Raw genomic sequence first — 72089 nt, forward strand, 5'->3', positions numbered from 1 at the left:
AATGTAACCACCCAGGAGATAGTAGAAAATCTGGGTGCATCTTTTGTTTACAGACTTATGATTCCTGATTTCCATGGATGTTCTTAATTTTTAAGAAAGCAGATAGATATAGATATAGATATAGATATAGATATAGATATAGATATAGATATAGATATAGATATAGATATAGATATAGATATAGATATCTTATAAAAAAATTAGCAGGAATTTCTCTCATTGAAAGTCCAAAATGGACTTATTATTGACCTGAGTGAAGGGATATTCATTTCCCTTGATTAACAGAACCACCATTACTGTTATGGTGCAGAAGACAGTAATTAAAATATAGTTAATATAAGCCACCCTAATTTTGAAGCTGCCTCAGTTTGCAGCCTGGGGGTAAGCCAAGTAATTAAGTTTGGCTGGAGCCCTGAAGGGAAGATACATCTTACTAGCTAAAACCCAAAATGGTTTGGACAGTAATGGCACAGCAGAAGGCTCCCATGAGCTCCCAGAGCACTGTTTGTGGCCCTTAGTGGACTGCTCTAAGTGATGTTAATTCATGAAATGCTGGAGTTGAGGGTTTTACCTGTCATTCTCCAGGATGTCCAGCCCATCCCACAAAAGCAATGTCTCTGCATTCAAGAACCTGGCAGTTGAGGTGACTCTGATTGCAAAACCACCCAACTTGTTGCCAGATTAGGCAATAAAAAGGAGTCATTTAAGCAGCAATTTGAGTGATCTGTGGATGGACTAGGAATGGGAGACAGAGGAATATGAGTAGATAGGGTAAAGCTGGCCTTGGGAATGACCACTTCTGTGGTAAAACGAGCACATGATCCTAATTCCACAGGAAGCTGCAGGAAGTACCCATATCTGAGGCTAAATTTTGTGGAACTTGATATTTACAGGGAAGATAAAAACAGGACAAAAACATTCACACTTCCAAAAATGTGCAGATATATCCTCAAGGACTGCAAGAGTTTGAGTGAACATTTCCAGTGTGACTGTCAGTGTCAGTTCCATTATTTTAGTTCTGCCTGTAGCTTCCAGTGTTTCCTGTACCATAGCTAGGACACAACATATTGTGGAAATATATGTGCTGATACATTCCTCATTTACTGACTGTTGCAAATTAAAGAGTCTGCACTGATAATTGTCATCCCTAATAACATCAGCAGAGTTGTGTATCAGAGATTTTTTCAGACTCCAGAAGATATCATGGTATTAGCAGAACAGCGTAGGCTACTCATTTCTTTAGAATCCCTATAGTTTAGTACTATTTTCACCACAGTTTTGTTCAGCACTCCATTTGCAATATTGTGTTAGGTGGTGTGAAACACTATGTCTTCTAACTGAAACCAGTTAACATATCTGATGTGAAGAATCTAAGAGGGTGCTTGTTGAAGAAAAACTTATCTCAGGCCTTTTCTTTCTGGTGAAAAAGAACAGAAATAACTCTGTCTTCCTGGGCAACAAGTCTTCTCAATAAAAGAACTTCTGTTGCCTATGAACACATTTGAGGTTTTGCTGAGAGAATTTTGGCTGCCACATTTCTCTGTACTCAATGTGCTGTTAGTAAGATACTTTGTTAAAAAGTTCTTTGGGACACTGTCCTTGAAGAACTATGATACAGAACCAAATTCTGTTTTATTTGTGTGATATGGAAAAGCAACCTATCCATGTTCACCATGATTTTATATTTATTTATTTTTAATCTATTTGTAGGATAATTATCTGTGGCATGATTGATAAATTCAATACTGAAAGAATGGTTGCATGGAGCAGGGAAGGGACAGGCTTGTCTGCCAGGGTTTCATTGAACTGCAGGCAGCTCTCAGACTGATCCTACCAGAGAAAGAATTCAGTGTACATTGTGGTGATAAAAATGAATAGTATAAGGAAGAAAAATCATGTCCAATTATACTCTACAGTTTAAAATTAAGTGTAAATTTACTGTCTGGTGTTTAGCTCCATGCTAAATAATGGCTGCTGTCTCTATTGATTTGGGGAATAACTTAAAGAATACTTCCAAACATGAGTCAGACTCCAGCTGTACTCAGAGTGAAAGTGATAGGATGATAGGATATGTCTGTTACAAACTTAGCACATCTGCTGGTTTTTTGAGCTTTTCAAAGGAGCTTGAACTCATGTAGCTTTGTCCATTACACTTTGAAACTCCAAAAGCATGGACTGGGGAATGTGTGTGTTTTCATAGTACATGCTTTTCTTGAGACTGGGATTATTATTTTGCAAAACAATTTCCACCCTCAAAATTCTCCAGTAAATTCATGGAACTACAATTCACGTTATGTTTTTAATATCTCTGTGCACCACCTGTGAAGGCTGAATGGATGGTCTGTGGTATACAGAACACAGAGAACTGGTGCTGCAAATGCTTTTGATCCTTGGGCAAAGTGGGAAGCCACATAAGGAATACTCAATCAAGGCATAAGGTTACCTAAAAAATATTTTCTCAATAGCAGAGCTTTAACTTACGAAAAACGTTTAGAATATCCACAGGGAAAATCTTTGGTTCTTCAGTTTCATATTTAGATTACTGTAGCTGGAAGTTAATTAGCCCTGCTAGCCTTTTTCTTTTGGGCTAATTAGTAAGAAAAGTGAATATAAAAAGTCAAAGTCATTTTAAGAGAAAGAACTTCAGCATTTTGTACCGAGCAGTCCCTTTGGAGGATATTATCTCCATAATGACCATAGGATGCTCTCCATTCTGACAGAATGTAGTTCTACAGTCTCTGGACTCATTTAGACGACATCTTAGTCATTAATGATTTCAGGCCTAGCTGCTTGCAATTGCCAGATGAAACCACATGACATGTTGTTTAATTATGCAATGATCAGCAGCCTTTACATTTTAATTAGGGAGCCACTGTAATGAAGCCGTCCCACTTTACATATGGCTCCTTGGGCTGAAAGGTTGTCTTTACTAATTGGTTGTTTGGAAATGTAATTTTGACACAGCAATACAGGTAGACTTGTCTTCACTTCTAATGTGTTTCCTGATCTCTTTTTTTGACTTAGCTAATTAGTGCTAATAATTTAAAAGCTGCATGGCATTCCAAAACTCCTGCTGTTTACTATGTGTATGGTAGTTTTGTTAACAGATTTTAGTACTGTTATACATGGTGACATACTGCTAGTTCCTGCTCACAATTTTCTTTGGTTTTGTAAGATCACAGGGACTTTAGCATCAAGCTATCCTTTCAGTTAGCTGTGTGTGAAACAGATTCTTGATGCAAGGAGTTTAAAGAACTATAATTTAATAACCATTTTGAGTACTCTTTAGAGACTACTTGCATTGGAAAATGCATGATCTTTTGAGTTTAAGTTTTTCAATGATTAATTCATGAATATATCTGCAAGAATGCCAAGGTCTCCAAAATGATGAAAGCTTATCCTCTCACTGCTGTTTGTTTTCATTTCAAATCAAAGCTGTCTTGTTAGTTTGTTTACTTTTAAAAATAATAGTCTGTTCTTTCCACTCGGTTTTTGATAAAATTTTGACAAGTAAAAAAATTAATTTACATTAAATAATCAAATAGGTAAAATTTCCATCTCTCCCTGTATTATATTGTGTGATATGATAAGCACAAACATTCCCAACCTGCTCCACCAATCCAGCCCACATGCTATGTCTCTTTCCTAGTTGGTGCTTCATTTTATTTATAACAACAAAGTAGACTGTGTTCATTTGAGTTCCTCTCAGGGATGGCTGTTTATGAGGATCCTAGCTCAAAAATATTTGTCTCTGTGTCCTTTCTCCCTTAAAGCTATTTTTGAGTACATCCAGTTGGAAAAATATAAGTTGCTTCAGTTAGTCAAGAGACTCAGTAGGAGCATTCCAGGCAAACGCTACTGCTGCTCACTTGTTAGAGCTCTCGTCTGGTCAGACTAACATTGATTAAATCCAGGGTTACTTTCACATGACAATCCCAAACCTTTTACCATCCTTCCCAGAGCACTCCTTAGGTTTTCTATTCAGCAGCTTCTGACAGCCACACAGGCTTTAGATCTGTATGAGTTCTCTAAAAATATTGTTTCATTTCAAAGATTTCCTGTGCATTTCAGAAAATCAATCCCATAGTACTCATCTGTTACTAATGTAAGGTGTTAGAGTGGGGACATATTGTACTATGTATTTTTATTTTTATTTTGCCTACCAAAACAAAGACTTGAGAATGATGAAATAACTTTGCAACACTGATAAAAAATGTTAACAATCTCTCAACTGTTAGAACACTAACAAGAGCTTGCACCACCTGCTATCTGGCAGTCAAATAATTTTGTCTCCTGTGTCACAGATACTTATGTGCATCACTATTGTATCTTCAGCTAAGCCATCCAGATTCCTTAATAATATTTGTAGGAGGTAGAAGGTTATCTTGATAATTACTTCCTCTGCTAAATACTTTTTTTGTACAACTTTTTTTTATTGGTAACTTGGCTTGGCATATACCACTAGAGTACTAGAACTCTATGGGTGTTGTTAAAATAACACAATATCAACAAATCCTTCTGATAAAAATACTGATTATTTAATAATTACTAGATGAGATACATAAGGACTGATGTTTTAGCAAGTTTACTTTCTCCATGATTGCTATCAATTTTTTTATAGTTACCTACAAAAACCTGCTCTAGTATCAAGAACTGTAGATAATTCTTACATGCCCAAAACTATTTCCTCATTTTCTTCAGAGTAAATACTGGATTCTGATCATTACACAGGAGTTAGAATGAAAAATTTCACTGATATTAAAGTTAGCTGGCATTTCTGGAAAAGACTGATCATCAAGACAGTTGAGCTGGACATGTGAAGTAGACACATCTATCAGAATGTATTTGGCCAATAGGATTCCATTGTCTCCAGCCAAAGCTTTGGCTTTCAGCCAAATTAGTTTTGTTGTGTTTATATAGAATGGACACAGGCCACAAAAGATAATAAGGTGCAAAAAATGAATACGAAACATATGAGGTGGTAAGGAGCATTTTGTGGTGCATCTACTGCTTATTTCTGAACTTCTTTATTTGTGTCATTTCTAAACCTCGCATTTATGCTTGAGCAATTGGATGTGACTATGCATGGTTTTCTGGTTACTTCACATCCAGCAATCAGGACATCATCCTTCATGATGCTGAGTGGTTTTCCTTTATTCCCCATAGCAAGTGAGTCACTGTTTCATCTTTACCCTGGTAGCAATGTCTAATTTTATTGAGTACTTGTGTAGGCTAAGTTAGAAAAACTCCAGAATAGGCAGCAGGACCATCTGCATGCTTTGGACTTTACCAACTCAAGGCTTGTACGTGCTCAAGAAATCTCTAATGGGACAATCAAGCACTTGCTTCTGATCCAAATGGAGTCTTTAAAAGGAAATTGCTTTTGCAATTGTGAAGTTGCTCACACCTCATTTGGAATGCACTACATACAGACATCTCTTGTTAACTGCCTCCTGCCAGGGGACTCCTGTGACACACTGACACATTTACACATTGATGATCTGAGGGAAAAGAAAAACTTCATGTCATTTCAATAAACCAATACAAATCAGCTCATGCTAACATGAAATGAAATCTATTGTGCTTCTGGTTTTGTAGGTTGAAAGTTTTTTGATGAGAAAAAAATCTCTGTGAAATTTGTTTCTGTTGATCATAAATACTTTTGAAAAATGCTCTCTTGATCATCCATGTTCACTTTCTGTTGTATTTTTGATGTTCTTTAAACATTTATTTGGAATTTAGAGAGCTTTTAGTGAGTTGGTCTTTTAAAAATGTGGTTATCACAGGGTGCTGAAAAGAAGATAGCAATGTGAATAAATATGGCCACTTTATTTTCTCAAACATGTCAATGTCAAACATGTTTGATATAAGCCTACATTTATTTACCCTGGTAAATTTGGACTCTTTTTTTCAGCTTTCTAGCTTTTCAGCTTGATGTTTCCAAAACATTTAAAACGAGAGGCCCAAAGATGAAGACCATTAAATTTGCATGGAAAATTGAATATCAAATATAAATAATAGCTGGATGTTTCAGTAATGTGAAGGTCTTGGAAGACTGATCATGCAAAGAACAATCTTTGCCAAAGAGCCCTCAAGTGATAAGCAGTTTCTGGAATGATAAGAACCACCCGTTTGCATGATGGAGAGATGAGCATTTGATCAGCATGTTTCCCATGTCATGCCTATAGATTTCCATAATCCCTATAGATTTCCATAACAGGGTTTTTTCTTGGGTTTTCTGGTCTTTGAACACATAATTTAGTTAGAGTTTTCTAGAATGTATTTGACACTTCTTAAAGCTTTATAATCACTGCTCATTAACTGTTTACTAATGCAGAAGTACTCTTTCTTTTGTTAAGGTGAACAATGCCAAAACAGGGCTTTTTAAAGCTTAAATGTAGCTTAAATGTAGCATTCTTGTTTCATGTAGCAGTTTTCTGAGAGAAATTAAGAAATTTAGTATTTATGTCATATATGCAGATATATTTAAAGTTTAGGATGAGTTCAGTGGAACTGCCCAGGAGATGCACTTGGCTTTACTTATCATATTATATAAACCCAGGACTTAGATTTATATGTCTTCTGAGGCAAGGATGGTGCATACACAGTTCTGACTTCTACAACATGAAGGATTCTTGTGTTGTCAGTAAAATGATATGCAGTGGTTAAGAGTGGAAAAGAACAGGTCAGCATTCAGGCAGTTTCTTTCCATTCTGCATTATGGCAGATTACTTACTGCAATGTCTGATAAGTAGGTGTCACATAACCTGTGACACCTTATTGTCACATAACTGATACCAGATTTTTATTGTAAATCCTTGGAAAAAGAGAGGAAAAACCCCACAATCAGAGACAGGCAAGCACACATAAGGTATTTAGATGAAGTAGATAAAGGTACTCAAATCATTAGCTGGTGATTTGCTGATAATTATGTGTGCATTTCAGGTTTGTAACTCTATTTGCCAGAATAGATTTAAGTAAGATACTTTTGCATTCAAAGTAACTATCTAAATTAAAAATATGTTGCCAAAATTTTAGTGGTTTCATTAGGATTTTTATGTTCCTGAATTTTAATAGTGCTATATCAGCATAGCTGGTAAAATACCTGAGAAGCATGAACAGGATTATTGTTCCCTATGGTCAGCTCAAAATATTAAGTATTCAGCCTATATCTTATTTGTGCACTGCACAGCACTATCTGGCATCAGAACAAGATTTGATTTGTTTGTGTGGGATGGGGATACCTCCTATAAATGCTTAGCAAAGGACTAAACTGAAGTCTGCCAGCACCAGTGGGAGCAATTCTGTAGATTGAGTTTGGAACCAGGGCCCAAGTACACTCAGGTGGTCATAGGGGATCCAGGTCTGTGTGTGCAGCCAGGTGAACTGAGGAATGCCACCAGAACAGGAGCCAGAAATGTTTGCCTCATGCAGAAGTGCAGATTCCAGAGCCCACATCCTTCTGATGGGATGTGTCCACCGTGTCTGGCAGAAAACTTGCTGCCCAGCAAGGCTGAGAGGATGGGAGGTTCCTGTGGCCTAAAGCAACTGGTCAAGCAGCTGGGTAGAGATAACAATAAAGCCTGACATTGACTGGGAACTACAATGAATGGTTCTTGGTCATGCTGAGCCTCTTTCTCCAATCTGTTTCTCTCCTTTTTACCAGATAAAGCAGAATATTTGATAATATACAAGATTTTTCTCAGGGTATTGAATATATGCTTCACAGCAGATAAGGCATTAGTATGATAAAACAACCAGTGGGGTATGTTTTGCTAACTACTGCAACTAATGAATTAAAAAAAAATATGTTTTTAAACTAATTTAAAGTAATATCTCTCTTACTGCTTAAAGTGATTGGTATTTTTTAAAAGATAATTAATGGCAATATCACCTACTGTATATCCTTAAATATATATATGATATGACTTCTCTCTTATTTGGGGAACATGAATTGTAAATATTAAGCCTAAATGTTAAAAAGAACTGATAGCAGTCATAACAATATGAGCCCAAGGAATCCCACAGCAGTTTATGGCTTATCATTACTTGATTGGATTCAGCCTGTAATGGAATTCCCCATCCAGTTTCTACAAGATTTCTAAATATCTCACACTAAGTTCCATCTTTTAAAAATGGTTTTCCATTTTTTTTTGCTGTAGTACACAACCAAAAGGCCTCACGGTTGCTATATTGTGTTAGTATGAGCTGGTGCACTGTAGTCATGAAGAGTGATTTTCCTACATCCTGGGCTACCTACATTTTTATTTATCCACCAAGCAAACATTCATCCCCATCACATGAGTATGAGTTTTTGCTGTATCACGGTTTTCCAAATAGAGAGAAGAAATGCAAGCACATTAAGTGTGTCTCTGTAGAGAGAACCATTGCAGAGCAGGGTCCTGGATTGGCACCCCCAAGCCTGTGCCAGAGCCCAGGGCAGTAGGAAGCTCAAGGCAGGGTTTAGTGGCTTCAGTGGCTGCTGCTTCAGTCTTTCCTCTCAGATCCTTGTGGATTTCCATGCCAGTGCAAGGCAGCAGCAGCACAGCCCCACCTCATTACATCCTTGCTACACATTCACAGTGACTTTTAACTCAGCCTTTTTTTTTTTAACAGAAAACAAAGCACAAAGTTTGCATCCACATCTCATAAACTGGTGCCTGGAGCACTTGTTTCTCCCCTTAAAAATACCTGAAAGTTACAGCATATTTCACCGTGGGGTCCAAATATTCTTCAGAACCAACAATGAGCCCTGCAGATCTGTCTGCTGAATGCTTGAGGGAGATCAGCTTTCAGTTCCATCTTACATGCTCATCCACAAATATTTGGAAATCTTAGGGATTAAGTCTCTGACAGGTGGTTAAATTCTGCCTTTTGTTGTTTTACAGAAGTAAGTCTGACAACGAATAGCTGTGGAAGTATTTATTTATTGTGTAAAGAGAACGGGATAGGAATTAGCATTGGAACTACCTTGAAAGTTATAGAGACACCTTGCATATTTTCAGTTTGGACTAAGAAAGATGCCTCCCATTACAGAACTGACCTTGGTGTATCTCAGAATGAACATGGTGGGGGTCATTTATACAAAGAAAGCTTTTGGCTATCAGGATAAAAACAAATTAATAGAAAAGCCCCTTCTAATAGATCAGGATACTCTGTTGGAGAGTCCTTGTACTGCAAGATCTGTGTGGTGCCCTGAAAATTATAATTCCAATCTGTTACTCATAAGAAGAATCTGCTGCTGGTAAAAAGAGCAGTCCTTTTTGTTTCTTCATATGAATTACTGAATGTTAACTACAATTCTCATTATCTAGCTCCCTTTTTTAAACTCTTGTGCATACCAGCTTGTATTAAATTGGTTTTTTACCAACTGGGTGTGGTGAAAAAGCACCAGCTAACAAGTGTGGTCACCAAAGGTTGTTTTTTACTGTTTGAAGCTGTTAGTTACGTAGGTAATTACATCTCAGCTATTTGGGACAGTTGACTTCATGTTAATCCAATTAAATATTTTAAGCAGTGACTTTATTTAAATAACGTTTTTTTTCCAGCACAGCTGCCCCTGAGTTTGACAAAATAATTTTACTGCATGGTGAACTTTGCTAGTACAGAGAATAGCAAGACAAGCTAATTTGAGAAAATTCAATATTTATTTTAAGAAATATATTTTTGTTAATATTTTATTTTTCCTGCTTTATACTTTCCTAATTTCATGTGTGATTTATATCAGCTAATATATGTCCTTGCTGCTACATTGTAACAAGACAATATAGTAGCTGATTAAAAATAAAAGAAGTGAAATAATTTTAACACTTGTAAACACATGAAAATAAAACATTTATATTACTTATTATTTAGCTATTATATTGCTGACATTTATTACAAGAAAGATATTTTGCAGAGATATAAAAAATTGTGAAACTGACCCTTCACAAATGTACTTTCACAGGAAGTGAAAAAAACAGGCAGGGAAAAGGTCAAAAGTTAAAATTTAGTAAGAAAACAAGATTCTGAGTTTTAACTGGCTCCTAGATGTTTTTGAAAATAGGAAGTAATTGCTATTGATGCCCTTGTGGATGTGATCTCAGCTGTCCCTACAGCAGATCTCACACCCTGACTCATGGGCACCATGCCCACCGAGGGAGCTCTGAGTTTGGCAGTGGCTCTTCCAGCAGGACAGAGCAGTTTGCTCCTCGTGCCCTTTGGAAACCACTAATGCTGACCAAAACACACTGAACCCCTGGTTCACTGTAGCACAGGGAAGGGGCAAAAGCCAAACCTTGCTTTTTCCACAAGCTTTAAGTTTAATTTTACAAGCTATTGTTGGAGTAAGGAAAAAAATTAAACTTGAAATTTAGTCTTACTTCTTGGAAGTGAATTTTTAATAGGAAGATCTCCATAGGACAAGTTTAGTGTGAGTTCCTAGGTTTATTTCTTTCTGCAAACATGGATTTTACTTGCCTGGCAAAAGATATTTTTTCACTTGTGTGCCACTGCAGGTTATTTAATAAATTACCTAATTTACATATGCAAAAATATTAAATTAAAAAGTCCCTTACAGTGACAGGTACAGGTGAGTTACAGAGCTGTTTAAAAGTAGCATACATTTGAAACAGAGGTGAAATTTTTAGAACTCAAGTCCATGTTAAAGAGAAGGTAGGTTCTGCAGATTGGTTCAGGTAGAGAAGTGAAGGAATTACTCTATTTTTACAGAATTTGAAAAGAAAAGCAATAGACCAACCTTTGGTTGGACCTGATCTCAGAGATCTTTTATAGCCTTTAAAATTCTGTCATTCTATGGCATTCTAAAGTAAAACAAGGTAATTAGAACTATCTATAGAAAAATGCCACAGCTCATCCCCGTTTGTTAAAGAAGCTAGTAAAGTCAAAGTTTGAAATGTACTGGACTCTCTTTTAAAAGATATTTTGAATTCTGGTTGAGTGAATAATTTGAGCCTATGCTTTATTTTAAGTAAATTCTTAAACTTAAGTAAATTCCTCTAAAGTATTGCTGAATGGGAATGACCCAACAAATATACTATTATTGTTTGTTTGTTTGTTTGTTTTTCCAATCAGAACCTCATTGTTCTTTTAATTTGTATTACTTTCTGAATGTAATACTTTTCCATTTTCATAAAAAATTCAAATGAGAAGCTTCAGCAGAAACCATATTGTTTCTGCATTTCTCAATCAACGTCAGAGCTATTTGCTGAATAATATTTTAAAGAAAATGGGCATTTTCCTAACAAATATTTCTTGTGGTTCTTCAATACTTCAGAGGACTGCTTTTGCTGGGTTAGTTGACTTAATGGTTTAGCACATCTCTAGCAATAAACAAGCAGGTTGGGCATGTTGTTTGATGAACTTCAAAGATTTAAGCACTCAGCTTTAATTACTGATGGTTTTAGCAACAGCACAATAACGATGGACTCCTGCTTCACTAAATCAAAGAAATGTGACTGAGGGACTTCTGATCCAATTGTTCTCATTTAGTTCAGCTCTCACAAACGTGGCTGTAAAATATCGTTGTGGCTTGAGTTGACATGAAACGCAATTGACATCAATCAAATAAATAAAAAAATTGTGAGAATCAATACATGACACAAACCTGGTAGTTCCAGCTGCTTAATCAACTGCACATATTTGTGTTTCGTTTCCCTCCTGCCACTTTTTCTCTCCAAATTCTACTTTATTTTTTTTAAGCACTTGTCATCTGCAACCTAGTAAAGCTTAGCAGCTGCTGAGATGAAAAGATCAATATTTTCCAATCAGGGTGATCTGAAAGACACCATTACTATAGAGCATTTAAGTGCAATTGTTACTGAGAAAAGCCCTGTACCTTTTAGTTGTTCAGTGATAATAACAATCTTTTGTCTGCCTGCTGATACAATTGTGCACACTATATTAAATAGTTATGATTGTGTGGCTTGTCAGCATTCCAAGGTTTTGCCAGAGACCCGGCCATATGAACTCATTCAGAGAAGCAGGGCAGGTTTAATGGGCAAGTTGGATGAAGCATGAAGCCAGCTGGTGTCAGCTGCCTCTTAACAATTGTAATATGTATCAATCACTCAGCATGGATTTTTTTTTATTGGTATATTTTTGATCTTTGAGGTCTTATACCAATAAAACATAATTACTGGGATTTAAAGGGGCAGCATTATTTAGAGGGAGGAGATGAAATATTGCTTGAATGGATAGTCTTCAGTATTGCCACCTCTATTGATAGGAAGATAATTCAAAGGAAACTGATAGAACCAAAAAGAGCTTCTTCTCATTGGATTCAGCAGAGAGAGAATCCAGTGCATGGTTTCTACAAGGACTGTGGGGTTCTAAAGGACATACTTTAATTTTTTTTAAAGCCAGGTAACCAGGTTAGAAAACTGGTTTAAAATACCCAACCGATTATCTTGGAATTATCAGATCACCAGATTTCTAAGAATACTGGCTAATATAATGGCAGAAATTTATTTTTCTGTACTATAAATCTGACATCAATACTTTATGTCTGATATGGATAGCTTAACAAAACTTTTATGTTTAATGTGAGATTGTACAAAAGGCAAAGCAACATCAGGAATGAAGCTGAATTGATTATTGTTCCACCATTACTTGTATTGACTATGTTGTAATCTATCAAAACAAATGTCAGCCATGTCAAAACGAAAACATCCTTCCTGAAATCTTGTCTGAACTTCCTTCATCAAAAATCAGCTACAAACTACCCCATGTACTGTAAAAGGTGTGATTTAGTCCAGGCAAGATGCTCAGAATTTTTCTATTGCTGTGTTGAAGGCAAAGAAGAGGAGGAGACAAAAATGTTGTAGCCAATTATCTAAAATGGTACAATTGGTGCATTCTAAGCTTGATGGGCTCATTAAGCATTAAAACTCCTTGACATTTCCCTGTTGTACTGATAAATAGAAATGAACAGTTTGCATTTTATATTTTTCTAAATTGTATGTCTTTTTGGCTTCTTCATCTGTCATGTTTTACATGTTTAATTTTGCATCTATTTCATTAAAAAATTCAACACTAAAGATTCTTTGCTCTTCTTCTAATTATCTTCCTTTAAAAAACTCCTTGTTTTGTATCAATGATATTGTTTGGTTTTATAGTGTAATAGTTAATGCTCATTGTTAAATTGCCAAAAGGATATAGACTAATTTAGCATGTTGTGGCTGCTTGGTGAAAATGCCATCATTAGTGATCCATGAGTTGCAAAGAAAAATAGAAAAGGAAGAAGGGCAACAGCCTCCTAAACACCCCAAATGATTTTTAGAAGTCCATTTTTATTAAAAGAGTTTTGAATGGAACCCTCCTTGACATAATTAAATACATTAAATCATCATCTTTAAATGGAATTACGACTGCATTGATTTAATAAATAGGAAAGAACAAAAGGCAGATTGTGAATGAGATAGTGTTAGACTTTTTACCCTAACAAAATTAACCTCAGGATTACCTTTCTGCACTATTCCCAGTTCAGAAAAATATCCACCTGGATTGGATATTAGTGGCATGAACTGATAAAAAAGACCCTCACGTTTTTTTTCCTTTTTTTTTTTCATTTCCATTCATAACAAATTTGTTCAGAAATCCCCTTTTGAATTTTCAATTGTGTTTTCTCTCTCTCTCTTAAGAGCAAAGCTCCTGATAAGTCCTTATTTTCTCTAGGTTTTACAGGTCAGCAGCAGGCTCTGTACACTGACCTTGACTGCCTGACCACTCACTGCCCCCCTGAAGGGTCTGAGTGCACCCTGCAGAGGTAACAGGGCAGGCAGGAGAGGGGTCTGGAGTGAGCTAATGGACTTGAGCCTGGTGCTTTCCCTAAGTAAACTTTTGTCTTCTTTGTTTGCCAACACCCAAATCAATAATCAAATATTTATGTTACTGGCAGTAAATTAATTTGTTCTGACTTTAAGAGAAGTTTACCTTTAGCCATCTTTTTTGACATATTACAATATTCAGCTAGATAAATGTGTGGTGCTACAATTTTTTTTTCTCATCTAACACAAAAAGTAACTTTAAAAATCTCTGTTAATTATAATAATACCCATTTTTACAGTTCTGGCAGTCTAATGGGACTTATGGTCATGATTAGCATGATTAGCTCTCATGCTGGATAGACTGGAGTAGCCAGTGAAGTGCTGCAGAACTGCAGAGGTTCTGTTCCCACACTTTATTAGTTGTTCCCATGCTGAGGGCCTTACGCTGACTTTATATTCCCTGTATTCTACCACATATGATGTAACCAGCTCACATGATTGCTCTCATTCAGGTGTGTGGAGCTGCCAGTGATTGTTCAGTTCAAACACTTATGTGAGACACTAACAAAGCTTCCATGAGCACTGTCAGGGTTACTCCTCGTGCACTTTGCAAACCCTCAATACTCCTGCAGCAACATGAGCTCCTGTAAATGACAACAAGGCCCACAGCCATGTTCTGTCTCATTATGAAATGACAGGGCTGTGGGTTGACATGAACTATTCTTTATGAAAATGGGGGCAGGTGGCTGAATAAAAGCCTTGCAAAATGTTTTTATTCACTGTTTTAGAGGCTTCAATAAGTGTTAAATCACAAGGAAAAAAAAAACCAAACGAACAAACCACTTGCTGCATTATTTATTTTGAACGGGTGTAATTTTTTATCCTTTAAAATTCTATTGGTCTATCATAATGCCTATTGCTACAGCTTTGTCTGTGGTGATTTATCACTATGTTCTTTGCATTGTCATAGGCATATTTGGCATCACTAACGTGATGTTTAAACTTCAGATGGTAGAGTTTGGTACCGGGGTCATACCAGTAACAAATGGTCTATACTAAATGGATTCATTTCTGTATGGTGTGAATTTCTGTATGGTCCCTCTCCCTCTCCCCTCTCCCCTCTCCCCTCTCCCTCTCCCTCTCCCTCTCCCTCTCCCTCTCCCTCTCCCTCTCCCTCTCCCTCTCCCTCTCCCTCTCCCTCTCCCTCTTTATTCCCCTTCATTCCCTGCAACATCTCTTTCTCTCACCCACTCCCCCTGTTTGCCTCCTTCCCCTGGTGCAAAACGTCCACCTTTTACATTATGGTAATTCTATTTATCTCCTTGGAAGTTGTCCCAACCTACCTTACATTCCACTTAAAAAAAAAAATAATCTATTATTTCAATCACTTAAAGCACATCATTATGTAGTTTCTATATTTTTCTTGGAAAGATTTTCACCATACGCATGTCAAGGAAAGAGGTTCAAAATACTTACCCACCACGGTGTGTATTTAATAATACAATATATTTCCCTTTTTGCAAAGAGGCTGAAAAGGACCAATCCAGCTCACAGAGTGAAATCTATTCTCATGATGCTAAATTTTGATTCTCCTTCCTCACCAACTCAAACTTCAGGTTAATGGACACTCATATTTAGCCAAAAATTCTCTCTAGTAATCATAGAATTGTGAAAAGAAAGAATTTGAAGGGGTTTTCTCTGCTTTCCTATTTTAAATGATTTTTCCTTAGTGCTGTGTTCTCTTTTTTTACAGTGACTGTATTCATCTGTCATTCTGCTTAAGCAGTCACTCTTTAGGTCTTGATTACCCTTGCTTTGGGCAATGCCTTCTCTTTTAAATAATATGATGAAAGCAGATCCAGTGAGGCTTACACAATGAGACCTTTAAGGTGCTGCTCAATCCTTTCTGGTCTTGCTGAGACAAAAATTGGTCTCTCTTTGCACAGGATTCATGATCACAAACACAGCTGTTATCATGCTTACAAAAAGTATCCTACAATGCAAATACCTACCAACTTTATCAATGCAAGAGACTGGCATTGCTCTTTCTGCCTCTGCTTGATTTGCTATTAAGAGAAATGTTTGTTGGTTGCAGGGAATAAAAACATTTCAAGTGGAAGGCTCACTGCAGTCATTCTGGACAAACACTTTATTGCCTCTCAACACACTCTTGATTAATTTTAACAGAAAAAAAGCAAAAAGAAATTAAAATTTTAACTGTGTTTCACTGAAATTGATAATACTCAATATCCATGTGGGCAGGTTGGTTCATGTCCCTCAGTGGAATCTTTGTGACAGTTCTGGGATCTTCAGGCTAGGTTTGTAACCAATAGTGATGGAAACAGGGTAAAGCCCCACAGGTTTGTCACCTAGTTCAGAGTCAAAGCCAACAGCAGTTGTGTGCCTCTCTGAAGCCATCGATGAAAATCTCTAAATGCCTCTTAAATGTGTGTTACACATTGTGAATGGTTCTGAAGCTCTCTTATGTGGCTGAATAAACAATTTAAATGGGTCAACAGGCCAGACTGACCTTCACCACAAGATGGGATGAGGATTCCCAGTTTGTGTTAGCATCTTCTTGGGGTTTGGAACTGGGGTTGTGAAATCCTCAACTGCTTCACATCAAATCCCTCCTGGGAAGTGTCTGCCTGACCAGCAGGGACTCATCACTGGGCCTCCCTTACAGGAGGAATGAGTGTTGCCTGTTTGTGCAAAGATACCAAATCCTTTCCAAAAGTGTTTGCTCCCTTCCTTGTTCTCTTTGTGCACCTATACAGTCCCACTTAGGGTCTAGCTCTTGTGTAATCAGTTTCTGAACAGAAAACGCTCATAATGCCTTAATATATCTTTTTGCACTTCTAAACCTTGACATGAAAAAAGAAAACATTGATGTACAGAAGTCTATCTAATTCAGTTTAGGCTTGTGGTTAAAATCTATTTATTGGAATGGACTCCAAAGGGGTGGTTGAAATCAGACATTCTTGTAAGTGATCAGTCAATTTTAATGCTTTGATACCTGAATTTATGGAGCTAAGACAGGGGATTTGTTTTTTTGCTTGTTTTGTTTAGGGAAAGTTTCATAGATCTACATAAGCATCATCACTGTGGATTTTTATGTTTTTTTCATGGTGTCATTGACACCAGAAAAAGAAGATAAAAATACATTTGAAACCAGAAAAAAGAAGAGATTAGTACAAGTAGAAAGAAAATATGCAATAATTTTAACAACAGGAATACTGAATAAGGTGAATTCCTTAAATGAAAGAAACTGTATACATTTTTCTCTAGTACTTTCTGGGAAATATTTTTAAATTATAAAATGGCAGAAACAATAAGCTGGACCAAGGTTTTTGTGGGAAACTATGAGATTTTCTGATAGGAAAGTTTCCACATGCAAAGCTAGGCTGGATAGAAATACCAGGATTTTGTCTTAAGTGAAGTTTATAAACCTGCACAGCCATTTCTTTTGTCTTTGCTTTGAGATGCTTGGCCAATATAAATATTGCAGAAATAAAACTTTAATCACAACAGCATAAGACTCCACTGATGGCACCTGCCATCAGTTCCTTACCTGTGTTATCTCTACAGTGGCCTTGGCTTTTAAATAGCTCTTTCATTGGAGAGGAAGGAAAGGTCAGTGATCTCTTATTGTTTGACACCACTGAGGGGTTTCCGGAGATTGGCAGCCAGCAGAACCTTGCAGGAAAGTGCTGGATAGTGCTGCCAGCACAGGCTTGCATAGATCAGCATTTCATTACAGAAATAGCAAATGACTGATGTATTTTCTAGGTCAAGGTGGAACAAGTTAAATAAGGATACTGACAACTTGAGTAGGGGAAGGTGGCTATTGTGTGCAGTATTCCACCAGCTGTGGATGGACAGTGTAATCCTCTTTTCTTTCATTATATAACAATACCTAAGTATTTCTTCCCTGAAACCTATTGTGTGTTTGGATATACCAGAGGAGCTACAAGTACTTCTTTAAAGAATTTTAGATTCTTTATTTAGTCGTGATTTAGGTTTAATCATGATTTAGTCATGATAGAGAGAGAGAGGGGGGGAAAAAAAGCAGTTTTGTAAGAGCTTTAAAGTATTTGCTTTTTTCCCAAAATGTTCTTCATAATCACAGCATCTCATCTGAGCTGGTAGGAATGAAGGTTTCAGGATGCAGCTTAGGAAACTGAAGCTATCAAGAGGAAGAATGGCTTCTAAGACAACAGAGTGGTGTCTCCAGATCTTTCTGTTTAAAAGGCTCAAAAATAAAGGAAAGCATTGGAAGACCATTCAAAGACTTAAGACAGCCAATTAGTTCCTGTCCTCTAATTATTCTGTTTTATCTATTTCTTTGTTGTTTCACTTTCCTGAAAGTAAGAAAAAATGAAGAGGTTCTGCCATTAAAAAATCATAAGAACAATTTTTGCTGGTAATTTATCAGTTCTGTGCAATGCCAAGCAACATTTAAAGTGGATTTTGGCAACATTTAATGAAAATTATTACCTCTTCAAAAGTATTACAAATAATTGCCTTTCTTCTATATCCTTTTGCTCCTCCTCTGTAGAAAGAAGCAGATGAGGTTAAAGTAGCATTTGTTTCTTTAGGATAGCTGTTTGGAGATGTACACTTAGACTTTGCACAATTCAGAGAGAAGTCTGTGTAAGTGTGACATGGACACAAGTGACAGGAGCTGATCCTTTGCATTCAGAATTCTTCTCTCAAGGCTGTTTTGATGCAGAGCAGGTGGCTTGGCAGATAGAGTTCCACCTGGATAAACCATAGGACACCAAAATAGCCCGTTACCTACTGGCATGCAGGAACCACAACAGGAAATTGAGATAAAATAGGAAAACCCTTTTGCTACAAATTCAGAAATTCAGACAGCTCTTCTGCTAAGGTGGACCAAGGAAAATGCTATAAATTTCTTATTTGGGTTAATAGTGAATGTTTCTTAATTTTCTTTTTTTTTTTCATTAGTTATTTTTGTATTTAATTTTTTACATTGGCAATCAGTTTTGGATTATCACAAAAACAATTGATGGGCACAAAACTTAGAATATATGTGTGTATTTGTGATTGCAGTGACAGGAGAGCTGCAGTTTTTAATTCTGAGGTCAGAATCCCCATCAGGTAAAATCTGGTGAGGTTATGTTATGCAAACTTGGGTCCTCTTGAATAAATGAAAATAAAAGTTCTTTTTTAAAGTTGAATGTGTTTCAAGTTTTAGAAAATCCCATTTTATACTTAGTCTGTACAAAAAATCAGAGTTTTTTCCACAAGACAACTTAGAGTTGTCACCAAGCTGCCAGATAACAAGCTTATATTGTTCAGGAAAATATATTACAATTTTATCTACTTGTACTGTTCAATAAAACATTAGTATCTCAGCATTTTTATTTAACAATAGGCAACCCTAGGCCAGTAATTATGCAACAATTATAATAATAAAAACTGTCCCCTGCTGCTCACCTAGAAACACGAATATATTAAACCAGTACTAACCATCTAAAAGGAAAGCAACAAACTCCACTCATTTTTAATGCCCCTGCAGTGCACCATGGGAAGCTAATAATTCACCCTCTAATTAGTATCCCTTCTGCTGCGGCTGGCGCAAGGACAGACAGAGAGGCATCCGCTTCATTACAAACTTGCCTTGGTAATCTTTACATGTCTTTCTTCTCTGCAGGTTGAACGTGTGGAACAGGGGCAAATAGAATGTGCAATTAAAAAAGGTTTGCTGGTGCTGCTAGTCTGACCATGCATCCTGAGTCTAATGAGTGCACTAAAAAGTGAAAAAAAAAAAAGCCATTTGAATGTACTCATTCTGTTTTTTGGCTATATTGTAATTCTTCCTTCTTTTCCTTCATTAGTGTCTACACTAGCAGAAAAAAGGGAATACACCAATGGGGTAAAGATTTGATAACTTCCCAACATACCTGCAATGACAATGTTGTTTAGACTTTGAGTGGTTGGTGAATATTGTAAATCTAGTTTAAGAAAAAGTGAATGACAGTAGGCCTTAATTAATGCCTGAGAAGATTAATTGTTTCAAGGGGAGGGTATCAATTTTAATACATTTCTCTTTTAAAAAACAGAATTATTTTGCCACAGGGCACCACAGGTTTGAAATGTGCAAAGCATTTCTACATAATTTTTAGTACTGTGGTGGTTATAGGGATCATACCATTACAGTGATGCTTTCTTTTAAATGTCTTGTTTACACATGCACAGTGTATTTGTTCACTAATTTAAGCTTATAGAAAATATTGCATGCCTGAGGATATTTTCAACTTGCCAATACACAGCTGATTCTAATTATTATAGAGAAATTTAGCTTTTCACAGTGGCCTGCTGGTGCTGTCAGAAGCAAGGCCAGCAGTGTACTGGGACCTTGTGCTCCAGTTCAAATACAGCTGAAATCAGTTGTGTTATTTCCATTTCATTGCTGTGTAGTGATCTCTGTGAAGCCCATCAGTAGGCACATACCAAAGCTAAGTGCAGTGTTGCCTCTTCTGATAATTTTGAGGGTTACTTATTAAATAATCAGAGGACATGCTCTTCATCCCTATTTAAATCCAGTCCTGCTCTCTGTGAGATTCTGCTTGTGTAATCACTAGGAGAATTGAATATCATGTCACATTCTTATGTACAGTCAATAGAAAATTTTAAAGCAAATGACTGCAGTAACCCACTTAAATTTTACCTTCTATTTTGTTGTATATATGTAATGCTCTCTGAATGAATAAGTAATTAAACTTTTTTTTAAAAAAATAAATATGTAATTGGAAGAAAGTTAGTGGAACCTCATAATCCTTCCACTTGGATATTATAACCTAAGAGGAGGTGAATACTGGATTATCAGTATGTAAATTACTCATAATACTAAAAAAGTTCCTGAATTAGTTTTTAGTTTTATTATTAATTGAAGGAGCCACAAGTGAAGTGATGGGGTGTTGTCTGTGAAACAAAATAGGATCATCATTTGTTGTTCCCTCCATCTAAAAGAAAGATATTCCAGAGGTTCTTATAGGAGAGTAAAAGGACATACGGTATACTTGTGATAAATAAAAAAATTGTTTGCTTCCATTCATATAGTCCTTCTCTCTTGATCCCAGTTTGTCTTAATTCAAATGTGCACAAATTAAGAAATGAGAAAAGTTGCTCTCTTAGGCTGTGTGTGCACTTGAAAAGGAAGTCCATGCCATTTTAGATTATCCTAGGATTCATGTTGGGAAATAAAAGATCTGGAGGTTGTCCTGATGTAAAATCAAAGAAGAAAAATTTATGGAGAGCTTACAAGTTTTTATCAGTACAGTATCTGTCCAGAGAATAAATGGAGGACTTAATCAAATAGTTCCATAAATTTAGGCTTGGCACTAAATTCACTTAAAATTGTCAAAATTGGATTTGGTTGGCACTCAGTCATAAAAAATTACTTTCTAAAGCATTACTCTCCATTTCTATTATAGAGTATCTCGATAAGAAAATAATTGAATATAAATCAGAAAATGTTGGTTTAGTGCTGCATGAAGGCACACTGTGCACGAATAAGAATGGAAGCAAAACTAAAATCCTAATGATAGTCTCTTCTAAAATAAACATATATTTGTAATAATGACTAAACCACAGGTCACTTGGTTAATTGTTAGTGACATGGTGGATTTAATGGATCTGGTTGTAGCACTAGGATACTTCTATAACTGGCCATTAATCTCAACACAAATGCTTTCTGCCTCTGTCATTATTGCTTATTGATCTGACACACTTGAGCATAACTTCTTGTTATCTTATGAATGGCTTCTCATCCAGTGCTGTGGTGCATTGCATCAGGGTACAGTGTTTTCCATAAAATAATATATTAAGTCTCTATTTTTTTATGCTTGACTAGAAACAACAATGTCTGGACTAGCAAAACTCTGTGGTGGACAGATTCACAAATTTGTCCTTGGCCAGGCCCCAGCTCCCACAAGAAGGAAACCTTTATGGATTAAGGAGTCCATCTGCAAGTTATTTTTATTGCCATTTCTTTCAACAAAATCATGCCTGGCTTGCTCACCGTGATGTATTCCCTGTGGAATCAGTTCCTTAATTTCACTTTCCCAGAAAAAGTGTACACTTTGAAAGAGAAAAAACAAATCTACACACAACTTCATGGTTTTTTATTTTGTAACTCCATAGAGTAATTTTGTGAGTCCATATATCCTGAGTCTCAAATGAGACCTTCTCTGACATCCTGGCCAAGGGGGAAGTTGTGCTCCATTTGTGTTCTGCCTCTCGTGTCACCTTCAAAGTTTAATGCAGGGGAATTCTGCTTGATTTTGTAATGATTGGTGGCAACTTGGGGAATAATTACAATAGTAAATATATTAGAGTTATAAATATTGATAAATAATGTTTGTATAGATTCCAGCTTCATAACAGTGATATTTTAATTATATTACTTTATTTATTTTTTTGGCCTTTATTCTCAGAAATACCACTATTCTGCAGAAATTAATCATGTAAATCAAATTAACATTGATAATTTTTAATCTAGAGAATGTGTATTTCTAAGCATTGATCTAGATAAACAGCTTAGAGAAGGTTTTATTTCAAGCCTGGGGTTAAATTTTTAAAATGATTATTGGCTTCTTTCAATTTCTGCTATAAATACAATATTTTTCTCAAGCACACCTCATGTTTCTCTTTGGTGAAAAGTGAGATTTTTCTGAGGAAAAGAAGTAGTCTAGAACTACTTAATGTCTAAATTGATCACTACTTCTAGGAAATTAATTTTGTTTGTTGCCTTGACATGGCGAAAAACATAGCTAAGAAGTCCTGGATACTTGTGAGACAATTTTCTTGTGTGCTGCACCATATTTGAAAGGTCATAGACCATTATAAAAGGTGTAAAATCTCCTGCCTCTGCCTCCACCAGCTTTAGAACACAGGCTTGTGCCCACTAAATCACTGACAGCTTTCTCTGCTGGTTTCAATGCAACTGCTTTAGATTCCTGCTTTCCACAGTGAAACTAAGAGTGAACAAACAAAAAAGAAAATGGAATAGTAATTAAAGCAGATAAAAGATAGAATTGTGATACCATTCTTAAGTAGCTTTTTAAAGAGATCTATGCTTTTCATACTGACCCATTTTTCTTCCATCTCTCAGGTCTCAAAAAAATTTGCTTTGTGGTATGTAATATATAGTAGACTAAAAGTATAATTATTGTTTCTTAAGATAACTTTCAGAAGCAAATCTGCAGGAGCAACCTAACATAACATTATGCTAGTTTTTTATAAACTATAGCTCCTAAATTCCTTATATATTTTCAAAAATTCTCTAGCATAAAGCACATATTGGCCTAGAACACAGAATTAAAAAGCTTAAACCACTGCATGACACACTGCTGTTTATATTGCTCAAACTTAACGTATAAGGTTGCAGAATATTTGGAACATCTTAGGCTTAGAGTTCTGAAAAGAGAGGAAATACATCCTTAAAATTTTATTATGTAAAAATATTTGCCTAATAATGTGTAATTGAATAGTAAGTTTGCCATCACTGTCACACATATTGTCACATACATGGTTCCATTTAAATGAGTGCAAAATACCAAATGTAAGTGGTGACCACAAAGTTCTGAAGGGCTCTTATAGATAGTGACAATTTTGACATGGGCTTTGTTAAAATTTATTTGTACCTATTTTTGAGCAGTTGTTGTTTGCAACTCTTATTAATAACACATCATTTAGCACACCATGGCCCTTTAGAGGACTACACTGCAAATTACATTTCTTTTCTGACTTGGGCTGCTGTTACTGGGCTGAATATGCTGTGCATGCACAGGATCGAACGATTATTAATAGTTCTAGTCTTTCCTGGGTTGCTAACTGCACAATAATGAAAGAAAAGCATCATGGCCAAGATACAAATCAGATGGAAATATCACCTGTGAACTTCTCATTCTAAATTTGTACAAAGCAATTAAAAGCCCCTGTACTTACATATTTCTTTTAGACTGCTCTAATGGTTTGGAGGTAACAAGGTAAGATAGACATTCTGATTAGAAGAGACCAGCACTTCTCAGATCAATAAGAACAGAATGTTCTAATACCTCTGTACTTCTGGATGAGAGACTTTCTTCCACTGATTTTCAGTTTAGAGGTACTCACAGAAATTTATACCTGTAAAATAAGAGGTTTTTTCCCCCCAAATTCTGAAATACGATAAATATGCCTACAAATAGAGTTGTCCTGCTATATAAATTGCAGTAAAATCCATGTGTCTCCTGTCACATAAACTGTTGAACTTTTGGGCACAGGTATATCCATGCCATGTATGTGATAAACAGGTGAAGGTTCTTTGATATGCAATGGAAAAAGGGACTTTTTTCATTACTTTAGATACGATAGGTGGATGAATGGGGATTGGGAACTCACAGGTGTGGCATTCACACACAGGTTTTAGACAGTGAAACACTGAACAAACTTCCCATTTAGGGAAAATGAAAATGTTATGATAATTATATAATGGACGAATCACAGTTTAGAATAAAAAGCAGTAAACTTTTATCTGCTTCTCACTTTCCTCTTTTATTGTAGATTATGCTTTCAAGCATAATTCAATTTTGTCAAATGCTTGCTTGTGAATGTTTTTCATTAAATTATTGCATTTGCCTCTCTTTTTGTCTAGTCTATTTCTGCTTTTTTTCTGATTTTTTTTCTTTTAATTTGCAAAGTCATTGATGTAGCATCTTTTTCTCAGCTGAAAGAAACAGTTTGAGGAGTTGAATTGTTGTTACAGGATTGCAACAGCATGCTAGCTCTGTCTTGCTCCTTCAGGAGTACTGCTGGCTGCTTCTTCTGTGTAGGGTAGTAATTATTCACTAATTTACTTCACTTCATGTTTTCTGCCTCCAACCTTTCCAATCCCTATTATACAGGATGAAAAGAGAGACTTTAAAGTAGTAGTTGCCTAAGGAGAAGGAAGGGTTTTGATGCTATTCCTAAGACAAGCAATGAAGAGCTTGCATTATCTCAGGGCCAGTATCTCAGTATTAATTATTTGAGTATCTGTAAAATAAATTGAGAAGCTGATTTTTTCTATGGAGCTGAGTAGGAAGGTAAGGGATGCTCATCTCTGTACATCTGAGCTTTTTCTGTAAAGAATCTGCAGTGCTATTTCTGTAGCACTAGAGCCATGCAGCCCACCACAGGGACATGCCTTTAATGCCAAGTCATTTTGGACTGCTAAGCCTCACATTCTTTCAAATGTGCTGCTCTTCAAACCAGTCCCTGCTTCCATGGTCCCACCGTGTTTCGTGCTGTTGGAGAATGTCTGTCAGCCTCTTTAGAGTCTTTCTATGGTTTTTCAGGATCCTGACATGCTCTTTGACCCAGCTGCCTCAACATGCTGCTGCTGCTGCTCTCTTGCCTCTCTTCTTTTCTCTAGTCCTGTACAGAATTTGTAGTAGTTGTACAGCCTGTGCCTTGTGTTATGATTTAAAACTCTGATGTGATCTTTAACATAATTACCTCAATTGCAAGAGTTTAAAATAACAAGAATGTAGGATTACTGCAATATTCCCTCGTGCCACCTTGCATGTCCCATAAGGGTTGCTCTTAGAGCAGGTACAAAGGTGGAGCAAGCTCGGTTCTGTCTCTCCTTGCGTCAGCTCTAACATTAGGGCGTGGATGAAACATTTCCAATTTCTCCTAAAGGGCTGCACAGCAGGATACATTGCACCAGCAGTTTGCAGTATGTGTCAAAAGGCTGCAGCATATGCTCTCTCCTCGCTGCACTCACCTCCACAAATTTAACTCCAGCAACATTAACAGACGCTGAGCCTGAGATATTGGGACAATGTATTGATACTCAGGAGGGAATCACACTGCAGGCTTTCTTTCCTTCCTGCCTTGTTCACAAAACACTGGAAACAACATGAATCTTACTGTTCAGGGTATTGTAGTTCATGAATGGAAAGCTATTTTCGTGCCTGCTAGAAGCTATGAAAAGTGTTATTCTAAAAAATAATCTGCTGTAAATTTAAGTAGCGCTCTCTGAAGATGCTGATTTCCCTGTGGCCTCAAGTGGCATATTAACTTTTTAAAAACTATTCCTAATAAACAAAGATTCTTATCTGAGTTTACTTGCTTTGAATTTTATGGAAATGGCAGTTTCTCACTACAATAAACCCAGATCAAAAAGTGTTTTCTTTTGAATTCAAATCAGCCAAATGGGCATCTCTATCTCAGTTCATTCGTGCAACTGATCTTTGGTCTTCAAGCATAGTTGGGAGTTTCATGTGGTAAAAGGGGTGTAACTTATGGAATTATGGATTTATATACAATGTGTGCCAAACAGCCAGAGCCAGAAAAACATCATCCCCTAAACTGTGGTTAATAAAAATTACTGTCCTTTCCTGGGACTCCAGTTTGACAAGGATCCTTTAAAGATTTCTAGTCCCAGTTGCATTAGATGTTTTTTTTTAACTAACTTATTGCACTATCAGCCAATACTTCAGGCAATACTCTACTGCTGTGAACATCATTTCAGTGTGTTCCTTCTACAAAGAAGGACCACAAGATTACTTCAAGAGGATATATTTTGTATAGCATATCAATAAGATAGGAATTACATGCAGTATTTAATAATTCATTAATTTTGGTCTATTTGTTGAAATACTGAATGAAAGTAGTTCTTAAGATTTCCCATAAACATCACAATAGAAGATAAGCATTTTTTTTTCTGTTATAGTTAATATTTCCTACAAGCTCTTTTCCTATAATCTGAAGACAATTTCTATAATGAAAAAAATTCTAAGAATGTAGTTTTTTTTCAAATTTGGCTGATATTTTAATTTTAATTTTTTTTTCCCATTCATATCAGATTCTTCTGGGAACCTATTATCATTATCATCATTTATGTTATTTAAAAGCTTCCCTGGAAGCTACTATCTAATAAATGTATTTTTTTAATACTTTGAACAGTAAAACTAGTAAGTAAGTTTATTAATCTTTGTCAATCAAGATTAAAAAAAGCTACCAAAATATTTTCAGCCATTGACTGTATATTTTGACAGTATGTGTTAAACAGCTGACTTTTGCCAGCTTACACATTGTAAACACTGGCAATCTTGAAAGGTCCAGCTCTCTCAAAACAGATTTTTTTGAAGAGGAAATATATTGCATGCAGGGTGAAACAATCTGAACTTGCTATGAAGCTGGTGACCCAGAGAGTCATAGCTTGGCTTTCAGATTACTTTGCTTGTGGGCAGTGAAATTACCTTTTTCTTTATCTCAGGTCTTTACCATACTGCACTCAGGTACCTGGCAGTGCCCTTTCATGGACTGCCCAGTACATGCACAAGGCATCCTGCTTCTTCCTCAGGACTCTGTCTCAACAGCATTTCCTCAACAATCCCTGTAGATTGCAATTTTTTGTCAATTCTGTGTGTCAAAAATTGGAAGCAAATCCAATTTTTCCCTCCTCTCTACCTGTGGCAAAATACAGTTCTGTCACTTGCTCAGGTCATAAAATGCAGTTGGTGGATTTACCTGTTAATTTAAACTGCTCTGTACTGCTGTGGTGGTGCAGGGCAGATGTGTAACATCCTGAAACACCCATTCACTTAGCATATGTAAACTAATGACAGAGCTGACAAAGATGTTCTGAAACAATGCACTTGCTTTTCAACTCATGTTGTGTCCATCGGTTTGGCCCAGCTGTTAATGATTTGGGGTTGGAGGGAGTAACACATGGCAAAGAATTAATTTGTTTTAAACGAACATAGAGTTTAAAGTTCTGCTTAAGTCTGTCTTACACCTGCATCTTAATGCTTTCAGGATCTCTATTACTGAGAAGGATTTTTTGGAACTTATTTAAGTGGGAGTTTATTATATTTGTACTGTAAATGAGCTGTTCTGGAGGAAACCCTTGGAGAATCTCCACCAGAATAGGACACAACAAATACAGCAGCAGCTGCAGCATCAGCATGCTCCTCACACTTTCAGCTAGCAGCTCAATGAAACATTTTGGCAAGGCAGAGGACCCACTGGGTGCCAGATTGGCACTGGTACCTATTGTGTTTTCTTTGCCTTATAGGATTTTTTAAAAAATTGTCCATCTATTTTTATGATACTGCAGCTTGAAATAAGGTGGAAAGGGGGAAAATAATTAATTCTTCTTTAGGGTCTCTTCCCTCTCATGGACTTTTGTCTTTATTCTTCTACCTTCTTCATCATGCTAATTAGGAAAAATATTCAAACACCTGATGTTGAGGACAGTTCCTGGAACACGATGATACATTTTAAGGGAGAGAATTTCCTTGACATTAACATCATAGCTTCTCACATCTGTTTTCAAACAGTCTTTGTTTTCAGACTTAAGTGTTTAAGGCATGCTGATCTCATGCAGTACAGTAGAGAACAGGGCTGCCTGATTTCCAGAACCAGAAGCAAACAGCTGTGCCACTGTGGTGTAATGCTCAGGCTAAGTGGGGGACCTGCTGAGGACAGAGCCTATCAATTCAAGAAAATTGGCAACATAATTGGCAATGCATTACATTTAACATTGTGTAATTGCTAGAAAGGGGATGGAATGGAATTATCTCAGTGAACATTCTGTGCAGTGTCTTGGAGTGACTTCTAGATCTATATATATGGGCTTTCTTTGTTGACAGTTTCAGCAGGAGATGTTCCACATTGAATGTAGTTAGCTCCAGTCTAGGAGCTAAATTTGTGATTAGAATTCCCCTCAGTATCTGTCTTCAGGGGATGGAAAATAGGGCTACCTAATGCAAAGTATGACTACCTGCTCTTTAAGTAGTTCCTAACATGAGCATCCTCTCTAGAGGCTCTGCAGTCACCACCAGTTCCCAATTAACTTTCAGGGTAAGTTCAAGCATATTGGTCCCCTAGATGCCTTGGGACTAGGCCAGCTGACACCATTTGTGATATTCCTGCAGGAATCATCAACAAATCATCATCTTGACATTTTTTTGCACTAATGTGTCATTTTCTTCAGTCTGCACTGAGCAACAAGATGCTGAACTCCATGTCTTTCAAGTGTGGTGTTCTGTGGGTGTGTTAAATGAATGGTGGCATAAAGGAATAGATAGGCATGCAGATTATGCACAGTTAGAATTAATACAAGCCCACAATAAATGTAATTAATAAGACCTCTGGAGAACCTCAGAATAAATAATTTTGTTCACCCTTGACAGCTAGACTGAAAAATTTGCTTGTGACGAATGCAAAAAGATAGAAGTTGCCTCTGCAAAAGATATGAATGTGTTTAAAGTATCTAAACAGTCGATTGTATTTCATGTTATGAGCAGATATACTCAGAAGTATGTTTCTGGAGAAAAAGAAATGCTAGGTGCCAGCACATTCCTGCCTGGATCAGAACTCCAAAAGATTTGAGCAACAGCTTATTTTTGACAGTTAAACTTGTGTTTCTTTAAGAAGATCAAACCAAGTTTTATATAGCACAGCTGTTTCAGAATTTTAAAAGTCTTTTCTACAAGTAGAGTCTGACAGTCTTGTTTTGAAAAATGTATTTTAATAATTAATTCCTGTATTTTCCAAAAACAAAGACACTTGTTTGACTTTATGCATCTCACTGAAGTCAGTGAATTTATGTATATAGAGTTAAACTGCTTACATCTTTATGCCACTGAAGACTTTGATGTTATTTATTGTTTAACAGTTCTGCGGTAAAATTGTCTTCTGAAAACCAAGTGAATGAAATGCAGAAATATTTACAAAGGGGAGGGAAAAAAAATCCTAAATGAATGAGTGCTTATTGGCCACTGAGAATTTTTTAGCAAGATTTAAAACAAGATGGTGATGGTAATTATTATTTGCTGCGCTTTATTTTCTGAATCATAAATTAATGTATAAGCTAAGTAGATCATTACCTCTGCTTTTGTATAATCATAGATAAACTATAAGGAAAAAATATCACTGATGGGAAAGTGTGCCTGTGCAATTATCTGCTTGCTTGCTGTTTACCATGTCTGACTATAAATGTTTTATTTTGCCCTGACCATGTTAGCTTGAGCAGGGAGGTCAGAACCATTAGCAGATTGATCCTTCTCTCCTCCGTTTTATGGCCCAGATCCATTGTTGTTTTCACTCCAATGACTCTTCTATTTCTCTTTCAGTACAGCTAATTTAAATAAACAAATTTGAGGTTTTCAACTCTGATTTTCCTTTTCTCTCTCTGTAGCTGTCTTTCCTCTGAGCTGTCTGCTCTTCAGATGGCTGTTACCTCCTGTGAGCTCTTACTGATTTTCAATACTTGTGTTAGTTTTTGTGACTTTTGCTGTTGGGTAAAAGTGTCGTATCTTAGATCATCTCTATTAATTTTGGAATAAGAATGTTTCCAAACTCTTTATTCACTTTTCTCTTGTGGCGAGCTATAAATTTTCTTAAGCATCTGAATTCAGCAAGGATGCCCAGTTGTCATTCAACACTCTGTTATTAGCTGCTTTAATTCTTGAGAATCTGCATTTATTTCCACATTTACATGCTTATGTTTTAGTCATTTGTCTTTTACTGTGGCTACAATAAGATAGGAGATACTTTAACACACAATTAATATTTATCCTGGCAAATGTGACTGAATTGCTTCATCACTCTTATAACAGTGTTTGATCAAACTGCCAGTCATTCAGCTTATTAGTGTCAGTGTATGTTACTGATTTTTATTGTTCTTCAAGCAGGCTCATTTTCAATTCACTTGCCAGTATCCTTTTGTTTCTGTACTGTAGAAACTTCAGAACTCTTCAGCATCCAGGATCTTGTTCTGGCCAGCATTTTCTTTCACCACAGGACCCCCTGAGCTCATCCTCCCCTTCCAAATGAAGCAGCAGACAGTGTAATTGCTCCTGTGTCCTGTTTCATAGGACATTGTTTCTCCACAAATGCTTACAGTATCCTCTCAGGAACTGGTAGCAAAGTAGTTGTGCGAAGGTGAACATTTGTGCAGGAACCCTTCCCAGGAGAATGTTTATTCTTCTTGAGAGTACCATGGGAGTGTTTACTTTCCATGCACAAAGAAACAAGCATCTTGGAGAGAATTGTGTTTAACAGCACCTTTGAAGTAGAGTGCTTCTGATAGAGTAAGTATTAATGAAAGGCAAGAGGATGACAAAATAATGTTAGACAAAAATCCAGATATGGATTTTTGGAAAGGATTTAATGTAGAAACTGCATAATTCTGGAGGAGTCCATAGAATCCAGTGAAATACAGTTTTCATCTTTATGGAGCCAAAATGCAGAGACTGTAATACAGAAAGGATACAAATGGGATGGAGTTAAGTTCCCATAGCAGCCCTCATAGTGCTGTACGTATAGAAGAATAATACAATGCCACCATATAAATTTGTATTTTCAGTTCTGGTCACCTCATCTCACAAGGAGTATAAAGGGGAAGAAAAGTGGTTCACAGAAATTATAGTAGACATAAGCAAGTGATATTTTAGTGTTATAAACTAGTCAGGTAAAGAAAAAACCCTTTGAATTTTGTATTTAGTGCAGAATCACAGATGCATATTAGCCCAAGGCCCTGTTTGTGTGTCCAGTGTAAAAGACCTTTATACACATTGGAAATATTAATAAATCAAATGGGAACAAATATGTGTGGTTGTAATTTTCTGCAAAATAACAGGTGTTGAGTGCACGTATTAAGGCACCTGTTTCATTTGGCTGTTATTTGTCCAGAGATGCTTATTCATGCTAAATTTAGCTAGGCTATGGCAGAGCATGAGTTCACTTGGGAATGTGAATCTATGAAATATGCTTTCACTGGAGCATGGTGAATAATTTAACTCACTAAATCTCTTTTTCAGCTTGCCATTTAACTGTGAATAGATTTCAATTTTGATTTATTTTGTTCTTCAAGTTATTCAACAAAAGGTTTATGCAAATACATTGCAGCCTAAGGACAGCTCATATATTACCCACAGTGATTACCCACTAGCTTCTGCTGCTGCTGATGGGACTGATTCAGTGCTCATTGGAGTCGTTGTAAAGGCTCCTTACACTTCAGCTACCAAATCCTGCAGATATTTTTTCCATTGACTTCAGTGAGGATGGGATGAAGTTGTTCTCAGCTGTTTTACTCATGGTCTCTGTCTGGTCAGATAGCTCATGTAAAGGGGTTTCTGCTGCTTAACAAGATGACTTGAAAATCTACAGAGTCCTTAAAGATTGTCATGAGACCATTCCCTCAAAAGCTGTGCATTTCTTCATGGTATTCTTTCTGGAAAAAAAAAATTTTGAAACTCATGCAGTCTGCAAGAAGTGATTTAACAGCTACACAATACATTTCTAAATCATTACATATATGTTGTGTATTTACCAATTTACAATCAACTTAAACAAAACCTACTGTGAATTTCTGCATTATATGAAAGGAACACTCTAACATGAAAAGAATTTTTATTAATTGCAATATATGGCAATTAAATAATTTTAAACAGTTATTGATAGTATTGCTTCTAGTATTTTGGAAAGCACCTGGTTTCTTTTCAGCAGTGCAGAGAGTATGGATTTCATTTCTTACACTCCAAATTCTTATTGGGAAATGTATCTGAATAACAAATATGGGATAACAACTCTCCATTGTATAATTCATGCAGCTAAAGAATTGATGCCCTTTTATAAAATTTTCCTTTAATAGCTGTTTTTTTTTTTTTTTCCCAAGGACATGAAAATGTAAAGATATATCTAAAATAAAATCTCTTGAGATACTTAGGGTTTTTTTTCCCATGTTTATGATTTAAAAGAACAATGTTTTAATTCGGATTCTCTACCATCAATTCTAAGAAAGACCAGAAGATTAATTATGAATCTGATTTTATGATTGCTAGGCCTTACTTAGTTCTTCATAAATTTAGAAAAAATGTACTTCATTGTTTTATTTTCAGCGATTAACCACAGAATAACCTGTTGGTTATTGGTTGCTTAACCAAGTGAAAGATTTAAGTGTGTGCACATTTCTTTAGTCATTTGGCAATTTTTATGGCAGTCAATTCTTTGAATTCTCCCCTGACATGACTGATGATGAAATATTTGCATATAATTCATTTATATGCAGAAGTATCATTTGAGCTATCAATATTATTTTGCTTCACAAAGTCCATAATAGCTTATCAACACTTTCTCCATATCCACCCATCATCTGGATGCACAGTATTTATTTTGATGGTGAATCTTTAACCTCTCCTCCTTTTCCAGATGGAAATTCTTGCCTGAATTCTTAGGGGAAGTCATAGAAGGACATAGTTTTTTCAGCGATTACTTAAGAGATTCATGTGGTTAAACCTCATCTTGTTTATCTCAATCTCTTCTTTTCATATCACCAAAACTTTTTTCCATCCCACTCATTTTTCAGCTTGTTTAATATATACCCTTTGCATACTAGATATTTTGGTGGTGGTGTGAACCCATGGCGGTGTGAACCCTCTTACATCATATTTCTTTTAATGCCATATGCTTGCACTGCTGGATTTTGGATTTCCTTGGATATTTGCAGAAACAGTAAACACAGATCTATTTTCTTTCTGATTTGTCTCATTGCTTGCACGTTCCAGGCTTCTATTTTCTTTTAACATTTAGCAGCCAACAGTCACTTCCCTCCTGGGCTGTTCCAAGTACTCTGTGCCCATGTGGGTTCTTGAAAGTATCATTGCCAACATATTGAGAAAAAGAACCTTATTTCTTTTGTTTTGTGAATAAGCTTTTGAAATGCACCTGGCAAAGGAAAAACAGCAGGTGCCAAGTGATTTGAAGTGTCTGCACTACAATTTTCTATTAAAGTAACTGGACAAAAAACTCATCCATGTACAATAACCAGCAGATGAGAGATTTTGTTAGGTTGTATTTTAAGGGCTATAGTTAATTCAGTAGATGGCACTATTCCTCCTGAGTCACTGAGTTAATAACACAAATACAAGGTGCCTCTCCACTATGATAGTTATCTTTTTTTTTTTCCTAGATGAGACTGAATAAAAGTTTTCCATCCATTTAAAATTCCCATGAGATTATTAGCAAGAACATGGGAAGCTTTCTGCCAAGATTCCATTTGATTATTTGGTTTGAATCAATTTATAGGTGTGTTCCTCTGTATCTGGGCACTGCCTGCACCCCTTTTGGGCTCAAAGGATTAATGTGGTAGTTCTACATATGGTGTGGTAGTTCTACAAATCATGTCAGCCTGCAGAAGCTCTTGCTATTGCTTCAGAAAATACTCTGATCACTCCCACCCACCTACTGCCTCTGACAGTTTATGGTGGCATGAACATGCCTTTGTGGATTGGGATTGGCCTGGTTTTAACCAAGGAAGGAATCCCCCTGCAAGTTATTTGGCCTGGGTACTTTTCTTGGTCTAGTTCATGTTACAGTGACCAACAAAGTGGTGTAAGGGAGTGGAATCAAAGAGGAAAGGATAAAAGAAGTTGTCAAGATGAATTCTTTTAGTAACATGAACAGTGTATAGCAGCTTTAAGTGGTCATGGCTGCAAACACTAGTGCTGAATTCAAGATTTCAAACTGGGTATAGAAACAGTTCCAGTTCTGCAAATTCAGACCCTGGTTGAACATGGGCTCCTGCTGTGGAACCAAAAGGACTGCAGCTATGTGAGGCCCTGCTGCAGCACAGCTTCCCTCTGTTAATGTGTTTGATCCCTGTAAATCAGGCCTGAAACTCCACATGATGTGTGAGCAAGGTGACAGCAGCACTGCCATGTCAGCAGGCCCAGGCAGCTCCTGCACTGATCTGGTGTGAGACAGCAGCACTGTGGCTCCTGAGAGTGTGGGAATGCCAGAGCTCAAAACTTGGTCAAAATAGCATTGATTAGGAGAATCAAATAATGAGAAGGGAAGTTCTATGTGTTCTGGATACGCTTCTGTCCTCAGAAATAAGAAGCAGCATAGCCTCAGCATTTTCTACAAGGAAAAACTCACTTTTTATTGGATTGGATTTTTCCCCACTTAAAATCTAGGCATTTTTGTCACACTTGTCTTAAAGATAACTATTTTTTCTTTTTTCTTTTTCTTTTAAAAAGTGTGATTTAAATTATTCTGTGATTCTACTTTGTTTGGTGGACATAAGAGTGGCAGACATGGTGACAGTCTCATTGCAGGCATTCAAAGCTGACAGAATAAATCCTGAGTCTCTCTTGAAAAAATGTTACAAAATGAGAGATGAATAAAAGGAAAGGAAATAAAATAGTCCAAAAGACTATACCAATGATTTCCCAAATGTCTTTCATTTCACCAGGTGTGAAGTTGCTTTTTTTATACAGGCAAGTCTAAAAGGATGGGGTTGAAAATTTGGTGCATTCTCTATATTCAAGTTCAAGCACTGGAAATTTTCATATGCCTGGGCAGTTATTGCATTTATTGCATTTTCCTTGGCATAATAGTGGTGACTAAGAGTATCTATGAATATAAGTATGTTTTCTCTGTAATGTAGTGCTGACTTTTTAAATTAAGTGGAAAACAAAGGCATTTTAGAGTAAATATAATACAGGTAATCAAAATAATTTTTCTTCCTTGCAGTTAGATATGATGTCTTCTAAAAGAGTCCATGGTCATATATAGAAAATTATTAAAGATAATGGGCAATTTGAAAGGTAAGGATAGAATTTATTGCTGTGTCTCAAAATGGTCTAATCTAGAATTAATTTTCTTTAATCACAATAATAACATTTCACTTGCTTGTTTTGGAAATGTGGTGGGAACACAGCTGCTTTCTCTGAGGAATGGGTTGTAGCAGCTTGTATTTTCCCTCCTAATTTGCAGGGTTGGAACTAATAGGCAGGTAGATGTTTAGTGCAGCAGAACACTGGGGCATTTCTTACTGGAGTATAACTGAATACCAGGTGCAGTTAGCCAGCAGAGTAATTGAATGTACTTAGTGAAGAGAGGGTGGTGTATAAACACAAAGGTTTGTAGACATGGCCTTTGGATACTTACATATTTTTGCTTTTTATAATAATTACTTATGTCCTGAAACCACTTCCTTGAAACAGACATGAGCATTGATTAAAGGCAGAATGATCTTTGATTAAGACATAGGGGATTTGGGTAATCTGAGCACTATCCCCAGTTTGGTTTCTAATGACAAGTAAATAATTTATGCAGGTTTTGCAATGTTTTGGAGCTGAATCATGGTGATATTCAGGTTCCTGTGCCTCATCCTACCACCTCACAAAGTGAGTTTCTCTAGCCATGTTGTCACTACCATGATTTAACTCTATTCCTTTTACAAAATAGGAGCAATTCCATTTTAGTTAGAAAGTTTCTTTAAAATCTTTAACTTCTCTGATATGTCTAGCCACAATGATGTGAGTAATCTGTATGGTTACAGTATTGACACATGATTTTTTAAAAATCAAAGTAGTGATATCTGATAGGAAATCTGTGATAAATAAGAGGATGATAGATTTCCCCTCCCAAATCAATAGATTTTAAATTTCATTAAGATATGTAATTAAATGCAAGCTTTTTTCCTTGATTTTATTGGTAGCTTGTTCATATCCTCCCGTTTCTGTGTTGTCCTCTAAAACAGCCCTTAAGAAGTAGTACTGCATAGTTTTGATGTGTAAATAACCTGAGCTTGGTTTGAAATAATGAACCTATTAAAAAACCCAAACTAGCAACTATAAATAATTTCCTCCAGCTTTCTCACTGAAGTCTTAAGAGTTATATCACTCTTTTTTAAAAAATTCAAAATAAAATCAGAAACTTTCATGTAAAGATTTTGTTTAAATAGGAAGACCTTTTAAAATAACACATCAGTTGCCATGAATTATTTAGAAAGTGGGAAAATGTTTTTTCCCTTACATGTATTTTTATATAGCTGTGTATAATGGAGTGTTTTACACACTGTGCCATGAATGGCAGTGACCCCTGTATTTCAAATCTGGTGAAATAGGAACCAGGTAGCTGCTACTGATTTGTGTTAATTGCTTAATGTCCAAGCAGTGATCCCCTATTGTTTTAGGTACTGTATATACAGTATTAAAAGTCTTTGCCATCCTACTTCTGACTCCAGAATGAAGATTACTGCTTGTAACAGGGCAATAAATGATCAGCTTTGTATTTTCTCCACTTAAAAATACTGAATTACTAACATTGTGCTGGTTTGCTCTCACTGGATTAAAAAAAGAAAAGAGTCTGGCAATAAATACATTTATTTTCTGTACAGAGCAGTAATGATTCTCCTTGCATTCTTCCATATTCTCCCGAATTCTGTCACTCAATAATATGTTGCTCTTGTCAGCCTAAAAGGGTCCCAGATGGACACAGCAAATCAGCTGTGGGTGCATCCTTCCTTCATTTATATTGTTTAATAAGCTGATACTGTGTCTTCAGTCAGTACTTTCTGTCAGGTTCATGTGTGTTCTTTTTAAAGCAGTTCTAATTCCATAGATAAATCTCTGTTTGAGCTGTCAGAGTATTCATTGTGCAAGACCAACTTTGCAACATTCCCAAGGCAAAGCAATTAAAACTCTGCATTTCCCTTAGCCCTTCTGGCTCCTAATGGCTGTTTATATTTTCTGTGAGGGTGATGGAAGAATGAAGAGATAGATTTGCTCAATACAGAGCAGTGGAATTAAATGATACTGACCTTCTTTAAAAATGCATGTTTTGTTATGCTGAATGCTTTCTTATCCTTTCAAACCATGTTTGGCATGGCAGCTTGTTCTGTCCTTGCAGATAAAAAGTGGTTTTGTGCTAATAAAGAGTTAGCAGCTTTTTAAGATCTAGCAAGAGGAAGAAACTTTCATTTGCAGTTGTGCTGGCCATGGGAGATTGTAATTGCTATGGCTTGTGGCAAATTTGTTTGCATCAGAATATATCCACATGGGTGATTCAGAGTTAATTTTAGCTGTTGGTGAGGCCCTGAAAGCTTTACACATTTTTTCTCTTTAGCAATGTCCAAGGTTCTCCTGTTTTACAGTTCCAGTGCTTCCTCTGTGAAATTGAGGCATGTGCATGTGACAGTTGGTTTTCATGAAGACAGATCACTATCTGTGCAAGGTTAAACCTCAAGTCCATGAGTTTTGGCAGCCACATCACTCAGACATGGCAAAAGACCATCACCTTTCAGTCCCTTGGCTGCCTGTCTTGTCAAAAGCTTTTCTAGAGCAAATTATGTCATTTAGAATGTCTTTATAATGAGTATGCAGAAGTAATTTGGCCCGTGTATAACTGCTACAGGGACCACAAAGAAGAGAAATTAGTTTGAAGCCACACTGTTGAAGAATGTGGATGACAAAGGGACATGAAAAAGAGGCTTCACAATTTTCCTCTAAGGAATAACGGGAATATCTAGAAATGAGGATAGGCCTGTGATTTATACATGCTGAATATCCAGTGATCACATGCACTTGAACACAAACTGTAGATGCTCAGAACTTCTGAAAAGTATCTGTTGAATAAAAATAAACCTCGAAGAGTCCAAAGTCTAATTTTTAAGCATTTCAAGCTGGAGACAGAATTTTAAAAGATCATAACTCCAACTAGGGCACGCAAGTCAGGACCAGATTTTCAAATACACTCACCAGCACAGTTCCCATTGTGACACCTAAGACCCAAGTTTTAAAAGACTTTGGCCCTCAGCATGCTTAGGTCTTTTTAAAATTTGTCTGCAACTGTGTAGATGTAATAGAACTTCTTTCTCTGAAGTATAAATATCTAAACCCAAGAATGGAGTGAAAGCTCATAGAGAACTTTCCTCAGATTTTTTTGAGTGGATTCCATTCTTCTGTTATTCTCTCACTCACCTAAGGATACCTGAAGCTACAGAGAAAATAATGAGTACTGGGATAAATAAGATTTAATATGTAAGAATAATTATGCATTCAACTATTTACAGATAAAATAAGGAGGCTCAAGACCTCCTTCTCTAGTTTCTACTCAAGTTTCTGTATTACTTTTATTCCTTCCAGATAATCTTACTTTGTCATTAGTGAGACCAGGATACCACCAGTAGAAGTTCTATTAGAAAAACATGGACTTATTTATGGTTAAATTAAAAATTTTGTATTTCTGAAACCGCTAGTTAACAATGACAATGCAAATGTTATTTATGGAAAGGTTGTTTTTTCTTTTTTTAAAATAAATTTCTCCCCAACCTTTTAAAAGTTTTAAAACAAAATCTTAAAACTAGGAAGTAGCTGACTTACTGATAATATCCTTCTTGAGAAAAAACTTTCAACTGGAAAACTTTATGTATTATTCTGAATTATAAAATACAGCTTAACTAGGAGAATGTGAAGTATCTAAAGTGAAAGACAAGATGTTAAATTTTCATCTTCAATGGCAGGCTAATTAAAAACTATGTACCTAGATTTAACATTAACCTTTTTTAAAAAAACAAAGAGGATTTTTATATCACATTTAACAGACAAAAGCTGTGTGAATGTATACATTTAAATATCTTATATGGTTCTTGAGTGGAAATTTGAACTAGTATCAAAGAATGCCGTGAGTGTGTAAATATAATTAGTATGGCTATTATGAATCAAATCCTTCATAATCCTCATACATACAAAGGCTGAAGGATGAGATCTGTTTGTCTTTATAACTCCTGAAATAGAGTTGATTTGCAATGGCTACACTAATTTAGCTTATCTATAAAATGAGCACATATTCCAAGTGCTGTTTTATGCTTCTAATATGCTGTGATTAATTTTATAACTAATTTAAAGCCTTAGACACTAATTGGTTCTTGTGCATACACACACAGTACCCTGGCAAAAAGCACACTGTCACAAAGCCTTGGGGCAAGAAAATACACTAGATAAGCTCTTGCAATCTCTTGGTTGGTGATAATATGAGCAACATGCATTGTAAAGGTTCAGCAAAGAGTAAAACACATTTTAAATATGCTGTCCAAATAAGGTTGCTGCAGAACTTTTGGAGGCATTAGGGTATAAATTTTAGTACAGCTCCACCTTTAAAAACAAGGTTAAAGCCAAGACAGATCCTGAGACAGTTTTCTTCATTGGAGTGGTTGTGTAAGGGATCTGTGGTTCCTTTCCCCTCTCCTACCCAACACAGATTACATTGTTACTGACTTGAATTAATTCTGTGCAGTAAATAACATAATCCAAGAAGATGAAAAGCCACAGAATTAACACTGTAAGGCAAAAATGCTGCTTGAGCAAAAGCAAGGATTTTATAATGTAAATATGCAAATATCTACCAGTATACTGACATTGCAGTTTCAAGTGTGTTGACACCTATGGACTAGGGGAGAGAACTTTTGTGTGGTTGAATTCAGTCAACTGTATTGAATTTCAGCACAGTGTTGCAAAATGCCTCAGGAATGTTCTATGTTTAACCACATTCTGAATGTATCTGAAATGCCTGCAATTTTCTTGAGGTAGTAAATGAAATAAAGCCTTTCAAAAAACTTAATTCAAAGTAGATTATATAAATTCGTTGTTTTGAAGATGAGTAGTGTCAGTATTTTATTTGGCAGCATTATTTGTTGGGAAGTGCTATTTTCATTGCATATAAGTAATTGTCTGAACATTTGCATTTGTTTTTTACTGCCAATGTAGGTTACTACTAAAATACAGTGTCTCTGACAGGTTTATAATTTTGCTGACACAGGTTGGCAGATAGATGAGCATCTCACATGGAATATAAACATAAATTTCAATGAATAAATAGAGCAGGGTCTGTTAGCACAGTCATCAAAAGAGAAAAGCCTCATAAGAAAGTAACAGAAGGCTTTTGACCCTTTAAATTATAGCTCACTATCTCACTGCTACAATGAACAGAGCTCCCAGGCACTGCTGGTACTCTGACTCCCCTCTGGCATCTCCTTGCATGCTGTTCACATCAAAATCTCCATGGAAAGTCTCATACTCCCAAAATTAAGTAGCTAATAGACTGCCCAAATAACCCAGGTTCTGGGTCAGAGAAAGTCTGTATGTTAGTCTGCAAGATTCAGGACTGACTGTCTTTAGAAAACTGTAGGAAAAAGGAAGGCATAATTGAGTATTTCTGACTGTTTTCTGTTTGGCTTTTGCCTTTGTAAGGTAAAGCTCAAAGCAATTAGAGTAAGGAGTTTGAATGAACACAAAAGCAGGGAGGTGCTGTAAATATTATTAATTAGCACTCATTTTCTTAGAACTATCTCCCAGGCATTGTCCCACTCACTTCGCAGGGGGCATCCTGGGTACTACCAGATGATCTGCTGGTGTGACTTTAACGAGTGAGAATGCTGCCTCACTGCTTAACTTTTAACAGATCTTTTTCAATCCCTCCCGGGATGGTGACTCCCCACCTCCCGGGGCAGCCTGTTTCAATGCTTGACAACCCTTTCAGTGAAGGAATTCTTCCTGCTGGCTGTAGGTGTGTCTACAGCTGCTTGTAAATGCTAGAGTCTTCATTTCAGATCTGAATTTGAAACCATCACTTCTTTGGGGACATAATTACCCTAAGATAGGGTTATAGATTGGGTTTTTTATTACTCAGGAGCTGGTGCTTGATTCCTACCTAGATCTTGGCTGGCTTCAGGACTCTGAGGCTGTTACCACCCCACTTATGACATTCACTTATGACATTGGGATTGTTGCACCAAAATTTACAGGCATCCTTTCAGACAGCTGGGATGTGTGACTGTAAACACACCTGAGCTAATATAAAGCTGCCTCATTACAGCCCTGCAATGAATGAGCCCATCAAATGTGGAACTGGATGTACTCTGGTCCTGACTTTCAATGACTCTGCCTTCCTGCCTTAGAGCAGAGTCCCCAGCTGAGCTGTTGGAATTAGAAGTAGTTAGAACATGTTCTCTAATTTTACAGACATTACTCCTTTTACAACCTGTTTTTACTTTCCTGACTCGACTTTGACAGTCCCTTTACTGCTTTGTAGTGTTCCTCCTAATTGTCATTTTCATACCTGTTATTTATATTACTCCCTTTACTGTCTTTGAACCTTCAGTGAAAGACTCATCTTTGTTGTCACAACAGCAAACCTGGGAACTACCATAACAAAAGACTTTTTGTGAATCAGCTAGTTTCAGTTATTTACAGTAGGTGCCTTGATGTAGAGGAAAGATGTGTGGAGTTTTTTTAAACAGAGATTTATTATAATTCTTAATGTTTGTAATTGTTCTAGAGACTAAAATTTTTGGAATTTTCACAATGGATTCAATAATATATATGGAAAAGCCTTGTTTTTCTTTTAAACAAATTCTGCCTATCAGAAGGAAATTTTTACAGTGCTAGATCCTTGATTTCTTTATGCAGCATTATTTGTTTATACATTTTTCATCTGAGTTACTGTAATTTTGCCTCTGGCTGATATTTTTCATTGGTACTTTGGTTTTTCATTATTGACAGATATTTTTGAAAGATACTGCATATATATGTTACATTTCTTAACAAGGCTATCTTGGGTAGATAAGGCACAATGTGTGGGAATTTTCTTGAAGAAAATTGGGAGGAGCAAGGATTTTGATAATTAACCTAAAAGCTGAAAACATGTCTGCAAACAACTGACAAAAAATACTGTTAGATAACATTGTCTACCAGAGAGACTTGAATTTTTTTCCATTAACAGCAGCTCTGTTCTGATATCTTAGCTTCTTTTACTATTTATATATCTTAGCACACAGACCTTAGTTCTCATTCACATTGAGCATCTACACTAATGTACTCTTGTAAACTTTTACCTCTTCTTCCTATTCTTTAAATTTTATCCCAGTTAATAATTGCAAACTAACCCTAGGGAAAAAATACTCTGGAGGTGAGAAAAAACTGTAATACACAATAGATTAATTAAAGTAAACTTTAAGTTAACTTATAGAACAGACCATTTCTTTAAGGGGAACAGGTCATCTTGAGGATTGTACTTGGGCTTTAGCAGAATTTGTAGTGATGTGTGTGAGTTTTTTTAAGTGTGTGCTACTTGGATGACTCCTGCTGTCATTTCCTGGCCTTCTGTGTCTGATGTTTGCAATTGCTTCATTATGATTTTTGTGTGTATTGAAACAGGACCTGATGTAGAGCTGATGTATGTGTAGTTGCAGAGTTTCAGTCAATCACCTTTAGAATAAATTCAAATTCCCTTTGACTTTATGAAGAACACAATAAAATGTGTGCAGACTAAGAGCATATTGATAGGCTTCCCATTTAGGAAAGGGTTTGGTGGTGAATCCTGCAGTCTTCATTTTAACAAATCTTTTTGTTGAATTCAGTGTTAATGGCATTTGGGTGACATGTATGAGTGCTTTTAGTGTTTAAAATACCACCAGCTTTCTTTTGTTCTTTTCACAGTTCTTCAAAACAGACATATCACAGGTTTGTATTTAATGTGAGATGGTTTTATGGTCTTTTTGAAGAGTAAAATTTCTTTCTTGTATAAACATCCTATTTCAAAATAGGTGCACTGCCAGAGGCCATACGAAGAGGCAATAGATATGCAACTTAAAATCAAATCCAGTTTACCCAGAGTAAAAAGGCAATAGTGAAGTGATCATATAGAGGAGAAAGGGGATGAATCTCTTGTATTTCCTGACTGAAGTTCTTCATAAAGTGTGCAAATTCCAAGAGTTAAAAACAAAAAAATCTTTGAAAGAAGACTCCACTAGCTTCTAAAATAGGCTAAATACTTCCAATCTCTGTAGTCTGCTGCCAGAGCTAGGATGCAGTATTTGAACTCTCCTGTTTCATTATTTTTGAGTTAACATAATGTGACCTTCCCCTGTCTTTTAATTGAGCATCACTGCCTGGTCTGCTTGAAAGATTTCAAATGCCGCTCCCATTTTTCATTGGCCTGTATAATTAGGGCACTCTCTTTTTCTGTTCAGAATTTTAATTACACATTTTGTGTTCCTGATGATGTGGTGTTGTGTAGGTAACTTCTGTTTCAAAGAAAATTCTCCTGCCTTTACTGATTCTTAAGACTTTTTTTTAGTTCCAATGAAAAAGGATTCCAAAGTGTTGGGTCTTCCATGCATAAAAAAAAATACATTGCTGTTCATAGCAACAACTTCCAGACCCAAAGTGGTCAAGTAGCAACCTGAACCTAAACAGTCATGTTGCATTTCAGTGATAGGACAATAATAGGACACTTGGAACATTTTATGGTTCTTTCACCCACAGATCTGCAGTAAGGTGAATAATGAGACATGAGATGCAAACCAACCTCTTCCAGCAGCTGTATAAAGGCAATTACTGCATAATAGTTTTTCACTCTGGCATGGTTTAACCCTGAATGAAATCTGTGTTGGAACATACCATGATTTGTGAATAGACAAACCAAATTACACTGCTGTTTATGAGAGCTGTGAAAATCTAGAAGCTCCAAACTTAAACATAGTAGAATTCTACTTATTCCTTGCAAAGTTACTCCCCTTGAATTTTTTTTCCCATTAAGATTCTTGTAAAGCCATCTCTTTACCCAATGGAAACTAGAAACTGGACTTCAGTGTGTTCTGGCAGGACAGATCTCTCACTCTCCCTGACTTATGCAAAAACACACATTACTTCATTACTCTCCCCCGAGCTACTGCAGTTTGTAAGGAGAATAATTAGACACTCACTGGGGAAAGGAACAAAGTGTTGCATATTTATTAGGACACTACCCAGCTCAAAAGTCACAGTTGCCTTGAAACTGAAGGTTGTAGACTCCAAGCTACCAGAAATAATGAAAACTATATCACTAAGTTGACTTTTTCATTAGCTTTCACCACACAATAAACAGGCCATTCCTGCCAAATCTACACACAAATTTTCAGTGAGACACAATCCCTTTCACATTTTAAAGAAGAATATTATTTCCCCAAATTCTGTTATATATTAAGAAATATGATTTCATTTTGCATTTCTGATTTTATTGAGATAGAGAACAAGAGACTTTGGGGTAGGAATCTGCTCACCTGAGAGCAAAAACCTAAACACAAACACATGAAAATTATGTTATTCTCATCTACATGGTTCCGTTGAATTTGAAATGCTTCATAAAACAGGTTTTTTGTTCCAGAATTTAATTTAAAATAAAGAACAAGTGTTTGAAATTGTTGACATGGGACTTTACAATTACCTTTAAAATTTGCTTTTAATTTCTTTTAATGGGTTTTCATTATAATAGAATTAAAACCTTCTTTTTGTTTGTTTTTCGTTTTGGTTTTTTTCACGATTATATGTTGGGGTGGGAAGCTCAGTAAATTTCAGTCTTAATTCTGATTTCATGAAGCAAGATTTTAATCCTCTCATGCTTTTAACATCGAGTGAATGAGCACCAGAACTGCCTTAGCCCTTTGTCAAACAAAAATTTCGTGGTCTGCAATTCTACTAAGCCATCTTGTAGATGAAACAGTGCATTTTTCAACTCCTCATTCATTACTCAGTACACTGACAGCAAGTTTTTCTAAAAATCTTGAAAATAATTAGCATAAACACTGATTTGTGAATTCTCCTGAGAAGTGTTATCAAAATGATGAAGTGAGGCACGGTCAAAGTAAACTGAAGATTTAATGAGAAATGTTTGGCTTGGTTCTTCTTTACTTCACTATACATCACTAATAACTGTTGTACTCTCTTAAAACAAATTTAAATGCAATGGGAAGTAGCATTGCGACAGAATGCTTGTGCAAAAGAAAACATTCCTGGAGATGTTGATTTGTAACAATCATGCCAAAACTGTAGAAATACTTTTACTTACAAAATCTTTCTGTATAATACATTCAATTATTTTAAAATGCATTTAAATCTGATTCCATTTATTAGCAAGTTTCAAGCAGATGAAGCATTTTTTTTCTGGAAACATTTTGGGCGATGTGCATTGTTCCACATGCTGTAATTCCACTGATTTACAGCTTCTGCAGCTCAGGAAGCATTTCTGGATACTCCTCTGTTTTATTCATTGCAAAGGAGAAGGGTTTACAGTGCAATCTCACTTTTACAACATAACTTATAAAGGAAAATAGTTATACAGTGAAAATTTATGGTGCGAGAGTCAGTAACATATACTCACATTTAAAGGATCAGATATTATGGTTTTACAGACATTGTGCTCTTAAAACCTTTTTCACTTAAATGCCATCTAGACAGAGAGATTGAGAGATTAAACAGCCATTTAAACCAAGAGAATTTCCTTGTGCCAGATCAGAAAACCTCTATCTCTAACCACATGAATATTTGATTATTTTTTGAACTGTGTCATTTGCAGATTATCATACAGACATATTTTAATTTAAATTATCACATACTGTTAATTGTTTCAGACTGACACACCTAAGCAAGTGTACTGTTAATATATAGCTGTTATGTAATGTTTTAGATTTAGTACCAACTGCTTCTAGGTACTAAAGGTGTTTCACAATCACTAATTATTTGGTCACTACAAACATATTATCATCCAGCAAGATAAAATTGAAGCAGAGTGATTAATTCCTTAGTATTAACATAAAGACAGTGAAAGAAGGAGCATCAAGATTCAGGAATCACCATATATTAAAGCTGAAATATTGTTATTCAAAATTCATTATATAATGAGGCAAAAAATAGCCAGTGATATCACAAGAAACATTGGAACTAGAAAGTGGGGTGAAACCACAGGAAGTATAAACTGCTTTAGAATCTTCAGGTCCTATGAGCCAAAGGAAGTGAAAAAAATTTACATTTATGGGATAGGATGAACCCTTTCAGTGTTATAAAAGTGATGAGAAAGAAGGGAAGCAAGTCAGGAGGAAATATTTGATACCTCATCTGGCTGCCCAGAAAATGGGCCATGAAGTTGGTGACAGGCACTGCTAGATTGCATATGGAATTGTGTCCTTACCATGGAGTCAGCTGTCTCTGAGCAGGATCAGCAGCCATGAATTCACACCTTGTTCCTGGTGGGCCATGTGTGATACTGTCTGTATCTTTAGAAGATCTAAGGGACTGTGGACAAATCTGGTTTAGCCATGTGAGATGGAATGGGGATATATACTGAATAACAGAATGAACAAATATAGGAAAAAAACCCAAAACAAGGACCAAAACCTTAGGTGTTCAAAACCTTAGGTGTGAGAATGAGAAATAGGTTTGATCACATCCAAGAATATAATTTTGTGAAGTATTGGAAAAAAACCTACAAAGTGGAGTTGAAAAATGGTGAGTCTGAAAGAAAAAGAAGAAAATGCTGAATGAATAATGAGGTCATCTATTGTACAAAATCTTACCTCCTAAAATCTGTTTGTGCTCTCCTGTCAACCCCATCTAATTTGCATTGAGAGAGGTTAAAAGGAGATGGCAGCTGTGCCCAGTGTACCAGGGCATGAGAGAGTGTGCACATTGTGCAGTACACTTGGTCAAACTGCAGCCTAGTGCTGGCACTGGCCCAAAAGGGTGAGAAGCACTGGCTTGTGTTGATCAGCAAGGATTAATGAAACAGTGTGAGAGATCAGAGTGAATGATACAATCCTTGGCTCTCAAACTGGCATTAGCCTCTGTGTTGGTGCTTTTATTATTGTGTAACAGCCCTGAATAACTGAGGGCTTCTTGTGACAGATGGTGCATATGTGTGTACATAAATACTTGCATGCACATATATACATGTAACCCAAAGGAGGACTTTGGGTTAAAAATTTATGAAAATTTGAAGTATATACACAATATGTAAGATTAGTATTCTTTCTTAGCAATGGCTGTAATGCCACAAAATGTGATTAATGGAACTGAAGAGGAAAAGATAAAGACCACAGAAAGAGTGAAAGCAAGGAGAGTGATAGTTGAGGAAGAAAATACATTGAAAGATACTGGCAATTGGTTGGATATAAAATATATCAGTGTGGAAAAAATAGGAGAAAAATAGCAATTCCAACTATCCTCTGCTACTGAGAACAGCTTTACGGACTTCAATGATCATAGATTGTTGCCTTGACAGGATTAAGACAAATAATGCATTAATTCAGTTTCCCCATTCTCTTCAATTCAGTAGCTACCACATTAAAGAATGTCTTCTGAGCGAGTTGATTTTAGGGCTGTCCAGTGTAAAAAAGAGAATGGAACTTTCCTAGATGAACCCACATGATAAAACTACTTCAAAACCTTCATACTCAGAAGCCTACAGAGAAAAAGACAGACAAAAATTTCATTTGAAGTGGATTCTTAGTTTATTTTTGCAGCTGCCTACTGTCACCTTTATTCATGATGACTTTGCTGAAGCAGCACTGCCCCTGTCAGTCTCGCACACTAGAAGGACTACATCAGGAGAGCAGGTTGACTCAGCAAGTGTAAGACCAGCAGGCTGGTTGCAGCCAATTTCAGCAGGAGGATGTGAAAGTTATTATATAACTTGCTCTGCAACCTGTTCAGCAAAACAGATGGAGAGTAGAAGCAGATGCAAGGGCAAGAAGGAGTAAGAAAACATGGGTAGTAGGACAAAGAGGGGAACATCATACAGGGACAAATTGAAGAGTGAAGAAGAGATAAAAGAAGAGAAAACAAGAGTTGATAGAAAACTCCTGGACTGTCTGATAGAAATAGAATTGATTGCTGTAATTTTAGTTAGTTTTCTCTTGTAGTTCCTTGAATTCTAAATACTCACTGAGAAAACTCTAAAACAAACCAGAGAACCTGGAAAGAAAATACCCTTGCAATTCTACAGTACCATCCATATTCATTATCAAATATAATTTCATCAATGTTGCAAATTTGGTAGCATGTTATTTCACTTTGAAAATCTTATTTATTCAGAGAAATTCTAGAATAGTTTTACTGAAGTCAGTGAAGTTACTTTACTTTTTACTATGTGTAATACAAGAATACTATACTGCTAAGTATTTTGGAGAGATTACTAGTATTTCTTAGGTTTTGCTGGTATTGATATATATTATTTAGTATAATTAGTTGGTGTTTGACAGTTAAAATAACCCATTTAACCATCATTCCCACATTACTCATAATTTATTTAGCTTTTCTTGTGGTCCACATTTTTGTTACTCAGTAATCCATTCAGGAAATATTTATTAAAGGTTCAAGTGCAGTTATCATTCTGCATGAATTGGTTAGATTACTACTTTTTACATTTTTTTGCTGTTTGCATGTGATATTTAGTGAAGTGTCTACAAATTATCACTGTAGTCTTCTCTAAAGTCTTCCAGAAAAAAATTAGGATTCTTTTCATTGCTCACCAAGACTTTAGGATAAGCCCATTAACAAATCTGTGCTGTAGTATCTCCTACAGCAAGGGTACACTAACCGAGTAAGAAAGATAAATTCAGCTTATTTAAGACAAATCCACACTAATTGTGCATTCCTGTGATAACACTGGCAGGATAATTTGCTAAGAGTTTGATCTATGTTCTCACACTGTATTTCAAGATCAGAGAAGGATGACATTAAAAAGCGCACCACTAAGGAAAAATACTAATCTAATTTTACTGAAGATGAAAAAAATTAACCTTCATTTGAATATGCAAGCACTTATAGCATTTGGCAACTCAAAACTGTCCTCTGAGGACACAGAAGGCAGTGATGAAACTGCTTATATTCCAGCTCAAAACTTTATTTTTGAAGGCATTTACACATGAGTCGGTGCTAAATAATAATAATAAACAGAGACTGAAACAAACTGCTGATATCTGAAGGGTGTCAATGCAGTCAAGATAAAGAACTGGGAGCTCTTCAAGTGAGTTGGGGTGTGACAAAATCTGTGCTGATGAATGCTGACATCCTGAATAAAATCACTACACGGCTTCACGTAGGTCAAGAAACTACATTGTTTCCCTGAGCCACAATGACAGCGGGGTGACAGAGATTAATAGCTTTGTATTGACTGAGCAACTTCCAGTTCCTTATCTTTGTCAAGTCAAGGCTCTGTCCAAGAGCTGAAATTGTTATTAGACTTATAATTGCAAAGACATTTAAAGGGTTTCCCCTTAAGGGACTATGAAATCCAATAAACCTTTCATAAAACCTCAAGCATTCAAGTGCAAAACCCTTGTCTCAGAGACAGGCACGCTCACATCCATAACAGGGGAAACCTTGAAGCCTTGTACATTGAATAATATTTGATTTATGAAGTTGGTTTTGAATTTGTATCAGTTATTTTATTAAAAATATATGAAAGAATGTTTTAAATATGAGTGAGCTGTGTTCACTTCTGTCTTGATCAAGTACTCCATGTGTCTGAGCTGGAGGTCTTTCTTCACCTGTCACTTAGATTCATGAGGGCTCAGAAATACTGATTTTGTATTGCTAATTTAAGGTGGTTAATTCAATTTGGATGAGATTAAATCTCAATTTCTCACTGAAATTTCAAAATAAAAGCTGTAGGATTGGGCTTGGATTTCTTTATTATTGTTTATTTGTAAGGAAATATTTGCAGCATGTAAAGAATTTTCAGTACTATTTGTCAGATTTACTTAATGAACCGATTTGAATGAGAGGATGGAATGTTTTCAAGCAGTAGATTTAATGTTTATTTCTTTGGCTTACTTAGAGTCTCTTCCAGTAGAACAGGGTGTAAATTGAGAGATGGCACTGGCCTCAGGAGATACCAGTCTTTCTTTTGTTTAAGAAGCTCAAGCTTTTCTAGGAAATTATTGTGGTTTGCCAGTAATCCATTTTGTGCTAAATTTTCTGTTACTCCGTTTATTTACTGCCTTCAAAGCTTAAAGGGCTTGTCTTGATGCCAGTCATAATATGGTAACTGCAGTCATTTGGCAGCAGAGCAAATGATATTGTATGGTGCAAAATAAGGTAGAATCTGCCCTTGATTTTAAAGAAAAGAAATCTCATACAAATCTTCTGCTGTGTTTTGTTTTATTTTGCTAAGACATTAAGAAATAAACAGCTAACATAATTAAAAACTACATCTTAATAGTGATAATCAGATTTAATAGCCATAACATATTCAGGCACATGCCTTTTATTATTTCATTAATTCTTTAGCAAAGCTGAGTGTCTTTCTCTGGAATTTCTTACTCCAAGCTATACAGATCTCTACTGAGGTGTCTGCAGCCACCACTGACTGCTCTCCAGATATTTCAGAAGGTATTGATATGTGTTACCTCCTCATTTCAGTAATAACTATGCTTGCCACCTCCCCTAGCTGTAAGCCTTGTTCTAGGAGCATTGGATTTATATGGAGATTATGCCTGATCTTCCATTTTACTCCAGAGAAAACATTTAGGGCTTTTGGAAAATAAGAAAGTATTTTAGTTTTAGGGAGCTGCAAACCTTAGCACTGAAGTGACTCTACTGTATCTTTGCATTGGTCTGGATATCCACTGTATTATATGAAGGTTTATTTCTTTATTGTGTGCCCACTTAATTCACATGCATGTTTTAGGCTAATGCTACCTTATCAGATTAAAACTTTTTTTCCCCTACCTAAGGAAGAAGGATGTTGTGAGAACTTAACTCAGTTAGAACTCTCCTGTGCTATCAAACAGCATTATGTGCATATTGGCAAGGGCAGAGAAGAATGGGAACATTTCATGCAGTTGTAGCAACACTTACTGAGGCTGGTGTAGGTGGTGAAGGTTTTGTGTTGGGCACAATAACCCAAATTTTAGTCATATTCCATATAAGGAATGTAGTCATACCAAAATACCATAGTCATATGGTATTTTCCCTGTTGCCTACAGGAAAAAATGGTATTTTCCCTCTGTCCCTTTTTCCTTCAGGAAAAACTGCCCAAGGAGTAAACAGGAAGGAATTAACAAACTGGAATGGACACAAACTGGAAGAAGTAATTAAAGAGGCTGAGGTATGAGGGGAAACTGAACAAACACTTAGTGTTTCTATTTGGTCTTTTGGAAAAAGGAATGATATCATTAAACCTTCTGAGTATTTCTGTAAATATTAGATTTATTATGCTTTCTTCCTTCAGTGTTTTTCATAAATCAGTTTCAAAGCTAAGTATATGGCAATATACAAATGCATACTAAGTATATGGCAATTATACAAATTAACTTGCCTTTTTTACTCAATTTTGACAAAAAAAAAAAAAAAGCAGTAAAAATGTGACTTAGAGAAAACTGTGATCAGTTAAGTTAGCCACTGGCAGATGAGCAGTCCAGCTATCTCTTCTGTTATTGAACGTTTACCTGAGATTTTATATTTATGCATTATGCTTTGTATATGTTCCTGTATATACTCAATAAGAACCCTCTGGATGCTCATTCACATGAATGTGCTGTGCATTTTCTGTCCATAACTGTGCCTAAGAAATAAATTTAAAAATACATCAATATGAATGTCCCTAAGTTGTTTGGGTGCTGTGTTGTTTTGTAGTTTTCTTATCAGAATTTTTGCCTGTTGGTGCAAGTCAAGAAGCCAGGAGCTATTGCCCTATTGATCAACCTCCCACAACCACTGGAGTGAACAGACCAGCCTGATGTCTACAAAGTACACTTCCAATTCTTAAACCAGTTTTGAATTTGAATCCTGAGGTAATAGCTTGTGGCAAACAAAATGAAAACTACAACCTGGGTGACTACTTAACTCAGCATAAAAGGCCAGTTGGCCTCTACCTTGTAATTAATAATCTAAAGGTGGAAGAGTAGTTGCAGCAGGTTCTTGCTCTCCACTTTTTTTGCATTCTTTTCCAATCATTAGTTTTATGTGCACATGTTCAGAAAACCCATTTAATTTTGGACTTTCTCTGTTATCTGTGAAATCTAGATATTAAGCTTGGATTTCAAGATACATTACAAACATAACCATGTTCAACAGACACTCAAGATTTCACATGGCACTTTTATAACATATTCTCACCTTATGTGGAATACAGAACACTGGTGTGCCCAATCAGCAATTGCAGACCTCTCTGTCTTGTCATTCCCCACAGAATCTTACCAAAGCTTAAGGATGGCAACATCCTACAGGAAGGAAAATTTCCTGGAATAAATAACTAATTTATAGTAAAAACCTCAGGGTTCATTCTACAACTGTACTTTGTCAGTCGTGCTAGGAATCAGTTATGGTGGTCATTTCATCATTTATCCCAAGGGATGATTTATTATGGATCATTTTTTGTAGCTGGAGATGTTCAAAGCCCTGGCAGCAGCCTGGGAGCTGAAAACCAACGTGGTGTGAGTGCAGCTTAGGTGATCTCATGCAGCTCGTGCCATTACCTTCCCTCTCTGGTTACCTCTTATTTTTGTAGCCAAAGGGGATCTGAACAACATGAAAGATCTATGATCTCATGAAATAGAAATAGTGATTGGTGTGTATAATGAGAGGCCATATTAATGGGGTTTTTGTCCAGTAGTCAGTGGGTATCCTACTGTCACCACCACTGAGAAGCCAGCATTTCCTAAGAGTTATTATGCAGTGAGAGCTGTGACAACCATGGCTTTCTCTTCACTGCTCAGGAAGTATTGGCACTAACCCTGCAGTTAGGAGCAGTCTGATAAATTTTGATTTAAGTCTTACTTTTAATGGTTTTATCTGTGGAGGTTTTTATTGTGGTGGTTTTTGGGGTTTGGTTTAAACTGTTTTTTGATTTAAAATTTTCATCATTCCACAGGTGAAAGATGTTCAGTGGGTTATCTCACCATTAAATAAAGAGCATTGGCAATTTGGTTAGTGAGTGATATTTTTGAAGAGTATTCAAGTGAGCTGTTGATGCTGAGAACAGTCCAGGCCTGTGCAAAGCAGTTTGCTCTAACACTTGTTTCACATTGTTTTCTTGTTTATCCTGAGATGGATTTTAGTCAAGCTGTTGAGTGTAAATGCAGTTTGCCAAGTTATCCAATTTTCCTTTTTAAGTTCCAGAGGGAGCTACAAAACAGTTGTACTCCATTCATAGTCATATTAATCTGACTGTAGAGAACTATAGAGAAATGGGAAAGGATAAGATATAATTCATTGCACTTTTATCACAGGATAACATGAAATTTTTTCAAAAAGTTTGAGTGGAAGAAGAAAAAGATGAAAAAAAAAAAAAACCAGGCCATTTTCTCTTCCAATTTCTTTTTCTTCAGGTGGAACTTAAAAAGAAGCTTTAAAGGATCATAATTATCAAGGTAAGAAGAGTTCCTGTTTTAAAATAACAGAAAGGGTTTAATCTTCATAATTTTGGTAATACAAAACTTGAAAGATTGCAGAAAATGACCTTATGTTCCTCAACTGCTGCAGACATTATTTATTGCATAAAATAAAGCTAGGAAAGAATTGTTGTTATTGATTATTGATATTGTTTTCTCAGTATAACTGAAACCTAATTTTGGACTCTGTACCTACTGAATAAATGTGATACATTTGCCAGAAGTATCAGCAGAGATGATTCCTGCCCTGAAGACTTAATAGCTCTTGTGATTCAGTGACTTGCACAAATATAAATCACAGCAAGGCAATACATTTTCAATAAATCTGGTAGTGCACTGTAAATGGGTGATGCAGGATGAGGATATGATGGATCATAGGATAGGCTAAGGCTTTGCTAGGGCAGAGCCTTATTTAAAATCAGGGACCATAAGGACAGGTGACAAACCTTGTGAGGGAAAGGAAATGCAGCTGCCTGTAGCAAATACATGAAATCATGTGTGTCACCTCTGTGCATGAGTCTGTGTTTAAATTCAACTGAATTTGCAAAGATATTTGAAGCTGTGATTGTTACAGCTTTCTAATATTTAGTGTCCTTCAGGAGAAGAAAAGGGGGAAGGAAAAAATAGAAAAATGCAGTGAAAATATTTGGTGAAGAAAAACTTTTGACCTCTCTATTGATTGTTAATATTTTTCTTTATATGGAAAGTAAGAAACAATTTATTTTCAGAAAGTATTGACTTCAAGGATCCTAGGTCTGGGAGGAGAATATTTATTAGTTTATATAATCAAAATGGTGAAAATGTTTCTTTTTCTGTAGCCTTAGCTCTGTTTCTTTCTTAAAAGTAATAAACACTGTACACAGGAGTATTGCTGAAGTAGACTTCTGATACAACCTGGGGTGTTGGATATAGTTACCTTGCTCTGGGAAAAAAATACTGGTGTTTTATGAGTATTTCTGTAAATGAAAGTGCTGGAGAGAAGGTGGGGGAAGGGGATGGTATTTGAGATACCATTTGAAAATTGTCTGAATGTGTGGCACTGTTTCTTACAAGATGCCTATGTAAACAGAATATTTTTAATATTCTGGGTTTACCAGAATTTTCTTGCTAGATGCAGGTTATTGTTGTGTGTGGAGGGCTTCAAGTTATATTACTTCCCTTCTTCTTCAGCTTTCTCTTTACTCTGCAGTTGGTCAGATTTCTACTTTTACTGTACATATGAACACCCACTCGGTGAGAGATGAGACAGTGCCATGTGGGACACACTTTCAAAGCAAATGGGATTAGCTAATTTACAAAAAAGCTCAGAAAGAGTTCCAGCACTTCTACTGACTTCACTGTTATTACAATTTATGTGAGCAAAGAGTTTATTTCAATTTTTTCTGCCTCTCAGCCTTGCATATTTTAGCTGCTGTTTTTAAAGTGAAATGGGTTTTCTACAACATGAGCATCATCAGCACTAATGAGGATGTTTCAGACCAGATCAAACTCATGTTCAAATAACTCCCTTAATATTCCCATGGTCACCCCAGTGGGCTAGAAAAAGGATTAATACAAACCCTGTTCAAAAGAAAAATCTTATAGTCATAATCAAATATCTTGCTTCAATAATTTTCTGCTTGGTCAGATTTTGACCCTGGACTTGCACTGAGACAAGCAACTGAGTAGGATATAACCAAGTACTTTGGAATTTCTTTTTTTTAGAAATTGCTGTAATATATATGTCCTTTTTTTCTTATTCCATTTAGCTATATACCTGTTAGTCTTTAATAATAACTTTAAGGCATGCTAGTAGTACTGTTAAAAGTTATTGTGTAAGGACATTTCTGACAACAGCCTTTGGACTCTACTGGAAAGTAAAGACTAGTGAAAGTACAAAGTATATTTAAAATAAAGTAAATATGGTAACATTGGTAATCAAAATGGGTGGGTGCTGAAACAAACAAACAAATTTGGTTTATTAGTCTGTTGCAGAACTGATGCAGATGTTGATTTGAAATGATCTATGATAATCTGAAGTTCATGAACTGACAGCTGATAATTTGACAACTCAATAGAATATCTCCCAGATGTCTGAGTTTGGGAACAAAATAGTTAAAGAACCACCAATGCTACTGAGTATAAACAGCTGGGTTGCATTCAGAGAAAATATGGTTATGGTCTAAAGATTCTTTTGCAAGTCAGCAGTCAGAACAATGAAGAAAACAACTTTGTCCATTACAGAGACACAAACAAGGGCTGACTGAAGCTTTCCTTTAGAATAGTTGTTGCTGTCTCAAGAACAGTTGTTGCTTTAAGTATAGGGGAAGAGTTTCATCAAGGAAATTTACTGCTGTTAAGGCTTAATGTAACAGTTGCAACTGAATATTCAAATATTTTACATTAGGAAAAAATTGTAGAAAGACAGCTTAGTTAATTGCCTCATTACTGGGAAGTGAAGCAATATTATTGTTGTTGATTTTTTTTTTGTAATGGGGGCTAATAATGGTAAAGTATTGTAGGGAGTTTGTTATGGAATTATGATCCATTCTAAATATACTTAAAAGTCTGCAAATTTTCACATATTCCTGCTGACATATGTAGCCAATAATTTCCATCACAACATCTCTGTGGAAATTGAACAAAATATCTTGATAGGAACAAAATTAACACAGGTCACACATCACTCCATATGGCAAGTCACCGTGCCAAGACAACTCAAGGTGCTTTGTAGTAGATGGAAAGTCACTAACAAATACCTTTCTCTGTCAAACAGTGTTTCTGTTATCTAAAGAAACTTTGACATCCATGTCTTCAGCCAAGATCCATCAGTGGTTTTCCATTACTTTATTACATTAGCTTAATCTGACCTAGAAGAAAATATAGATGCCTAAGCAGAAGCTTTGTTTGTATCCTTGTGTACTCATCTCTAATACCTTGAGAAGGAGGAAAATAGTTGGCACTGGAATGTTTAAAAATAATAATTATAAATTCTTCCAGTGCTTGACCTCTACGTCCTCAAGTTCTCTCCCTGCCCTTTCTTTTGCATTTCAGCTGGGAGAAAATGGCCATTTATTACTTTTGGATCATGGGAAGTTGCCTTCAACTTTACCTCAACTCTACCTCCCTTCAGCTTTACCTATGAATGTTCACTGAGAACAAGGATGTTGGTTTTTTTTCTGGCTGATCCATGCACATCAGGCTGCAGAGTGAGGGTTTATGATGAAGCCAGACCAATTCAGCCTCAGTATCACTGAATAGAAAATTCCCCACTGAACTTCTGCCTACAGGGTCCAAATTTTATCTCCTCCCAACTGTATATTTTACACAATACTATCTATAAAAGCACTGCAAAGCCTATACTGAATCCATGATTATCTCTGGAATTATTAAACCCTATAATACTGCCCCTAGCAGTTTCCTACTGTATTCTGCATTCAGCTTTAGGACCACTGTTTCTGAAAATGCTTTATAAATATGAAACCCACATTTTGATGTGGATGCAAAATCATACATAAAAATGCATTATTTGCCACTAATTTCTGGTTTGCTGAGATCACATATTAGTTCTTCATTTGGTTTTCAGGAGACATCTTGGTGCATTTCAACAGGTCTAGCACCTTCTATATGAATAATCTGGCTGTGTGCTATGGAATTCCTAACTTTGGAATGTTGCTATTCTCCAAGTAACACAAAAAAATTAAGTAGATGTGTGATGGAGTATTGACAGCAGTTGTCCTAGTGAGATTGTGTTTGAATGCAGCATGGTTTGTCATTGCTCTAATTAGACTAATCACATCCCAGAATTTTGGAGATCTCATTTACATAACAATATAGGTAGAAAGCACAGTGCATGTTTTTATTTAGTGGTGATTGTAGGCGTATCACCAGAGGAAAGCTAAATCCTTTCTGTGAATCTACAACCTATCCGTTTCTCATAAGATCGAGAGTGATTTGCTCCTTATGGAGTTCAAGTGACTTTGAGTTCAAAATAATTTTTTGTTGGCCTTATTGAAAGCTAAAAATAGCCTATATGTTATTCTGTCCACTTACACCTGTAAGTAAACAAACATATAGAATACCCATATAGAAAATCAGTTTTAAAAATGGAAATGTAATTAAATCAAACACAATGTTGTATGGACAAAAATTGCATAAGTCAATATGGATATATGTAAGTTTGTATTCCTTTTCTCCTATTACAAAAAAAAAAAAACACTTTGCATAATATTTTGTGATGTCCTCAGAATTAAAATTTCCCAGAGTAGGCATTCACAATAGCACCAAGGAGCAAGCAGGGTTTCCTGTTCCATTTTTTTCCTTTGGTCTGTTTGGTAAGGAACAGACTTGACACCCATCCTCTTGTTATCCTTTATGTGAACCTGCCTGTTCCAACTTTGTAATCTCACAGATCAGGATTAACCTCCTCTATAAGCTGCATTCATTTTAGGGGGATTTGCTCACAATATTGAAAGACAGGATGATATAAATGGATTAGAACTCCTGGGTCTTGCTCCCCATCACATTCCCATTGTGCTTTGATCTTCTTCAGGAAGATCTGTTTAACAATGAGAAAAGACTCTGCCCACTAAGCATGAAAAACCTCTGATGTTTGATGCAAGGAGAGCATCTGCCATGTTAATAGATTTGTCAGTGAGCTAAGTGCAGAGGTACTAGCTTTTGTTCTGGATTTGTAAAGTGCCTAAAAAAACCCCCCGAATTAAAGAAAGTACTGACACACAGCTGAAGCTCCTGAGAATGTTTTCTATTTTGCTGCCTTTGATGGGAAGCTGGCCCTATGAAAATTGTTTAGAAGGTGTATAAATGCTATTCTTGTAACACTCAAATTCCTCATATGCTACCTATTTATCTCCAGTCTGTGTATGATTCATGAGGGGTTCAAAACCTCTCTGTTGAGAGAGTTAAAATATGGGTGGATGCTCCAAATGTTGGTCTGCTCAGAGGCTTAAACTTGTTTCCTCCACCACCACCTATGCTCCCCTCCCTTTAAAAGTCAAATGTCATTTGTCTGCCTCTGAATGATAGCATTGCAACTAACTTATTCCTACCACAAAGCCTAAATTTAACAGATCTGAGTCTAAAGATTTAACAGATACTGTTAGCCTCGGCACATTTCTCAGATTTTTATTGTACATAACTTTTCAGAATCTTGAGCCTCCTGTGTAATATAAGGTGTTAGAAACTCAGGTTATTACCAAAGTGGCAGCCTCAGGCAGAAGAGAAAATTGGCACAGAAAGACCCACGCTTACTCTTCATCCTTTTTTCTTGCCTTCTGGCTTTACCCTCAACTAATGTACCACAAACTTCCAGAACTCTGCTTTTTGAAATATGTAGACTCCTATTGTTATCTTTGCTGTACTGAGGATGAATATTTTAAATGGGAAAAAAGTATGAAAACATCACGGTTTACACATACTGCTCTGTAATTCAGTCTATCAATTTTTACATCAAATTGTAGCAGGGTGCCACCCCTACAGCAGCAATTTAACTTTCCAACAGGCTGCCTCAGTTCCTTTTCCTGTTTTCTTCCAAATTATTTGTAACTTTAACTTTGTTTCTGTTCACAAACAACTCTTCAAACCTTCTCCCTTTCCCACAGGAACAATATGGCAATCTTATTTCCCTAAGGCACTGATTCAGTTTCTGCTGAAAATTGAAGTATCTTCACTGACTTCAGAAAGATCCAATATGGCTTGTTCAAAGACAAATTAAAAATCTCCTACTTGATAAAACTAAAAACATATTAAAATGAGATTTTTTTTTCTATCTTTTGGACTGTTGAAATATCCAGATTTTCATAAAAAGCCCTGAGAAACTGTAATTTCTTGGCACCTAAGCCTCACCAGCTCTAAAACTGGAAATAACCAAAGTTTTAATCTGTATTCCTTTTCTAGAACAACTAAAATGGAGCAAAATATTCTAATTTTGCTAAAATTTCCTACATGAGGATCTCACCTGTGATATATATTAGGATTCATTTTCTTTCATTTCTTCATACAGAATTAACTGACCATGGTTCTATTCTAAGACTTCACACAACTACCTTTTGCATTGCATTTATATGTTTCCTGATCTTCTGAAGGCTATGTCTGATTTTTTTTAATGGATTACCACGTTGAAATGTAATGTTGCAGTTTTATTTAATTCCTCCACTTCATCAGTGGAATGAAAGAAAGTCAGCCAAATATACCTGCAAGCTATTATAGTGCTTATGTGTTACTACTGTGAAAGACAGGGAGCTGAACACCTTCAAATTTGCTGAAGTAGTTCTGTGGTGTTGCTCACAGGTGGCTGGAATTAAATTGACTAAGTGACTTCTCCAAGCACAGTACCTGTCATATCTTGTCTCCTTTTCATAACTTCAAAGATATGAAAGTCATAAAACCAAGACCCAGAAAGGGTCAGAAGCCACATGCTCCTTTGATTGATGTTTTGTCATATTTTGGTTCATTACTTCACCAGAAGCCTCTGCTAAATTTCAGAATTTATGAACTCCCAGAAAATAAATATTATTAAAAACTGGGAAAAAGGGTGGTAGTGGTCTAACCCACATGCATGAATCAAACAATTAGGCCTCCAGGATGACCTCAGAATAAGGAGAGACAATAGAGATTACATTCAATGTATTTGTTATCTATTTCCTTGACCTTACAGCCACCTTAAAATGCTGAAGCACTGTTGCTGAAGGAAATATTTTTTTGCTGCTGTGTACAGAAGTTTCTTCCTAATGAACACCACAGGGTTTACTGATCGCTCTTAATGAGTTAGGAACAAGTGTCCTGCAGGTAAATTGTCACATATTTTTAGAAATAAACCAATCAATGAAGGTGATGTATAGAATGATAGAGTTATCTGTACTTCTCCGAAAGAGAAAACAAATATATCAATGTCCTTAATGCTTTATATAAAAGACACTTAAGGAGCTGGCAAAAACTCTGTTTAGACCTGTGTTTCAGCCCTTAAGAATCAATAACAGCAGTTAAATTGAGATTTAGGGACTCTTACAAACATAACCAGGAACAATATTCAAAGGAATGAAGAAACTGAAGGTTGTCACAGGAGAAAAAACTCTGATTTTGTCACAGTGTCTATGTCTTTTGGAAGAAATAGCTGCCTCTGAATGTTACTGTAAGATAGTCTTTTTTAACAATGACCTTTCTGCTGTGTCTTGACAATTACTTTGACTACCTTAGTAACATGTGGTGGATTTCAGCTATTCTGCTAGAATTCAACCAAGGAAATAATTGATGTACACTTTTTAGCAGATATATTATTATCTGAGTATATGTACCAGGATCTACTTTTTATGAAATGCACTAATTCTATTATGTTTGGTGCAAGGGAGATACACACTTTTAAAAAATGCTGAATGCATTTATATAATTAATTTAGTGTGGAGGGATAGAATGTAAGAGAATAGTGCAGAAGGCAATCTCACCCCTGAGGAGTTGCAGCTGTGCTAATCACCAAAGATTAGGAACAGGCCTGCTCTTAACAGGCCACAGCTGTGTCCAATGAGAAGATGAGTGCTACAAAGAGGGGGTTAGCTGGGTGAGGAGAGTTAGGGTTTGTTGGCTGTGATGAAAAAAAGAGTTAGTGCTGTGAAGAGCTGCCCGTGAGAAGTCTCTGAGAAGGTATGGAACTTTTGAAATAAGATAACAACAATTTTCATCCTTAAAGGCAGATTTATGTCTTTGTACAGTATTTGCATATATGTGCTGCATATATGAAGATTGCTTTGTCCTGTGCTGAAATGCAGGAGCCTTTGGCTGTCAGTTTGCAGTGCCTGATGCACAGGGAGTGGGAGGCTCCTGCTGGGGTTCGTGTAGTCCCTCCTGGGCAGGGCCCTGTGTGCAGGGATGTCTGTTCTGCCAGTCACACCAGGCTTCTTTCATGTTTTCAGTGGGAAAGTCTCATGAGTTGAGGGTTCTATTTTCAGAGTTTTAGGATGTGATGCTTACGTAATAAATGCCCCGATAGAGCTTATATTTTTAAAACTTTTAATCTGGTCCCTTACTCCATGCAAGTCAAACATCTCTAGAAGAAGGATACATAACTGAGCTAACTCTAAAAGCTTTTCAATATAATTCTACCTATCTTGTATACAATGCAATAACTCCCTTGCTCTTTAGAATTTTTACGTGCAAAATGGAGAAATATGTTACTGTGAAGTTTTTCAATATTTTCTCTTTTTCACATACAAATGCAATTTTGCTTAATTGGATAATATAGCTGTTTGAAGACAGAAAGTCAGGATTATTTTGTGTGTGAAAATGTAATGTGTTACAGACCCCCTTGTGGCAAGACTTTTTTATGAGTTTGACCATTATTCCTTCAGTCTTTACATGGCGGTTTTGAAATTGATTCTATTAAACAGGCAATTCAGAGTATATAGCATAACCCCCTAATTATGTAATAAATAAATAACTAAATTAGTTTTGTGATTTTCCTTTTATATGTGAATTCATCTCTGTTTTCTTAATGTTGGGATTCTTTTAACTTGTGGAAGAACAGACTTCTGCATATGGCCAAGAGCTACATTTATTTATGCAAAAGTAAGATTTGGCATTAAATATTTATATGTCTCATTTATTTGAAGCTGCTGTCCTATAAAGAACAGACTGCTTTGGGGTTGCTATTAACTGGCCAGGTTTTTGTGACCTCAGTTTAATTCTCAGACTGCTGTGCTCAAAGTTGTCACCTTTTATGAAATATTCCAAGAAAATGACAACACTGTTTTGAAGTGTAAGTGAAGAGCACATGCTCATCCTGCTCAGTGACCTCAGAGCATCCTTTACATGCTTGTACTTTTGTCCTCATGAGTTCAGTTCAAGAATTTAGTTCTCACATGAGGGTTTATCATTTTCCCACCATTTAGATGTCTTTAGGAATTTGCTTATTCCTCAGATCCTCATTTAGTACACTGCTACAAGTGACAGACATCTGCTTGTGAGTAAGTTCTTTCTTGCTTGCTGTAAATACTTTGCTCATCTGCCTGCATTTCCTGCTTTGTTGCCTGGGGAGAGGCAATGTGGAAAACGTTACTTAAGGAAAAAGTTTGTACAGCATGCTGCATGAAAAGTCCTTAGTTTCAAAGCAGTAGGGCTAGAGACATGGACTGCTCTTAATGACAGCCTTGTTATGAGTTTTTTAGGTAATGATGTTGAATGTTATTTGTATTCAGTTCCCTGAATTCTGCTCTGCACTTCTGTAAAGTTTTGCTGCTTTGGTTTTACTGTGTTGGGTTGCAGAATATGCCATTGCTTTATTTATGTCTCATTATTTTTAATCGATGTATACTTTTCTGTATTTTCCTGTTTTAACTGATGTCCTGCACTGTGAAAGCACTTGAAAATTTGAAATACAAGCAGTAAAATGCAGAGTTCTTGATGTATCTGTGGAAGTTGGTGGTCTGTAAAAGTCAAAGGTATTGATACATGTTTACATGTTTTGCTTCACAAAGATTAATGGGTTATTTTACAGTAGCATGGCATTATAATCTTTATATGTAGTAATTTTTTTGTTGAGTCTTCCTTGTAGCATATTTCAATTTTTGTTATTTACCCACCTGTTTTTTCTACAGCCTGTAGAATACTGTGGGTTCAGTTCAGAAGTTGACCTCCTACCTATAATTCAAATATAATGGTTATTTTTGCTGAATTTTACAGCTCCATTGTGAAGATACCTGTTCAAGTGATTAGTCTAATTGTAAATTATTAGTATCTATTGACTCAGTATTGCCATTTGTTAAAGGCAATTTTACTTCTGGAAATAGAAATTTACCAAATCAAACTGGATTTTTAAACAAATAAGATATTAAAGACAACAGTAGCTCATTGGCTGGCCTGGAGTCATGACATTATATGAGGTATGGATCTTGTATAGTGTTTAACCTGTATTTAAGTTGCATGGTCAGAATTAGTGATGCACAGTCCTTGCATGTTTTTCTCATTTATAATAGGCACAGCACAGAATTCTACTTGGAATTTTGTCTGGCTTGTTTATTTAGCATATAAATATAATATGATTATTAGGGGAGCTTGCAGTGCTTTGAGATTTTGAGGCACATAAAAACATCCTTCTACTTTGACTAGCTGTAGATATGAAGAATATGGCAAAATTATATATTTCATATTAAATCAATCACTTAGACTCATGAGCACTGAGAATGTACTTCTCTAACTTTTCAGTTGGTTTTGAAAGATGACCTAAGTAAGATTATATTTTTTTAATCTAATTTGCTTTTCTTGCCTCTAATGAGTCTGAGTTGTAACTGTTTGAATTGTAGCTGGTGTTTCTATTTGATCTGTTAGTTCAAATATGCCATGTCACATCAAGGAACCCTTGATTTATTTCCACATCCCTTGCAGATGGATTTGCCAAGCAAACAATTTTCTTAGAATTATTTAGGTTATTTTTGGCCTTTTGTATTTAGTGAGAAAAGTGCAATAGATCACGTTTTTATTAACATTTCTAAACGCGTGCATATTATACTGTATTCATCTACCCCCAAAATCAATATTGGTTGAAGCTTGTTAAGATGACTGACAGGCTGGTTATTACTTCTGCCCTCCAGTGACTGTCCACATGGATATTCCCAGCCATTCACTAACACTGGCTGATTTTGGCTGAAAAATGAACTGATCCATAGATTTATAGACTGTGCTTCCTTTCCTCAAATTAGTGGTGTATAGATTATTTTACTTTCAAAACAATATTTGTTTTATAATTTAGACATATGCAACATGTATAAGAGTTTAGAGCTCTGTTCACTTAAAATATATTCATAAAATGATGCCTTTATTAACAGTTGTGGTGAGAAAATAGAAATATTGGATATGCTTGAAATCACTTAAGAGAATTTCTTTTTCTAAATCACCATATTAGTGAAACAAAAAATTTATTAAGAAACTTTAAAAGCTCTTTGAAATATCTATGAAATTGATTAGGAAGTAAATATAATTCCAGTTAATTGTGCTACTGTTTACTGAATCCTCAGTAGAGAAGTTGTGAAATATGAAAATCAGATTTAGAAAAAAAGTTAACTGGCAAATTGAACAAAACTTTTTTTTTCTCCTGGAAAGGGCAGATCTCACAATAAGGTTATTTACATACAGCAGAACAAAATCAATTAAGTAATTTTACTTTCTGTTTTCTCCTCTGCTGTATGCAGGTGTAATAATTCATCTTGACTGGCTGAGCAAGGAGGGATCCTGGAGGCTGTGGATCTTTCTCTTTATTTTTGAACCTTTACATACAGCAGCTCATGAACAGACTCCTTTTTCATATTCATTTTCTGCAATCCTTTTTTTGCTGAGTAGCTCATTAAAAAATTTTAATCATACCTTTCCTGAGATGCCCTTTTGCACAGTAGTTTCTGAGTTTTTGTCTCTGAGGCTCAGTGGAGCACAGTGATAATGACACCTGGTCACTGCTAAACCCCTCAGTGGGGCTGGCAGGCACCGTGTCCTAAACTGCCCCAGGCTGTGTCTCAGCCCTTCCTGTGCCCTGGAACTGCTCTGAGAACTCAAGAGAAGGAGGCTCTGCCTTTCACTCGGGTGTCACAGAACTGTCCATCAAATAAGCAAAGGGGAGGGCTAATCTTCAGTTCTTACTTTTGTTAATGAGGGAGTTTGTAAGTCATTTTTGGTGAAAGAATATTCTTAAATCCTAGAAATGAGTTTGTGAACAAGTTCTGGAAAAAGAGCCTCTTCATGAGCTCCTTTCTGTGAGTGTTGCCAAAATATAGTTTTCCACAATCCAAAGTGAGTTACTTCCCACTTAGCTAATTGCACAAAATTGAGTATTCACACAATTGTTAAGTTCTGCAGGGGCTACTTTCAGATTTATCATTAATTTCTTCAACCAGTCTGGAGACAGACCCATGTGAGAAACAGGCAGCATTCCTTTTAATACTAACAGCTATACTTCTGGTTTTCAAACACATCCAATGTTAAATGGAAAGTAGGCCAAAGGGATGGATACTGAACCTACTTTTTCTTAATGTTTATAGGAAGCAATTGGAAAGAAATTATATTCTGTGGGGGAGTTAAATGATATGCACTGCATCAGTGCTCTGGTCCTGCAGGAGGTAGAACTTGTTCAACTGCCTGCAGGATGCTGAAGGAGATCATGAGGTTTCCCCACCTCTATTGATCATGTGCCAATTCTCTATAGGCAGCAGCTCTTTCAAAGAGATTTAGATGATGTCACAGGAAAGAAAAGATTTCTCCTTTCCAACTGAAATTCTTTATATGCTGCAGGATTCTTTGGTATCTTAACAGCACACAGTATATTTTTCATAATGTGCTCCATTTTTGTGTAACTGTTAAAGAGCAGAGTTTAGTTCTTTTTTTGGTTCCTTTTTTTCTTTCTCTAAAAACTAATTTAATTTGCATGAGTTTGTTTTTTGAGGAATGGGGAGGCCAGGTTAATCAGTCTTACTAAGTGATAGAAACTTTGACTACAAAATAAATTCAGCAATGTACCTTACAATACACAAAAGCTTGATCATAAAAATAATGCAAAGGTACCATCCTCGTTCCTTCCTTAGCTCTTTGAAGTTCTGATCTAAAATACTGCAAACTGCTAACATTTATAAACTGTGCAAAGTAAAATATCCTGTATTTCTGAATTGCCTGCTGGTGCTGAAAGTTATAGAGTTTTCCTTTACATATGGACACCAGAAAAGAATCTATTTCATGTGGGTAGCTGGAATAACAATGCAAAGTGGTGTCTTTTCAAATATATGGTACAGAAAGATTTTTCTTTATTGCTTACTTTTAAATTCAGTGATACTAAAATGGCAAAATAACATTGGAAACTTTCACTAAATAGACAATGTGTTAGAAAGTAGGCACTATTTTCCTTTTCCACTTTCTACTTACAGAATCAACACTGAGCTGAAATTATGCAAGTCCACCTTTTTGCTTGAAATATTTCCCTTTCTCCAAGAAGTTTCTGTATTTAATAATGTTTCTCCATAGAGATCCCTGGATGTTTCAACACTGCTCAAGTCCCATTCTGAGAATTGAAATAGTGCTTTGATCCCATACTTTGAATCTTTCAGAGGGACAAATCCTCACCCTCTGTGAATCTGTGTCCCTCCCCTATGCATTGTTTTCTATTGTCAGCATTAGTGGTTCCAGAGCTATGTTGTGAATATGGGACTGTTTCCTCAATGTGATTGTAAATCTTAATTTTTAATTTCATGTGTCTTGGAAACCAGTTTCCTTTATCTGAATCAGTTAAAAAAAATCCAGTGAAAGAGGAGGGAAGAAGAGGGGATAAATATGAAGGCTAGTCATGTTTTAACTAAAAATATTGGTCTACCTTGCCTGGGGAAGACATCCAGGAGCAAGGCTGGTACTTCCATAATGGCTTTTTTAAGGTAGCAAGAGTCATAGCTTCAGCTTTTTCCTTGTGTCTTGTGAATCAGATGACGTTGCCAATGCCCCTTCCTCTATATCAGACACTTTACTTATTCTGCAAACTAAAAGCTGTTTGCTGACACTTATAAATTGGTGTTATTATCATCTTATATGTATTAGAATTATTGAGAGGGTGCATAAGCACACAGTGCCTTGTCTGCTTGATCTCCCACATCTGTTTTTCTGAAAACTGTTGAAAATCTGGAACCAAAACATTTTCTGTTCTTCAACCTACTGCTTATTATTATATATAGTCTCTTTAGTTCTGAATAGTTTCTCAACACTGTTAGATAGATATGGTGATCTACAAAGGAAAATAAATACTCAGTTTAGGATGTTATATATAGCATGCCAAGCAGGGGAAAAAGAGAAAGAAATGTATGCCTTGTCTAAAACTTCAGAAGGGACTCATTCACTGAAGATGTGCTGTTTGTTGGAAATGAGGAAACTCTAAGTACATAAAGACACTGGTTTTACTTCCTTTGGTTCTGGGCTATCAATTATGTGGCACAGGAAGTTTGGTGCTCTGGAGGTTTTCTTAGATGCTGAAAGTGGCTTCAAGTAAACTTTTTATATGCTCAGAACTTCTGGAATTGGATGCTTTGTGTCTCAAGTGGAGTAGCAGCACACTTTATAAATCAGCCTTCTGTGGGCACTGTATTGTCTGTCCAAAGGCTGAAAGGAAGATTTATCATGCAGTGTTTGTGGGATGCTTGGATATTGACTCTCTCATTGCACTTAATATGAGGAGGAGACACCAATATAGGGGTTCTAGTTTAACTGATTATTTCCTCAGTAATCAGCTGCTTTTTTTTCAGTAGTTACTGAGAGAAAAGCTGTCCTACTGAATCACTGTGGGTTTCAAGAGACTCTGTTGCTGGGAAATTTTCTATTTGCTTCTTTTTATGGCAAGTATTATGATTCTTTAATTTGTCATACTGAACAGCAAATTAAAAGAAAAAAGGCAGTGGAGTTTCTTACCTAGACAGCAAACACTACAGTTCTGTTTAGCAAAGATGGAAACTGTAGCAGAGGTCGGAGAAACAAGGAAGTGCCAGACAGAGGGGAGTTGTGTCTTTCTTCAGTCTTCTGGAACTGATTTTCTCTGTCATCAGATTCCAAGACTGGGCTGACTGGGACCTGAACAGCTTCTTCACTGTAGGGTCATGTGCTGCTTGTTGGAGACAGTAACTTAAACCCAAACACATCTTATAAAATCAATGTGGTATCTCTTCTTCTTGGACTGGGCTTGCCTTTGGACTGTCCAGGGTAATACTGTTATTTTTAGAGTGACCAGAGGATCTGAGTCAGCCAGAAAATGAGCCAAGGTGAATTACTCCAGGAGGCAGAGACACTAAGGTATGAGCAAAGAGAAAAGATCCTCATGTTGTAAATGATACTTTAAATCAGAGCTTTCCATTATTTGTCTCCCCTGTAATTTAGAACATATAACCCAGAACACAGAGGTGGAAGCAAGAGAAATTGATGTCTTCTGTGTTTACTGGCTGCTTTGGAAGTTTTTCACCTACCATTTCTACTGAGCTCACCATATTTCCACAGAGTACAATGGGAGTAGAATTTAAAATTGTACTTTCTGTGATGTATGCATGGTTAATGCATAATCATTCTTGCTAGCATTAACTTAATTTTTTAAAATGAACTTAAAATCAATTGTGCTAGAAAATTTCTTATAAAAGTATGGAAGGCTCTGGAAGATGGAACTGACTTTTTTCCTCAAGAATGAGTAAGCATTTGTGGAACACTGATAGTCTAGAAATTTTTAGTTATGATTTTTTCATTTCAAGTTGTCCTAAAAAGTGGCATCCTTGTGACCCTACCCTTGGTATGTGCCTCCTATATAACATTTGAACTTGTTGACAAATTTTAAACAAATTTGGCATGGGTGAAAGTCATAGAGGTTGGGTATGTTCACATTTCATGAAAATGAGAGTTAGATATTGGAAAGAGAGAGAGAGAACGGTTATGTCCTTACCCAAGGAAGACAACAAAATTAATCTTTGGTTAAACATCAGGGACTCAGCATAAACTCACTGTTGAGACAGAAATCTCAATTATTATTGGTAGTTGGAGGCTCAAAAACTAACCAGGGAAGTTTTTTTTTTTCCTCTCCAGTTGAAAAGAGCGTCCATGTACTTTGAACTGGAATAACTTCAGACATTTAAAAAAAGAAATTAAAAATGCAATTATAAAGCTTTGATGAGAGCACTCAGGTCTAATTTAGAACAAACTGGACTGAGCATGAAATGGCTCTAAAAATAGCAGGGCACTTAAAAAACTGGAAGGGGTACGTGGCGAAAATACAAATTTACAAAAGACTGAATGAGTAAAGATGGAGATTTGCTGCCACTATTTTTGTTGCCACTTCATCACCTAGAGAAGAAAGAGATGAGGACTTTACATATAGTTTGGAGTTTAAGGAATGATTTGTCATCCCTGAGTTACCATAGCATCTGGTTTCCCTGGTTACCAGTGACCATGGAAGGGACACTAGGGAAGCTGAAGGCTGCTTATATATTTATTTTTTGAGACGGGAAAAGAGAGAGAGGGGTCAGAAAAGATTTGTGTGTGTGAGAACAGAATGTGAGAATAGTGCTGGAGGAGAACAGTTGGGAACAGATTTTTTCTGAAATGGAATTTATAGATTTCTTTTCAGTGCAAGGAGTTAAGTAGTTGAAAGAAAAAGACTGGTGGTGAGAAATAGAAATTCTGATTAAAAAATGAGGAGAAGAAGAGCCCTAAGGCTGTCACCCTGAGAATACTGGAGGTTGTGTCAATATAGATGACACAGGGTGTGATTTGACCAGATTTCCTCTTTACCAGGGTAGCACTGGACTGGTCCTTTCTGAGCTTGGGGTTTTACAAGCAGAGGTTTACAAATCTACTCGTGCCATGTTTGCATGTTTGTGGCCTGTTGAATTACTGTCAATAGAAGAATAGATATGGCAGATTATAGCAAGGAGGGTTCTCAATGAGTGTTTGTTTGCTGGTTTCAGCATAAGAACATTGCTTATTTTCCCCTTTGCTTTCAAAATTACCTATTTCATGTTCAGAAAATCTTTTGAAAGATGCCACACTGTAACAGACACCATATGCAACAAACACTCCTGGGCAGCTTTGAGTTTGATCTTTAGTGGAAAGCAAAGGAAGGCTGTAATTGCTTTCATCCTTTAGACTTGTTGACACTTAATCAGAGCTCAGATTTCCAGGGAGGAATTATTCAGGCTTGGGGAGTTTTTGACACCTCTACATTAGTAAAATATTTTTTTAGACATTTTAATATTCTTATTCCACAAGGACCTGTTCATGTCAGAGAATCTCATACAGAAAATTTCCACTAATGCAGGAGTGGCTCTGCTGCCCTAGTTCCAGTATCTGAGGCAGCTTAAATGGAATAATTCTGTTTTGTCCCTGTGTTTTATCCATGATAGACATTTCTTTGATTTCTTCATTTCTAGGGCAATTTACGTGTACTTGACTGGACCAGCTTCTCTTAAATCAAAAAAATACAAAGGCTTAAATATAAGAATACTCAACTTTATCCTGTGCAAACTCTTGTTTATGGCTGAAATTGTAAATCTCTGTCTTTAATATTTTTTATTTCTTTGCACACAGGCCAGATGGTAAGACACAGATGATTTTACTAGCTGGATAATTTTAAGCATGTGATTACAATGTTGTGAGTAAATACATCATTTTGCTATGTTTCATTACTGAGCTTTTTAATGTTCCATTCAAAGCTTAGTGAATAAATTTTATTTTTCAGAGATTTTTTTAGTTATTTTATTTTTGAGATGATTTAAAATACCAAAAGGCATGTCATTGTATATCTTTCAAGGTAGAGATTTTTAGAGGAAAAAGACAACACAATGTGTATGAGCCTTTGAACTCATTGAGGCAAATTTACTCTGAATTTGACCCTCAAATTCAAGGTTTCACACTATTAGTAATTATGATGTGATGATGATTTAAACATCCTGAGCATTTTGGTAGTCTATAGAATACCTTAATTCACCAGAGACCAGAGGAGAAGGCTTTTGTAGAACTGTAATAGTGTTCTGAGCTTATTAATAACAAATTACCAGTTACCATAGATTTAGATTAGTAATCTAGTGACTTTTGTAGATTTAGAGTATATGAAAGTAGAAAGAGGATTTCCATTTTGGTTCTTTGGATTTATTTTGCTTATATTCCCTTTTATTTGCCAGTGTAACTCAAAATATTTGTTTCCAAATCTGAGTTCGGATTCCAAAATTCTTTCTATTTTCTTATTTATTGCATTTTTGCCTCTGTGTTTTTAGAAGAATATCTCTGTTTTGATCCCAGTTTGCATGAGTGCAATGTCAAATGTTCACATGCAAATGGGGGGTTACATCTGCATGCTGTCATGCATGCAGTCCCCCTTTGCTTTGGCAGGTAGGCAAGAGCTAAAATGTAAATACAAGTTAGCCTCTGTGTTGTCATGATTCTCATTCATGTGACAGCAAAAGAGAATTTTAGAAATGGATTGGAGAAAGGTGTTTAAGGGGAGCCTTCCCAGCCTGACCGGCTTGAACTGGCATCATGGGCCAATTAAGTGAAAGAATCTACTGGTCCCATGCACTGTCTCAGTATTCCCATAAAGCGTGTTTTGTGTGCAGCAATAAATTGGATTCCTTATGGAAACTTCTTCAGTAATATTTCCACTTTGACATGAGACAAGTTTTCCAGACAATGCATCTCTGCATATTCTACAGTTTGGTGCCCACAGCCAGAGCTCAGTTCAGCACTTCCACCCCGGGGGCTGGAGAGGTCCAAGCGCCACCTTGGCGTGGCATGTGAGCCCCAGGTGCCAGAGCCACTCCTGGCTCTGTAGGAGAGGGCAAAGCCAC

The sequence above is a fragment of the Melospiza georgiana genome, chromosome 14 (genome assembly GCF_028018845.1).
Source record: "Melospiza georgiana isolate bMelGeo1 chromosome 14, bMelGeo1.pri, whole genome shotgun sequence".
Taxonomy (NCBI): Eukaryota; Metazoa; Chordata; class Aves; order Passeriformes; family Passerellidae; genus Melospiza; species Melospiza georgiana.